General features: G+C 40.6%; 4 protein-coding genes across 4 annotated transcripts; 3 read left to right on the top strand and 1 right to left on the bottom strand.

Annotated features, from left to right (window-relative positions):
- The first annotated feature begins 5,061 nt into the window (after positions 1-5,061).
- Positions 5,062-9,203, top strand: LOC131888754 (F-box-like/WD repeat-containing protein TBL1XR1). The gene is made up of 7 exons (XM_059237683.1): positions 5,062-5,457; positions 5,719-6,028; positions 7,204-7,425; positions 7,491-7,680; positions 8,067-8,266; positions 8,345-8,498; positions 8,569-9,203. Exons 1-7 carry the CDS (start codon positions 5,318-5,320, stop codon positions 8,904-8,906), a joined length of 1,554 nt encoding a protein of 517 aa, XP_059093666.1. The 5' UTR covers positions 5,062-5,317; the 3' UTR covers positions 8,907-9,203.
- A 2,465-nt stretch (positions 9,204-11,668) lies between these two features.
- LOC131889121 (galactoside alpha-(1,2)-fucosyltransferase 2-like) lies at positions 11,669-16,619 on the bottom strand. The gene is made up of 4 exons (XM_059238128.1): positions 16,020-16,619; positions 15,578-15,822; positions 15,180-15,405; positions 11,669-12,711 (listed from the first exon to the last, which is right to left on the bottom strand). The coding sequence occupies exons 1-4, from the start codon at positions 16,425-16,427 to the stop codon at positions 12,388-12,390; spliced, it is 1,203 nt and encodes a 400-aa protein (XP_059094111.1). The 5' UTR covers positions 16,428-16,619; the 3' UTR covers positions 11,669-12,387.
- Positions 16,620-20,895: 4,276 nt separating this feature from the next.
- LOC131887742 (galactoside alpha-(1,2)-fucosyltransferase 2-like) lies at positions 20,896-28,675 on the top strand. Its single transcript, XM_059236409.1, has 4 exons — positions 20,896-21,365; positions 25,717-25,961; positions 26,033-26,258; positions 28,201-28,675. The coding sequence occupies exons 1-4, from the start codon at positions 20,943-20,945 to the stop codon at positions 28,522-28,524; spliced, it is 1,218 nt and encodes a 405-aa protein (XP_059092392.1). The 5' UTR covers positions 20,896-20,942; the 3' UTR covers positions 28,525-28,675.
- Positions 28,676-36,900: 8,225 nt separating this feature from the next.
- LOC131887743 (galactoside alpha-(1,2)-fucosyltransferase 2-like) lies at positions 36,901-45,656 on the top strand. Its single transcript, XM_059236410.1, has 4 exons — positions 36,901-37,381; positions 43,859-44,103; positions 44,175-44,400; positions 44,800-45,656. Exons 1-4 carry the CDS (start codon positions 36,959-36,961, stop codon positions 45,121-45,123), a joined length of 1,218 nt encoding a protein of 405 aa, XP_059092393.1. The 5' UTR covers positions 36,901-36,958; the 3' UTR covers positions 45,124-45,656.
- The last annotated feature ends 5,273 nt before the right edge of the window (positions 45,657-50,929 follow it).

Raw genomic sequence — 50,929 nt, 5'->3', positions numbered from 1 at the left:
TTCCTTCTTGTCAATCAATACGTCTTTTAGAAGTGAACTGTAGTCGCCCAAACAGGGGTCGTTTAGCACATGTTGAGTTGGAGTTGAAAAGACCGAAGAAAATTGATCGCCAAGGATATTAGCTACTTCGGTCGCATTGGAGACTTCTTCTCTATTTGGCAATCTAATTGGTCCTATAAGGTTATTGGCCTTTCGCTTAGAGTTGGCTTATGTAAAAAATGCCTTCGGATTAGATTTGACATCGTGAACTACTTTCTTCTCCTTCTGTGCCTGATCTTTTTCTAACGAGTTTTTCAAAAGAACGTCTATGGCTTCACTTTTTCTGCAGATGTTTCGCGATATGAACGAATGATCATCTAATGATTTCAATCTTTTTGTCAGACACACTCGTTTCTTGAAAAGTTTTTGTCTGTATTTTGGTATAGTGGTTTGATTTTCTTTGTTTGACAAGATAGGTGATTTTAGTTGGTCACAAACGTCTTCAAATGAAGATATCATCAAATTCATGGCGTCGTCAATGTTAGATTCATGTTCCATTTTGGGAGCTAGGTCAAGATTGGCTAGGCGTAAATTTATCAAAGGCCAGTGTTCTTCATGAAACCGATACTTGGCTAGTCCTGTTTTCAAGACTCTTTTTTTCTCCCCAATTGTAGTGCATATTTCAAGCAAGTTGTGATCCGATAATTTGGTTGGAGTGACCTGAATGGCTGACACCAGATCCGGGCTGCTGGAGAGCACTAAGTCTAGTATACTGTCGGCTCGTGTGGCTGAACCGACATGCTGAGAGAGGTTGCCTTCGAACATGAAATCCTCGAGTCTCTGGTAACATTTTGACAAGGACTTGGGCATTGGTATGTAATCAATTTGTTCTAATTGTTCTAATGAGTCTGTTGAGATTGATGTTGTTAGTCAAATTGAGCAATTTGATGATCTCATAGTTACAGATCAAGATGTTTTAGCGGCCAACACGGACTTGAGGCTTTCGAGCTCTTCTGGTCCTGATGGTGTGACATCTCAGTTTCTGATGAGATGCTCAGTGGTTCTTGCTCGTATTATCTCGTACTTGATGCGTTGCATCTTGGATCAGGGCAAGTTTGCCGCTTCACTAAAATTAGCTCGCGTTGTTCCGATTTTTAAAGGGGGGAGATAAGTCGCTCCCCAGTAATTATAGGTCGGTTTCTCTCACTTCGAATATTGCGAAGGTGTTTGAGAAGAACATGAAGTCCAAACTTGTTGAATTTCTTGAGGTCAATGAAGTCCTTCCTCCTGGCCAGCACGGGTTCGGAGCACATTTTAGTACAGACATCCAACTGATTGAGCATTTGGAGCAGGTCATTGAGGTACTGGAAAGACACGTCTCAGTTGATGTTGTCTAACTTGATTTTGCCAAGGCCTTTGATAAAGAAGCTTGGACAAGAAGCTTCATTCATGATAGGAAGCAAATTGTTAAGATCGAGGGATCCCTTAGTGACATACATGTACATGATGCCAAGTCAGGTGTTCCCTAGGACTCCATCTTAGGGCCCCTCCTTTTTATAATATTCGTTGCCCCGCTTCAAAAGCTCAGTATTACCGCCAGTCTCTGTTCTTATGCTGACAATACAAAGTTAGTTTCCGGTAGGAATGGCCAAGACTCCTCTAGCCTTGCAAAGGACCTTGAAATGATCTACTCTTGGTAACTGAGAGTAATATGGCCCTGAACGGAATGAAATTCCGCTCAATGAATACTCAATTGAATACTCCACTCGTAGATAATAGAGGTAAAGATATTGAGCAGGTTTCATCTACAAGTGAAAGATTTAGGTGTAGTCTTCCAAGATAATGGAAAGTTTGATGAGCATATCCATTTGAAGATGGGTAAAGCTTTTCAAATGTGTGGTTGCATATATCGCACGTTTGTTTGCAAAAGGTGGAACAAGTCCAAAGATGTTTCACTAGGAACATCACAGTAATGAGAGAGTTCTCCTAATGGGAGAGACCTAAAAAGTTGGGACTTTACAATGTTCAGAGAAGGTACGAAAGGTATCTGATACTGTAAGTCTTCAAAAGTAGCCTTGAGCTTTGTCCCAACCATAGAAAACCATAACTAGAATGCTTAAGTTCAACAGGAGTTGTACCGCATGAGCATGTTTTCAGGTCAGCTGACGCTGGTAGAAATACACGTAACATGTCAAAAAAAGATTTGGATATAAGTAGAGCAAATCATGTACTCTATTGATTGCCCTTGTTTAGCAACGCATCTCGAAAATCTCGAAAGTGTAACAAAATGTATCCGAAATTGCAACGCAATGATGAGGCATTCGGAATTTCGTTTCAATCTCCCAACAATGTGCTTGAATGTGGGCGACATGATTGCGCCTATACGTAAACAAGGTAATTCCGACACCTCTGGAGGTCATCCTGAACCCAGGCTTGTTCCTTGCGTTTCAGTTAAGTGTTTCCACCACATGGATGAAAACTTTCACTTGAGCCCCATTTTAACCTCTTCAAAATTTCGTTCTTATAAATGTGGTCGGACAACTTACTCAAACCCGTTTTATGAAGCGTGCTGGACGAGAGCAATTGCTTGACAAGGAGTCTTATTAGGGGTTTCTACTCTGAATTTGGACGAGCCGTCAACGATTCAAATTTGCACCATAGTTGTCCTAAGTAGCTTGACTACGAATGAAACATTTTTTCCACCAGCGACAGCTGAGACGAAAACATGCGATCGCAGCGCCCTTGATCGATCTATATATGAAGTTATCTATGGTCCCAACCCAGGATTTAGGGTCAATTCTAGTGACCATGGAGCCTTAATGTGCGTTTTGAGAGCACCCTCAGGTCCTCGAGAATCAAGGCTAGTTCAAACAATGAAGTCCACTTCTCTTCTCTCTCTTTCATTGTTTAATTTGCTTCCCTCTAATATTTGTAGGGAAAACGTAGGCCTTGTTGATCCGGTTGCATCTTTCAAGTCAGATGATAGAGGAAGTAACATAGAAGAGTAAAAATCGAGTTTGTTGTATTTTTTACTGCAGCTGAATCGGTAACCAATGGACAGTCCAACTCTAGCTGATGGAAAGCAGCGCCTCTGCAATCAGAAACTACTCCCTAGCAGCCGGTCAGCTGACATTCATTCGCCCTGAAAACTAGTCCTCTAGTCCTAGTCCTAGCTCTCATCGCACTCTCTAGGAGTTGCTTCCTCTACTCGTATGGTTAGACTTTAAAAAAAAATTAAGAAGAGTTTCAGATCAACCCTACATTCAAGGACTAGATTGGTCTGCCAGCTCAAACTCGTTGGTAGACCGAATATGAGATAAAGGTTGAAAGGTAATAAATAGACGAATCATAACCTTTCATTTTAACCGCTAAAGGGAATTACATTCCTTAAAAAAGCCCATGAAAAATCAAAACCGAAAAAAACTCATCAGCAACCCTCTGAGGACTTACGTTTTACGTTCTGCACTTCAGAGGGCGCTTTGACACTTAGCCTCTGCCACAGAAAGGGCCGATTGGGCCAACTCCTTTTTATTTAATCATTCTGCGTTTGTGTTGTTTTTGGCTGATTCTATTAAAATCTGAATTATAATTAGTGCCCCGGGTCACATAATGTCTGGAAAATATATTGCGTTCAAGGCAAGGCAAGAGCAATTTATTTAGCAATCTTCCCGCGTTCTTTGGTCTGTGTGACGTTACAAATAAGGGCTCTTATAATAGCTAGTAGGTTTCCTTGGGTATAAAAACTGGTGACCTCCGTCCGGGAGAGACTTGAATTTTCCTTCCCTGCATGCAGTGATCTCAGTACCTATCCCAGATACCCTGACACCAGCCATCCAAACTTGAAGTGTCCCTAATGGCTTTTGATTACTGATCCATTGGAGTCAGAGCATACTGTTATTAGAAAATATGTGTCCACTTAATAAATTGCTTAAAACACCTTAGTTTGCCATAACAATATAAGGCATCTTTGAAGTTTATTTGCATCCTTATTTGCACCTTGCTCACACCGGGCTGGTGATGGGTTTCTTCTTGCGGGGTCCTTCACCGTGATGACAGCCCAGGTACGGGGCAAAGCGCTAGATTACAAATTCAAACTTTGGTGAGGGGGCAGCACTGTCTGTGAATCCGATTGTTAATTAATTAAGGTCGGCCAGAGGCAGCTGGCTTACACCACGGACTTCTACAGATGTGGACTGCGAACGGAAGCCAAAATGTTGTATCTCCTAAATCTTTCATCTTATTCCAAACAAGCATTTCATACGACCAGAAGATCTGGTTGAAAAGATGAACTTGGCCAAATTTGAGCCCAGAGTTATGCGTGTGGAACTCAGGAGGTATGGTCAAAGTTATGTAGTAAACAATATATAAAGTGGGAATTTTTGGCCTGCTCATGGTCAGCTACATGAGCTTTTGACACCATGACTTTGAAACGATTCAGTTTGCAAGTAAACGGTATAAAATGACCTGCATTTATTGAAGGCGATCGGCGTTGCTCATTTTATTACTTTAATTCGAAAATTGGCTCGGAGTGGCTATGACCAAGAGTAGGCCGATTTATCAGGAAGCTCGTTTGCAGTCCATATTTCTAGAAGTCCGTGGTTACACAGATCTGGGCTAGGGCAGCACCAACCACGCATCGACCAAATCTGGTTTAGCGCCAGAAAAGAGGCGAACACTTGCCTCCATCAGTTGCCAGCTTCATGTTTGTGGCTGGTAGTGTCTAGGAACTGACTAACGCGCATATATTCACCAGCGTGACGGGATTTAAGCGAAATGGCCTGTGACTGCACTCTGAAAAAGAATCCCCTCTGGCCCACTGGAATGATGGCTTTGGCGCCGATGGTCGCCCTGAATTTCCCCGGGTGTCGCACAGTTGGGGCCAAGTCTATTTTTCTCACTGCTGAGGTCGGGCCAAATCAGATCGCCAAGTTAATCTTTACTCCAAGTGCGTACACGATCTGACTGAGCAGTCACACGCAGTCACAGCACCCAGGGGCCGCCAGCCTGAGCCCTCTTCTGCCCAGAAAACATTCATAACAGAAATGGGCATCTGGGCAGGCCCGGCAGGAAGAGAAGCGTCTGTTTGTTGGTGTGTCTGTGTCCGAATCTCTGGACGGAATCACGGAAGTGTGTCCGGATCGACCGACAAGCGGTTGTGAATTTCAGCTACACCCCCGCTCGCCTGTCCCCCGGCCCCTACCCCACTGGCTGATCTCCCATCGTCCCATAGTGGGAGAGTGGACCATCCAGCGGTTGAAGCTTCGAGCCTGGAAAAGGCCTCCCTTCGGCCTTTGTCGGTCTGTCCGTTGGTCTGGGTTCTCGATCGAGTTGCTCCATCATGTCGTTCTCGACGGATGAGGTCAACTTCTTGGTGTATCGGTATCTGCACGAGACGGGCTTCTACCATTCGGCCTACGTCTTTGGACAGGAATCTCACATCTCACAGTCCAATATCAATGGAGCCCTCGTCCCGCCCAAGTAAGAGCTAGTTCCAGTCGAGCGTGTGGTGAGAGACCGCACCCAAGGGATGGATGGCCCTGGGCCTGAGCATGAGCATAGCGTGAGCATAGCGTGAGCCAGGGTTAGAAGGGATTGCGGCTTCCCTATCAATCAAAGGCACCCGGGGCTTTTCTTTCTGCGGCTCGGTGGGGGGCCATGGGGCCGCACTACGGGATAGGGTCAGGGTCATTTCGCGAATCCCGTCCGGTATGGCTTATCATGTGTCTCGTTTTCTTACAGGGCCTTGATCAGCATCGTGCAGAAAGGCTTATTGTACGTGGAGGCCGAGATTGCCACGGGCGAGGATGGCAACGAACGCTCCATCGAGTGTCTCTCTCTCATTGATGCGGTCATGCCGGATGTGGTGGCCTCACGCAAAGGATCGGGCAGTGGGACCGGCGTGCCCGTGAGTGGCGCCGATAAACCAGCCGGCGGTAATGCCGCCGGTGGCGGCGGCGTGGGCGGCAGTGGCGCCGGTCCGGTGGGACCGGACAACGCCAACGGGCCCGGTCGAGGTCTGGAGGGTGAAGGGCGGGGCACCAATCCCGAGGTAAGTTCGTTGGGGCGGCTCTTTGGCCAGGATGTTGTCTATACACTGTGGGCCTCCTGTACCCCAGGTTCAAACTACCAAGGATCACTACTCGCATATCCTTGAGCCAGCAATGGGTTTCCTGCCCAATTCGGCCCAGGCTTAATTGTACACATTCCTGAATCCTGTTTCAGAAAATTTGGGTAGAAATCCAAAATTTCCCTTGTTCCGATTTAAGCTCAAACATGCGACTGGCCCGAAAATATGGTCCTTACAACATGACTTTGATCGCCTGGCCTAAGTTCTCCTAACCCGATTGCAATCGTTTGTTCATTATGCCAAATATTTTGGACCTTACTATTGATTCATTTGGGATGACGTGACGGTAAAAAAACATCGGCACGTCCGTTTTAAGTCCATTTCAGCAATTGTCCGTATACATACGGACTTCTAGAGATGTGAACTGCGAACAGAAGCAAAAATTTCTGATCCAGTAAATTGTTCACTTGATTTCAAATAAGCACTTCATGTGACCACAATATATTCTCAAATAGACGAAAATTTGAGCCCAAAACTATGCTTAGGGATGTCAGGAGATGTGTCCAAAGGTGTGTTCAAAAATCCACATAAAATTCGAATTGTCGGCCTGCTCTTGGTCAGCCACATCAGCTTTTGAAAACATAACTTTAAAACGAACCACTTGACAAGTAAATAGTGTAAAAATGGCCTGCCATTGTTTGAAGAGATCTAGATTCCCTATTTTATTGCTTTAATTCGAAAAGTGCCTCAATCTGACTATGACCAAGAGCAAGCCAATTTGGCGGGAAGCTCGTTAGCATATGGATGTTTTTACCTCCAAAAATGGACCAAACTATTTTTAACCAAAATTGAATGCTGTGGGTCTGGAATGTAATTATAGCACTACCAAAACAAATCATCCGTATTATGATTTCAAATACGATTTTCTTTCCTGCTTCTTCCTTGCTTTATTTTCCAAGACTGGCAATGAAAGTTCTCTACGTCATATCTCGTCTCTATCAAACTTGATCAGCACAATCCTTGTACGTATGGTTTCCTACCCATGTAATATCGGATATCTGCATTCAATATCATCCAATATCTCCTTTGAAAAACGCGTACCTTTGCCCTTTGGATTCTAGAAATTGACTGATTTTGTTCGTGTATTCTCGTTTTAGGCCGGTGCTCATCCAATGGACATCGACGAGGGGATTGAGATCCCGCCTGAGAAAGCCTGCGTCTTGAAAGGCCACGATTCTGAGGTATTCATCTGTGCGTGGAATCCCATGCAGGACTTGCTCGCCTCCGGTTCTGGTGATAGCACAGCTCGGATTTGGAACATGGAAAATTCACAGAATGAGATCGTTTTGAAGCATTGTATATCCCGCGGCGGCCAAGAGGTAAACCGTAATGTGAAGTTGGACCTTAGTAGTTGCACTTCTAAGCCATGAATGTACCATTTTAGGTTCCCAGCAATAAAGATGTGACCTCTTTGGACTGGAACAGCAAGGGCACACTTCTGGCCACTGGATCATACGATGGTTATGCCCGAATTTGGTCGACCTCCGGAAAGTTAGAGCGCACTTTAGGACAGCACAAGGGCCCTATCTTTGCCCTCAAATGGAATAAATCTGGGAATTACATTTTGAGTGCGGGTAAGTTGGACAACTAATTGTTCAAAAGTAATGATGGTCAAAGCTGGAAACCAAATTCGGATTATGAAGAAGTTGATTTGGACCACCGTCCTGAATGTAGCCCATGTCCCTTTAAGCTGGTACTTTAGTATTAAACCGACCTTTCTCAAGGAAACTTTTTCACGCTACCCACACCCACAGACGGAGAACCAATCTGATACGGACTATGACATTGCCTATCGGAAATATAGACGGATTCTGTGAGGGCTAGCTTCGCTGGTCGGGCGAGGTTCACCCCGTGAAAAAAAAACATTACACAAGGACATAACACCCTTACAATGAAAGAAATCCGAGTACGCTGAATCGCTTGTAATCCGACAATCTATAACAATCATATCATCCTTCAGGTGTGGATCGAACCACGATCATTTGGGATTCGCAAACTGGGAACGCCAAACAGCAATTTTCGTTCCATTCGGCCCCGGCCTTAGACGTGGATTGGCAGACGGACGACAGTTTTGCATCTTGCTCCACTGACAAGTGCATTCACGTGTGCAAATTGGACGTGAAATCTCCCATCAAATCGTTCCATGGACACACCAACGAGGTAAACAGAGTTTTACAAGTTTTATTTTTTTAAATAGGCATATCAGTCAAGTAATTTGTGGGCGCCTGCCATTCATAGGTCAACGCTATCAAGTGGGATCCACAAGGGAAGTTTTTAGCTTCGTGTTCAGACGACATGACGTTGAAAGTTTGGTGCATGGACAAGGACACGTGTGTTCACGATCTTCAAGCGCACTCAAAGGAAATCTATACCATTAAGTGGTCGTGTACAGGTAAGAAACACAAAATGTTTCATTCTGAGATTTTCGCCCCTTTTTCATGGGTTTCTTATTGATCGTCCAGGCCCCGGAACAGCTAATCCCAATGCCAACCTCGTGTTGGCCTCGGCCTCGTTTGACTCGACCGTGCGTTTGTGGGACGTGGAACGGGGAGATTGCCTGCACACGCTCACTCGGCATAAAGAACCTGTATACTCGGTGGCTTTCTCACCCGACGGCAAGTTCTTGGCGTCCGGTTCATTTGACAAATGCGTTCACATTTGGTCCACGCAAACGGGGAGATTGGTCCACAGCTACAAAGGCACGGGTGGGATATTCGAGGTCTGCTGGAACAGCCGTGGCGACAAAGTGGGTGCTTCTGCATCTGATGGAACCGTGTTTGTGCTGGATCTCAGGAAATAGAATCGAGCCAAATCTTGCTCCCCAGGGTATTAAATTGTACAACGCTATCGACGGCAGAACATCGCGCATCTTTTGCTGACCGTCTGTTTCAATGTGAAGGAATGTATTCCTTTCGAGTCGATGTATCATCTTGAAATCAATTGTAAAAGGGATGCTTATTCCTAACCTGTAATCTTATGGCTTTTCCAAAACATGATAAGAACACGTGTACATGAAATAACCGTATATTCATTTTGTGTTTATGAAAACTTAACATCAAACAGAAAAGCAATCCTTGGAATAAACTACTCAAAGCAATGTTCCAGGTGATATTTTTCTGCCTGTAAACTTTGAAGACTCCGAAGTCCCTATCACCACCTGCCTATTGCCTACAACGCCCATACTGCTTCTCAATCGGGTCAGAGTTGATCAGACCTAAAAGCACATATTGGACACCGGGGAGATTACGGAGAAGTAGAGCTAGGCTGATGATAAGGGGGGGGGTCATTGCATTTTGTCGTTGAGCGGAAAAGCAAGGGGATTGACGAAAACCGGTTTTGGACGCCTCCTTGACGTTTCTCATTTCAAAAGCTTCGTTTGAGCTCAGGATGGGCAATTTTGAGAACCAGCTTGACTTTTGGACACCAAGTGTACAAAAGTAGACAAAAGTGGGCAGAACGTGTCCAAAAGTATGTACAATTGTCCAAAAGTGGGTTGACAAGCAAAAATTTCAAAACCCTATATCATGTTATTTCTTCAACTAATCTAAATGTTAACCAGCAAATGGAATCAGTAATCAATAAAATCTAAGCTTTCTTTAAATACCTAAATATGAAGTAACAGTAGCAACTGGCCATTGTAGAAAATAGGCACATCAATTTACTAACGTTTTTTATTTCCAAAATATATACCAAATTGGGTTTCTGAGAATCTCAATTAATTATTTTGATAGGATGCAGGTTTGAAATGTTAAAACAAATATCATTAATTTTTTGAATATTAAAAAGCCAATGCCACATTACAATCAAGGCATTTGGTGGTTGGGTAATTTTAACTAGAATTAAATCTTAAATTACAAAAACTTAGCACCTCTATATCAAATATTCCATGCTACTTTTTTAGATTTGTAAGCAGTATGTGCACTTTTATTATTTATATAAAAACTGCACTAAATATTTCCTTGAAAAAACAAATTGATTCTTCTCATTTCCTGACATCAAACGCATCTTTAAAAGCTAAAGAAGACTTGCCTAACAATTTTTAAAGTGACTTGCTTGTGGAAGAAAACCATACACGTACAAAGTGTATCATTCTTAAATTTCAGCAATTGGGTACGATGTTCAATTTTCAGCATTTGCTCTTTTTAAGAGGAAATCCATAATGACTCATGATTGTAAACAACACTTTTGTTACAAAAAGGTTAACAATGTTGAATAGATGAAGCTATTCAACGAGCATATAATATTTAGCTTTTTCAGTTTTTGAATACCTGCTGTATCATGACAGAGGAAGGCTTTGCTCCTTCCTTGTTGTCTTAGGTGAGATAGAGCTGCGAACCTGTCTTTCAAATATCTTTTTGGTTCATGTTAGAGGCATATGGTAAAGATTTTAAAGACTTATTTTGCTCTTGGAACCATCAATGAGCAATTTTTGAAGCAAAAAATTGAATTTCTTTTAGATTTGAAGTTTTAAAGTTTCGTTTTTTTTGTCCACTTTTGTCCACCCTCATTTTCGGACACTTTTGGACAGGGGTGGACAAAAGTGTCCAAAAATGACATGCCCACCCTGCTTGAGCTAGTTTGAGGCCTTTGAAGAGCAAAATTTCAGCTCTTTCACATGTCTTCTCGACGTCAAAATGCAATATTTTTTCCTGGCCTACTGATAAAGCTTTTGGTCGAAAATGTTAATGCCTTCATGGTATCAGCGGTCACTAGGCGGGTTTCATCACTGGTACCTTCATTCCAGTCAATCAAGAATTGGTGAAATTCTCAAGAGGTATTGAACAACAAAGCACGCATCACTGATCACAGCTCGTCAGGCATTATCTCTGGTAATTATATTTGCATGACGAGATTTGCACTTTACAACGTGCCACCAGTTTATGATGAGGCGAATAAAGTTGCCGGTGTATGGAAATTGCNCATGGTATCAGCGGTCACTAGGCGGGTTTCATCACTGCTCTTCCGATCTGCATGACGAGATTTGCACTTTACAACGTGCCACCAGTTTATGATGAGGCGAATAAAGTTGCCGGTGTATGGAAATTGCGGATACCCATGGTTGGCGTATTATTCCAGGCCTGCCACGGTTGTTGGGCTGAAAATTTGAGCCGTGTGGATGACGTTGGTACGCCTGAGTCGAGATGGTGCCAATGCCTTGTGCGTCAGATCATATGCAACCTTGTTGACTCCTTGACATAAACATGTTTGTAAGGGTTCAGATCTTTTAACATGCAAGAAAAAGTACTATTCTTGCTTACCTAGTTCAAGCTCGTACAACTTCCATTGGTGGTCATGGTAGGGAGCCAGCCTCGTGCCACGGAAATCAGGACAGGGGAACTTCCGGCAAGTAAGGAATGAATTGAAGACGTTCTTCAGCAAATGCACATTGTCGTGCAGGCAATGAATGGGCAGGTGAGGGTAGACAGGATTCGAGAACGATAGGTTGGTTCGATTTCCCTGGAGCTCTTGGTAAAGCAGTAAATTCATTCGATGGGCATTCATGCAAGAGCTTCTAGTCAGTTGCTTGTACATCACGTCGGTGTTGCCCAGAAAGCCACAAAGTAAAGTCAACACAATGAAACCTTTATTTAGTCAATCGATCTTTTACATAACTTGCACACGGCCCCACGATAATGTTATTGAGCGAGGTCATGGATTGCTCACGAGCCGTTACCAAACCTGTACGTTTGCTAAGGTTACTACAATTGCCCCTAAAACCTGGGTGAGGACAAAGCTCATGAGTCAATTTGAAAACGTACTGTCCGATCCTCCCTTGTACCATCATTGAATACTGTACAACTGTACAATCCCAGTTGTCTTAGTATGTCCTCAGAGCTCTAGTAGTCCTAATAGCAGAGCTCGCTCTCTCATTAACCCATTGTTCCTGTTTGACTTATTTGTGCGTAGAAGTCCTAGAAATTGAGGCTCTTTCTGAAATGTACAACAGGAATCTCACGATTCATTGGCAAAAGAACTTACTTAGCAGCATTTGCTTTTACCCCCGGTTTGGTCTCCGTGAAAAATGGTGAAAGAGCACCTAGGTAATCAAATCAAAAAAGTAAAAATTCCAGATTGAGATTGTTTTGCCAACAACTTTGCAATTGGATGTTTACTGCATGATCTAAGGAATTCATTTGAGTATCCTTACTATTGATGAAACTAGACTATTGCAAGGGCTTTTGATTTGAAAGATGTGAAAAAATGGAATTCCTTGAAATATTTGCAATTAGTTATTAATTGCAAATTAAATTAAGCAAAATGATATCATGTTGTGTGGTTGTTCATGCTCCGTGAGCATCAATGAAGTGCCAGTTTGATAATTTTGCAGGTTTGATGTTCTCCACTTCGCTGTTTTCCATTGAGCCGATATTATGAGACAATATTGTGTGCCCATCGGCCAAGTAAGCACCCCAGAATCCAAATGTACCATAGTCGAAGATGGAGTGATTGCATTTGGACATGATGCACATATCGAGAAATTTTGGTTGAAATTTAAATGAGCCCTTCCAGGCATCGGCAGCGTAAATTATGATCTCAGCCTTGGCCAAAGTTCGAAAATTAGTCTTGATCCAAGGCACATCATCAGATGACACCACGTACACCAGCTGGAACCAAAAAGTCAGTGCTTGATTAGTTTTAAATATTCGAAGAAAAGTGAAAACCTGAAAGCCTAAATTGCCCCTCTCTTAATGAAATCTGAATTTTATCATTTTCATTCAACGCAAGACTTGTATCATGTGGTTTCATTTGAATCCCATCGAAATCATTTGAGTTCCCATATGACTGAAGAAATCGGGTGGAAAAACAAGCTACTGAAAATCAAGAACAGTTTTGAACGAAACATTTCCCCTTGAATCATTGGGGATTACATCGTTGATCAGTAATTGGCAGAGATGGGGGGGGAAATTTGCAATCATGTATCTTGCAAATTTAAAGCAATTTTTGGCTAAGTTGCAGATTTTCCGTATTTTTTTGTCCTTTTGACGGAGAGTGTACATTACATCAACCACAAGAAACGCTAGAACAGACTTATTAAATAAACTCATTTTCAGGCTGTTGATGCATGCCTTCAATGGGTTGCGTCCTTGAAGATTTTCTCTCTTGAAAATTTTGAGGGCGGTCAAGAAATCGTCAACAAAGCATAAATTTCCATTGGTTTTAGCAGTAGACCCGTAACATTGAAGCATTTGAAAAGGCGATTGAGTTTTTCTTGGGTTGTTTACTACTGAGATAGATACATATGCGCGCAGTGGGTTCTTTTTTGTTGCTCAATGGTTTGTGATTGGTTTATGAAATGGTTATCAAATGACCAACGGTATCAAAAATCAAAAGTATGGGGTCAAGATTTTTACTTTCAGTTTGCCTTTTCTGCCTCCACATTGAGACACTATTTACCATTTACCTCGCATAAACAATCCATTTAATGCCAACATAGTTATTGCGAGTGTCCTAATTCAAATATGAATAGCAATTGTCTCGGATAACCCATTAACCTATTACTGGTGTCATAGGTCTTCGGATGTCAAAATGATAGCAACCGCTCAAAATATCGCAATGCACAAGAGTCAAATTTCGCCTATTCCTTTCCCAAACAAATCCACCTTCTGTGGAGATATTAACAGGTGAAAAGTACCTTGAAGCTAAAAAGCTGACAAACCAGTTCAATACACATCACTACAGAAATTTCTGGGATTTATTCGGGGATCAATTTGTCGCGTCATTGAAAGACGATGATTATCCCGAAGGACTCAACGATCTAACGAGTAACTCGACGTTTTTGTCATGGATTTGAGGGAGATTGTTCAGAATTGGACACAGAAAAGTTGCGATTTTTGCGACATGCCGACACAGTTCTCTGCGCCCAAGTTGCTGAAGGCATTGCCAATCAAGAGACACGATAAGCTCACGGTCACAAAGGCTATTTCCATCGTTCGAAGTCATAAAGAATACGCTAACTGCAAGGAGCTAATTCAGGAGTCTTCCTATGTAAACCACACTGGCCAAAAATGCGGCAAAGTAACCCGCATTTCGAAAGAAGTCAACCTCAAGCTCCGATTGCCAAAAATATGGATACCAGACCCTGAGGGATCGAGCATGTGGCTCATCCCAAGGGATGTGCAGATGGACACCCATCTGCCCTGCTCCATCCCTGGGTCCTCTTTGATAGTTTGACACCAAGACCGAGTGCCTCTTGCCCGGTGTATTCTGGTGTCAATCTTGATCCTGTGCTCAAAGGAACGCATTTTCCCTCAGTCGATTGAAGAGGGCGCAACCGGTGTGTTCTCTTTTTTGTTATTTCAGGTGCGAGGGTCGAAGGGGTGAACCTCGCCCGGCCAACAAAGCTTATATCACATTGTCCTTCTATTGTTGTGCCATGGTCCGTATCCGTGGGTATGGTTAGCGTCCAAAAGTTTCCTCATTTTTTTCTTATTGTTGGAAACTGCACTAACCACTATGCCATGTCTCCTCTCGTTATCTATGATTGTCTATGATTTTCTATGATTGGATGGTTTCCAGAGTATGGGGACGTTTAGGCAAGCTTTGGCAGGTTCGTTTGTTTGCTGGTACCAGTGTCAGTGATGCAAGATTGGGGCTTTCAAATACGTTTTCGAGAAGCTGACCCTTCTTTCACATTGCTATATGAGGAAAGGCCAGCTTTGTAAAAACTAGTTTGTAACGCCAATTTTGCATCACTGGCATTGTCAGGCACGTTTGTTTGTTGGTACCAGAACTTACCTAAACGTCCGAATTGGGTGTCGACCGACCGATCTGTTGATTGTAGACGGGTTAATTGGATTGTACTTCTTCGCAGAGCAAGAATTTGCGTTATCCAAACAAAATACTGGGGAAAGATTATTTCTTTTTCAACCAATCAATCAGGCTCAGCAAGTTTAAGCGTCTACGCCTATTATATATAGAATGGCACCAAAATAGCATACAACAAAGCTGAGAAGCGGACAGGGGCTCGAAAATAGGTGCTTTTACCACTAGAATTTAGACGGGGACGCTGATGACGATTCCAATCGAGGCTTTTTCGTTCATAATACAGTGGTTCATGGCGCAAAATACTTACATTTGATGGATCAAAACTTGGATTGGAAACTTTTAGTGTCTCTTTGAGCTTAACCATGGCTCTTTGGAAGTATTCAAGTGTCACCAAGGTACCATTTTGGGTCACATTTAAATGGTGTTTGTAGTTCGTCCTACGGACATGAACACCAACCCAAACTGGTTCAGAAACCGTAGACTTGATTTGGTCTCGAACGGCACGCAAAAATTCTTCCGCCGGCTCAGCCACTCTTGAAAAGAAGTATTCATATTAGTCAAGTCAACGTACAATGCATGAAGACAATTCAGAGTCGGAACTCAATCCTTGAGGATGGAAGCCTCACATATTTCGGATCAATTCAAGTTCAAGACTCGTCGGAATATAGTACATAAGTAACAGACCAAATTCGATGAAAATCTTACTTTGGCATAAAAGTAAAGTGATCTTTTAGGATTCCTTTGACCTTGTCATAGTAGAACACTGCGTTGGGATATGTATTCAAACGAATATTACGCATTCGATCTTGAGGACGTGTGGCCAAGAAAGCCATTGTCTCCGGCAAATTTCCTGGATTTAAGGGTTTTGCTGCTTCCATGCAAGATTTGCTGATTTGTGATCCATTGAACGGGATGGACGGGAATACCTCAATCAAAACGTTGTAATGGTCCTGTAATGGTACATAATACTAATCTTAAAGGGCAATTTACATCTTTGTTTATATTCTTATCATATTATACTTTATAGATTATATATTTTCTTTCTTTATGTTTCCATCCTATTATTATCGGTTAAACCTTGGCACAAATGCCAAAGGAACCTTTCGGTTTGTTGACTGAAATGAACGTGAAAAAATGTCGTGCTTACCTCGCTCAAGACTGGGGTGAATCCTGTTAAGGTTGATATCGCCAGTAAGGTGGCATATTCACTCATTTTATTGCCTAATCCACCTGCATCAAATGTGGTCATCACAAACTCATGGGTTGGACAACCATTTTGTTCGTTGTCGGTTTTTCCGTCCAAAACTAAGTCCAAACATTTCTGCACATGCGACAATGAAGTAACTTGTTCTCGAAGCAAGCTGAAGAGTTGGTCCAGCCTCTCTTGACTAGCATCACTCAGACTTGACACTGTCGGTGTCATCGTTTCACTTGAATTGAAGAAAATCTGAGGGGATTCCAACTTTGGCTCGGTCTGGATAAAAGAAACTGACAAAAATCCCACTGCCACGACCATTAAAACAACAAACCCTAAGTAGCTCTCAAATCTTGCCATCACAGCTTTTCGCTACTAGTTTGTTTGATTACGCCGGATGACTCCACTTCACTTTTTCGTTGGTATTTGCTAATGTGGATATTCTCTGATTAGAGATTTACATTTGTAGATGAAGCTCAAAAAATTTGAGAGCACATTTTTTGATCGAGATGATCATTTGTGAAATCAGCAATTGCTAATCCTTAACTGAGCAAACTCATGTGAGACTCACTCTCTTCACACAACATCCCCAATCGACAAGATAAGGTTTATGAGTAGTTTGATTCATTAACAGTGCCATAAAAATACATCAGTTCAGCGTATCTCAGCGTATCTAGATTGGCCTTTGAGACCACCAATACCGCAAAATGGCCGTAATATTCTCGAAAAAAAGCTCGCCGTCGGCGGCAAAAATCTGAAACATTTTGGAATCCTCCTGACTCAACTGAACTTCGATGAGAGATAAGAAGTAGAGAAATCGATTTTTTATTTTTTATATTGATATTGATATCGATATTGATCTATTGATGATGATGATTTATTGTGAGCGGCCTTGCGGAAGTTGTTGGCCATGTGCCACATACTGGTGGTCGGGGGAGGTCTTGATCTTGGAGTTCAAGCCGGTCAAATATCATGCTCTGCTTTTTCCAATGCTAAATGAAGAAAAAAAAATACCTTGAACTGCTGAGGATTCCTTTACCGGTATCCATAAGAAAGTCAACAAAAAAATATTTCCTGTCCGCTCTTTGAAGAATATGGAATACCTTGAGGATTTCACTGTAATTACTCATAGCAATAAAGAAGGATGATCAATATGAACCAGACTAGCTTTGTGATGGACAGGGCTATTGACATGGCCTCGAATGGAATGATATTCCATATATCCAATTGAAGGAGGGTAAAACTTTTTAAATGAGTGGTTGGATTTATCGTACGTTTAAGTCCAAAGATAGCATCACGATGCTTACTCAGTTCAAGTCGGTCGTTCAGCCACATCTTGAATATACATTGCCCTTTTGGACTTTATTAGGATTAGCAATTTGCAAAAGGTCGAGCAGGTTCAAATATGTTTATTGGGTACATTGAAGGCATGGGAGAGCGCTTGCATTGGGAGAGATTAAAGAAGTTGCGATTGTTTAGTTTTCAGAGAAGGTACGAATTGTGTTTGATAAAGTACGCTTTCAAAAACATTCATGAGCTTTGTCCCAACCCAAGTTTTAGGGTCATTTGTAACGACAGCACATGCTTAGCGTACGTTTTGTGAGCATCTTGAAGCCGCCCAAGAGACCAGACTAGTCTAACTCTCATCATTCTCGGGCTACTTCCTTGTTTACTTTACTTTCCTCTAATATTTGCAGAGTATGTAGGACATTGTAAATAGGTAGTCCAGTAGATAGGATCCAGTAGTCTCCTTAAGTTAGTTTTGGACAATTTTTTTGACCAAATACCTGATCCAACCTATATTCAAAGGCTAGCCCGATCTGCCAACTCCAATTCGTCAGTGGATCAGGTACTACGCGTATATACATATAAAATCAAGCAAGATAAATTCGTATTTCGTCTTTTGAATCCCATTTCCAGTAACTGTACGGAAGTCTGCAACAAGAGACGTTACTTCAACTAAAAGCGTCAAATCCAGTACATGATACTACCACATTTGTAATTTTTGGTTTAGTCAGAGCGTCCCAAAGAACGAGGTCTGAATAGTAAAGTATTAATGCCTTGTGTGTGTTTCAAGCCTACTATTAACGGCTGCGTTCGTAATTTTGCCATTTATTGCGCATATATTTGCTTGCAGATCTCTATTGCTCTCAAGTAGCCTGGATTTTCGAGAGCTTAAATGCGCCCGCATACTCCTCACATTAAGTCTCTCAGGTCACTAGAATTGAGCCTAAAGCCTGGTTTGAGACAAATGTCAAGGCCACTCGTTAAGACTGCAGTCTTTGGCAATTCATACCTTTTGTATCGTCTTTGAATCACAAACATTAAGCCGTTTCGCAGAAATAAATCTAATTTCTCTTACCTTTATTTGAAACCCACTTGGAGTGTGGTTTAAAATCCAGTTTTTATTGTCATATGGACTGTGACTGCTATACTTTTAAATTCAAGATAAGGTGCATAGCTTGAATTAAAAGACAATCAGAATCACAGATACAAATCGTAACAAGAACAAATGGGCAACAAAGAATCTAGTTTGCAGTTCTCACGCTAGGAACATAACTGCTGTGAATGTATGCTACATTGTATATATTTCGCAATATTCTGAGTCATACTAATTCTATGTCATATTTATGACCTTTTTTTTACTTTTAACTTCATTCCTTAACATTTGCCTTTCAGTTTTAGTTGCGGTACTGATGCAAAAAAGAATTTGCTTCCGTTTGATATTTAGCTCTTTTTATGATAAGATGATATCTGCAGTCTCCGACGATGTTTTCCCTCTGTCTACCCATGCGACAATTCAAATGAGAGTTGATCAAACTTCTTTCGGCTTGAAGTTGAAAGGATGATTCAAAAATTTAAAAAAATGCTCTAAAATGGAAGCCTCGCATGCAAATCGGATTTTTAAAGAAGTTGCTAAAATTGCTTAGCACATAGTTGTTACTCTTACATGACTTGTGCACATGACTTACTTGGCATGGCTTTTGGCGTGACCATGAAACCAACCGTAATTTTGCATCACCAAGTTGATGTGATGGTTGAAGTAGCTGGCTGGTAGATACTCGCGATGTCCAATCCTCCCAATCTAACACCTCAAAACCAAAACAAAAAATGAACGGCATTAAAGAAATCAAAACTTATAGTGCTTAACAAAGACCCAATCGGAATAGCATCAGTATCAAAAATAGTTCGCATGCAGTTTGGTCGGTTTTGCTTTTTCGTGGTATTTCTCCATAGTACCTTTTGGCACTTTCTCTACCAAAACTCTGGCAGCTATGCATATAATGCAGATAATGACTTCCCATGTGGCAAAATGACCTCTCTGTAACGAAAATCAACCCTTGTGCACTTCGACCGATTTAGGCGCTTGCTAGATGACGTCATTATAAGGAGTATGTCACCTGCGAAAGGATGTGGCTAATAGGTCCAGTATCGTGTATCTCATTCAATCATACAGTCAAATACAATAAATTCCCAAGAATAGAGTGGAGGAAGATTACAACATGGAATGTGATTGTGTGCTTCAGATGAAAATTGAGCATTTGAATCAGTTTAAAAATAAAAATGTTGTGTTCCAATAGGTGTGGCATCAGACTTGCTAGAATTATTGGATATGTAGGGTGCAATTTGGGTCAAATTGTTCCTTAATTCGAGATAGACTTTTTTTTATTAAAAAGTAGCAAAATTAGAACCAGGTCGGTAATAACCTATATGCTTTGTTAATGAATTGCTTTATTAGCAGTCAAGCAATATTAGAACCATCGTATTTACCAAGATGGCGATTGGTTGAAAAAAGATGATATTCTACAACATAGTATAATATAACAATATGCATTAAATCATGACATTAGTAGTAAAGGCGATTTGGCAAAGCTTTCATGCAAACCTTAAATGCAATTTTTTTTTGCATGTCAAACTTGCAACGATTACTGAAAGAGTGGAAATATTTTGACTAGGGATTGGAAAGATATTTTTTTAGGTTAAATTAAGTTTTCAACTATTTCGGGAATTTTTGGTTAAAAACCTTTTCACAAATTTTAACCATGAAATAACCTAAAACCGAGGATCTTCGGGACAATTCAAGGATTTTGGCCATTTGGAGGGAAAAATTAGACGAAATGAAGGAAGAAAGCTTAGGTCTACCTTGGGTGACAATGTGTGTCCCCCCCTCAATGATTTGTTTGACATTAATCCCTCAACTCTTGTTAAGAGTAACTGTTGAGCACAACAGTTGAGGGGGATATTACGTATTAGTGATCTAAGTAGAGGGCTTGTACCCTACGTAGATCGTACACGCAAGGAAAGTAAAAAAGTCCTCAACAAGGACAAACCCAGCTAAAATGTTTAAGTGGAAAATTTGCAAAACAAATCCGCAAAAAAGGTCATAAAAAGTTTGAAAGTTTGTTCTCTTTTTTTTGAGATCTAGTTATACAATCAAAGTGTCATCAATGTTATACTTCAAATGTAACTAAATATACCTGCAACATAGTATTATTATTAGAACCAATACGTGAATCATAGTGTTGGGCATTACAGTGACATGGTAGATAATGTTTCTTTAGCCTTTCACAGTAGTAGCTTTCTAATAAGAAAGGAAGCAAGGTTGGTGGTTTCAAGGTGAAAGGTAAAGTAAACCCCAACTCGCCATTGTGTCTGCTACACGGTATACGAGCGTCCAGACTTGAATCATTCAAAAGGGCTGTTTGCCGAAATTATGATTATAATGCTCCTTCTCATTGTTCCCGGCTCTTCGCTCGCCAAAGTTAAGACGTCATCACTGCGAACCCTGCGTTAAGTAACTTTCTGAAGCGCTCTTACCTGTGATCTTGACACTTGGAAATAATTTCCTTAGACGTCAGCAGTGTTTCGAGCATAATGGAAGGCGCTAGTCGCTCTCTCGTTATTGTCATATTTGTATCGTTCTTGGCTTTCACAATTTTGTATTTTAACCACAAGAAGTCCTTTAGTCGCTCACCTCAGCTTGTGAGCGATAACTTTGGCATTTTGACGATTCGATCAAATCAAAGTCAAAGTCCCAACGAAACTTCAATGGTCTTTGTTCATTTACTGAATTCTATCCAGAGTTTGAACAATTCTTTATCGGAAATCCAGACGCAGTTGGTGTCACAACGACGTTTCTTCAATATTAATGTAACGGAAAACGAAAAAAATGGTTGTCCCTCACATAAGTTTGTAATGACAACGGGTGATTCAGGAGGATTAGGCAATCGAATGAGTGAATATGCTACACTTTTGGCTTTGTCTGCAATCACCGGATTCACACCAGTTATCGGAAAGGTAAGCCATATTAACTCAGTCCGCAATTAGGTTGCAAAAATCAAGTGGGGGGTATTTGTATATGTAGTATTTTTCATTTTCATTTTGATCGATGAGTGAAGGTTGCATTATTTAAAGTGTCTAAAGCAACATATTTAGAATTTCAGATTCATTATTTGCTGATTTCCTGCCATATTTTAGTCCACTAGGCCCTGTGAAAAAAAAGAATGATACTAATAGCATTCAAGAGATCAATAGTGTTTAAAATTTAGGAAAACAGGTCTAAGCTACGCAATATTGAAAAAAGAGCATACTATCAATATTTTTTGTCAACACATTGAATACTGTTTTCATCCGGAACCTAACCTGTAATCCAAATCTACTTTCTGCTATTTGTATCGAGATCAATAGTGCATAGTGCTATGGTTTATTATGACTCAAGTGAATGTATGATGCATTACTGAGTACAACAAAACCTCGTTATTGTTAAATTTTTGGGAAGCAGCAAAATTTTCACTATAACGGGGTTACACTTTTTGAGGCCGAAAAACGTGCACAGGTGTGGAAATAACATTGAATATTATCAAGCCTCTTTGTTTTAATCATCAACATCAAACATTTTCGTTCTTTATTTTTTTCACATTCGATTGTTTAAATATCGGAGAATCAAAGAAGTCAAAGTAATTCTCGCACTGGAGTATATTATCGAAGTTCCCAAATTTACCCAACATTTACTTTTCAAGTTTTTTGAAGTCGTTCAAGCATTGCGAAACATTGTAAGTAAATACTTTTATATTCTTCCTTTCAAGAACGCTTGACATACAAATGTTTTGATTTTTTTCAACTATGATGTGCTTTGTTTTGGAGAACTACACATATCGGCAGCCCTAAAAAACTTTGCACCAATAAGAATAAGAGACCCGAGAAAAAAAAATCGTTTATTTAGAGAAAAGAAGAAATACTTCACCTTTGCCGATTTTCTTTTTTTAAGAATCTTCAGGTAATGTGAAAGCATTACGAAACCTCAGTTTTGGCGTCCTCAGTGTGGCCACATTTCAGTGTCACGCGGTCCAGAGATTTAAGAATTTTCCTTAAAACAAGGTTCTGAAATTTGAAAATTTTCCTTTTAACGGGGTTGCTTTAAGCAAGATTTACATGGTGACAAGTCGGTCTCACATTTTTTTTTCAATATAACGGGGTTCTATGGTACTATTTGTCTTCTCTTTCGGTTGAATCTTCTCTTATGACACTATTCTAGTTCAATAACTATGCTTCAAGCAAATACCTCACTCTTTTCCATCTGTTTGACAAATTTTTTTTATGTTTAGTTATCTTTTGAGGAATATTTTTCTACCTTTTCCGAGGTGTAATAATAAAATACCGATATTAAAGTTTAATTTATGATCTAATCCAAGGATATCTGTAAAAGGTATACTGTAACCAGTTCAAGGTCTCTCTGTCTAATCTGAAGTTTCTCTAGGAGCCCTAGCGCACTTTACCAACTCGTGGTTTGGTTACCTTGCACTCCAAAGAACACTGCACTTTATACTCTTAACTAAGAAGTAAGCCCACCGGTAATCATTCCGAGCAATAAAGATCCACTTAATAGAACGTTCACCCAGCCTCGAAGTTCATTTGCACTTTTTGTCATTTTGTTGATTATTCTGCATATCTTTGTTTTTCCCCTGTTTGTGAAACTTCATTACTGCTACTGGGAATGAAATCCCTCAGCACACTGAGGTGAAAATCTTTTAGATCTTACTTAGGTTAAAATTCATGTAATGCCTTATCCACCAACAAATTGGACTTGACGGATCTGGCTAGCTCTTGATTAAAAACCTGATCAGGAATTTTGTTCAAAAAATTGTCCACGTCTGAGCCAAAAGATGCTACTGGATCAACAAAGCCTTCAGATTCTTTACAAACATTTAAGGGAAAAACTGAATTCTCCAGGACTTCATGTGCTCTTAAAACGCCCGAAAAAGCTTTACGTCTACTACAATTGACTCTAGAACAAGGGTTAGGAAAAATGCCTTTGAAAATGAACAGTACCACTTAACTTTCATTCATATGAATGTAAACAGGGCTAAGAAAATGAATTTCTGTATCTGCCTGGCCTATTTTTGTTGGCATATGTTGCATTTTCTGCAAATTTCGATTGCCCCATTTTGAGCAGGCATATTTATAAGGCGCCCATCATCATGCACTTTTCAAGCTACTCATAAAATGGTCTGGTTCTGGGCGTTTTTACCTTCTGAATGTTAGACAAAGCAAATATAAGAATGAATTTTCGACATTGACCCCAACAACACCCTTTGAAATCTATGTCAATATTCAATGGATAAATGCATTTTATAGATTTGCGAAATACCCTTCCCCTTTATCGACTACCTTACTCAATGGGATACTCTGCTGGGATTCCAATCCCGGTAGCGGTAAGGAAGTCCGCACAAAAAAAATGCGAGGAATCACTTCAACACAAGCAGGAAAAACGATCTGGCCAGAAACGTTGACCCAAGCCTCTTGAAAAGCGGTCTTGATCGCGTTGATATTTTTGTGCGACTGTGCCCAAGCATTGGTCGAAAGAATGGAATAAGTAATGAAGCATATTTGCTTAAGCTCAGTTCTTAACTATGAAACATATTAAATGAATTAGAAACATAATTTTGATCATAATATGATGATCTGATACGTGGCTTTTTGATAACCATTACGATTTGAGACACTAATTAACACAAGGCATTATTGCCTCACTCTGTTTAATAAAGTTATATCTCATCTTGGCACACACCCCACAAAAGCTCGGCAAGTGTCATTTTTTGCTTGATTCTTTCGTCTTCTTTCCATAAGCCAATATTCCGAGTATGACCTCCAGTGATTGGAGCAGTCAGGCGTCACTGATCGCCCAATCTTAAAAGTATTCTTGAGCTTACCATTTTCGCAAGTGTGCAGGGTTGAAAAAAGAGAAAACAAGAGAATGGATTAATCAGCATGACTAGTATTTACTGTTGGCAATAATGCTGTCAGCGAATGGACTTCAAAATGTGAATTGTTTTTCTTTTCTTTTATGTTTTGACCAGATCTTGAAGAATCTGGCGTCTCTCACTTCGAATATTGCGAAGGTGTTTGAGAAGATCATGAAGTCCAAATTTTTTAATTTCTTGAAGTCCTTCCTCCTAGCCTACGCGGGTTCCGAACGCATTTTAGCACGTATACCCAACTGTTTGATCATTTAGAGCAGGTCATTGAGGGGCTGGAAAAACACGAGTCAGTTGATGTTGTCTATCTTGATTTTCCCAAGACCTTTGATAAAGTAGGTCGTGGCCTTTTGTTGAATATATTTCAAGTCAGGTGTTCCCAGGGCTCCATCTTAGGCCCCCTCGAGTTTATAATATTCGTTGTGCCGCTTCAAAAGCTTTGTATTTGTGCCAGGGAAGAGAAATCATTAAAAGCCATTTTTGACCAAGTGGCAGAAAATGGTGGCAGAATGTGGCAGAAATTCCTTCAAAGTGGATTTTTACCAACGAGGATATAACTTGAATGGGAAACTCTTGAAAGCCATTTTTGACCACCTGGCAGAAAATGGGCAGAAAGTGGCAGAAATTTCTTCAAAGTCGAATTTTGCCATTACTGATTTCTGCCAGTGTCGCCTCTTATGCAAAGTTAGTTTCTGGTAGGAATTGCCAAGATTCCACTAATCACTGAATTATAATTTTTGTTCGTTTGAAGCGTCAACCATAACAGAAGACTAAGAAACAATGTCATATTTTTCTGTTTCGAAGTCACGTAACTCAAAGGATAACCTAGTAAACAAAGTTACTGGAATAATCCCATAAAGTAGGTTCCGAGCCTCTCATCATATTCTTCCTACTTCTCTTCCAATACCGGTTCCACTTCATTTTATGCCACCTCACCATTCCTCTCTGATCATTTGCCCCGTTCACATCTAATCATCCCAATTAAAGTTACATATTAAAAACTCCTGCATTCAACCTTTCCGGGTAGGTGCCTAAATTTTGTCACATAAAAATGCAGCAAAGAGGCTAAAACAACTGTTTTTGTGCATATTTACACCTTTTTGTGAATTTGCGCAGCTTTTTTTCCAAGCATTCCCACATATTTTTTTTAATTTTTCTTAACTTAAAAAATATATCGGCTGAAAGGGTAACTTTTTTTCGTGGTTTAGTTGCTAGTCTCATTTCTTTCCATTTACTCTCATGGATTATATCGCAGGCCGGATTACGTAGCACTTTGCTCAATAATCAATTATTTGTATTCATCGGTCTCACACGTACTCGTCACACAATCGATAGATCTATTTCTAGGAATACTACTTGTTCAAATTTGTCATTTCAAGTAATTTTTTTTTCAGGATCATAAAAAAACTTTGACAGATGTGTTTCCGTTGATTCCTTTTGAGGGAACTAAAATCAGCCAAAGTTGTATGGATACGGCCAAAGCATTAAACCCGAGGCTGCTGACGGAGACCAACGCTTTCATAGCTACCAAGCCAGTAGATCATGTTCACAATATACGGTTACATGAGTATCCGAATGGGGTATTTTACTACAATAAAATAAGGGGCCTTCTTAAAGAGCACTTAAGATTCAAACCAGAGTAAGATGTCCCAATATCATCTATTTACTGAATTTATCACTTCATCCGAACAATTCAATCTTTCTCCACAGAGTTGACACAGTGGCTGAAGGGTTCTTGGTAAATGCCAGCCTTCTATTGAAACCTGACATGATGGACCCAGTTTGGGTTGGAATTCACGTTAGAAGAACGAGCTACAAATACCATTTAAATGTGACTCAAAACGGCACCTTGGTTACTTTCGAGTATTTTGAACGTGCTATAAAAAGACTTGAAGAAAGCCTAAGCGATTCATACCGGAACTTTGAGCCCACAAAAGTAAGTTTTATTTGTATTCCTCTGATTTTCTGTCCAATTATTCTTAATTGTAAATTTTCTGCATATCTATCGCCTCCTGCGTGTTGTAAAAACTAACGGTGCTTACACTTTCTGCCGAGAGTCCGCGAATATCAATTTTCCAATTGCTATGTCTTAATCATCTTAACAAGGTGAAAACATCAATCTGTTACTCCAAAATTCAATACTGTTATTTTTCTTTGAAACGGCTAAATTACGTGCATGAGCTAGAAAAGTGTAGCCGAAAATTGGGTCGCAAATTTGCGGCCACCTGTTTGATAGTCTGGGTCCAAATATGTCGAATGGGTGTACAGTGTTGTTCTCTTCAAGTGTAATAGACTAATTACGCAATAACTCGACTTCCATTTAATTGATTGACCTAAAATTTTGACACATTGATCATACATCTGCTAGAAAACTTTGTTTTTTAAAACTTCTCGATGTGGCCCCCGCCGTTTAGGCGCACTTGCTCAAGACGTCGAGGAACGTGGGCGACCGCGGCAGGCACGGTGTCCTCGGACAAGTCGGCCCACGCCTGGTGCAGGGCGGACTTCAGGGCGTCGACGGACTTGTAATGGGTCTTGTTAACCCTTGCTCCCAGTATACCCCAAATGCTGAAGTCCATGGGGTTGAGGTCCGGGCTCGAGGGGGGCCATTCAAGCTTGTGCATGAAGTCATGGAGATTGGTTCGGCACCACTCTTGCGAGACGTTGCTTGTGTGCGCAGGAGCTTCGTCCTGTTGAAACAGATACGGAGCTCCGAGGGACTCAAGCCACGGCAAAACATCGTCCTCAAGCATCTTCAGGTACTGCACGGTGTTGATCTTGACCCCCTTCTCCACCATGACGAGGGAGGACTTCTTGCCGGACGTGGTCACGGCCGCCCAGACCATCACGTTGGCCGGGCCCTGTCGGCGCCCCACGTACTTGAACTTCTGGGGGACTTTTTTGTGGTTCTTGGCCCACGTCCCGTCGGTTTTCCTGTTCAGCTTGGGCTCCACGGTGAACAATTTTTCATCCGACCAGATCACTTCCTTGGGGCCCTTCTTCAGCCGCGCCAAGAGTTTTCTTGAGCGCAGGTGTCTCTTCTCCTTTGTACATAGCCTCTGAGAGCAGATGGCGATACGATTTTGGTTTCCAAGTCATCTTGAGGTCTTGGCGGAAGATTCTGTGCGCGGTGGAAACCGAAAAATTCATCGCGGTGGCCAACTTCCTCTCCGACAGGTTCGGGTTCCTCCTGACACGCTCGCGCACCTTCTTGATCACGGCCGGCGATCGGACAGTCTTGGTCCTCTGGGGCGTCCGATTTCCGGAATGACCCAGCTCCTTGAACCTCTTGATGGCCCTGAACACGTCGACACTGCTCAACCTCAGTTCTCTGGCGATCTTGGCCCCTTTCCAGCCCGCTTTCTTCAAGGCCATGATGGCCTCGCGCGTCTCCGATGTCAATTTTTGGCAAGTTCTCGCCATGATTGCAGGTCTTTTGGCGGGCACCGTGTTGTCAAAACAAACCCGATCTGAGCACAACGTACCGCGTTAGAAAGGTCTAAATGTCAGCTTTCAAACGCAGTGTGTAGTTGGGCGGTAAATTTAAAATTAAGAAAGTTATGCGTCATAGAACAAAAATTACACTTGAAGAGAACAACACTGTACTGTAAAGTCTGAACTATGCACAACAATAGCTAGTGAAAGGTGACTTGGGCCGGACAGAACTTGCAGATAAATATGGTCTACTGACAACAAATTTGCATGTAAAAATCAACCGAATTAGTACAAAAAAATGTCAAATATTGCAAGTTTAATTGCCGATGCAATAAATTTACAGAAAAACTGGGATGTGCAATTTCGTTTCAAAGTTTGCACAAATTGCAGGATGCAAGTTTTTGGCCCGGCGTCCTAATATCTTAAATGTTGTTCTCCCTTAGATGGTCTTTGTGGTAGCTTCAGATGACAATGAATGGTGCAAGACACAGTTCGGAACAATACCCAATAAGACCGTCATATTTGCCGAGCAAGCCTTCACCCACAATTTGGGATTTGACAGGAAGTATTTAGATATGGCCATCATGTCCAAATGCAACCACTCCATCTTCGACTATGGGACATTTGGATTTTGGGGGGCCTATTTGGCCGGAGGTCATACGATACTGGCCCACAACATTGGCACTGGCATGAATCCTGAAGTGGAGAACGTCAGGCAAGCTGAACTGCCAAATTGGCACTTCATTGAAGCTCATGGAAAGTCGTAACGCCCTCACAAACCCTTGCCGTCATGAACCATTCCAAGATGATCTGACAACGCGAGTGGTAAACTCAACAAATCGTACGCCACGGTATCTCAATTAAATTGTTATAGAATATTTGCGTTTCTGCTTAAATACACGTTTATCCGAAATCGGACCAAGGGAATCGAATCAATAGCAGACATTTTCTTGGCTTATCCCCTTAACCGCTTGACGTCTTTGCCTTATGCCTCAACCAATCTGAGTTGAGAAATTCCGGTCAGAATTTAATTGGTTCTTGGAAGGGGTTAAGCGGATAAGCGGTGAAGCGGATAAGCCACAAAAAAGCAGTTATTATCATCGTCGAAAGAGTGAGGTGGGCTTTAAAAGAGGTGAGATGATCTATCATATCATGTTCATTGGTAGCAAACCATTTACGACGCTGAAAAATGCCTAAAAGGTTTAGGTTTGAAATGGATGAGATGAGATGCATGAAGTAAAAAGCATAATTAGCAATTTACTTCCATTGTACAAATGATTGAGCATATTGCTTCTTGTTTACTGTATGGCCACTCATGACTCATCAAGAGTATACAGAGTACTGATGAGACGAGGCGAACCTTTTCAAGCCTGATACATTCTCATACAAGGCTTGGTTCAAGCCACAGACCATATATATGATCTGTGGTTCAAGCCTCCTTGAGGTTGTCCATGACGCCGATGGTGGCCAGAAGGCGATAAATCCACCGTACAAAGGTGCCCACCAGAAAAATCACCAATGTTATATTTCTTTATTTTATGCCATGAATCCCACGCCCGTTTCTTTTGATGTGGTCTAAAAGTTCCAATTCGTATTCACTTTCGTGGGAACAAGCCTTCTATTGATAAATATTCAGGCTCTGATTGGCTCTTTTCTAATGTGCAGTCTTATGTTGGGTCGATGGTCATGCTGTGAAAACTTTTGAAGTTCCTCTTATGCAGTGTGACCCACCGCAAGCATCACTGCCACGTATTTCACAAACGTTTTTTCCTGCCACTTCCATTTCGGCACATGCGGCTAGATTAATTTTCATTTTTTCATCCGGTATGGGCCAAACTGAACACATTTTGCACTTATGTTTGAACACATTAAAGGGGTTGTGATATGTAAAAGTGGAAAAAACAGAGCTTGATCAATTTGCAAATTAGTCATCCATCACCTTGGTCAAGTGGGTTGATATCATTTTGATTGTCCACATGGTCGTACTTGGTCCTTGGACCAGGGATCACAGCTATGAAACAGAGATCAACGCGGTAACGCACAAGTCAGTTGCCTGCATTCATGACTGTGAAACTGACAAGAAAGCGTTCAAGAATCCAGCGTGGTTGGTCTGGCATATCTTTTGATATCTAGTGTTTATGTAAAAACTATGTCAAGATGCCGGGACAAGTTTAGAGTCATCATATTGTGGCATCAGCCTTATTTCACGTCATTTTCCCTTTAGTTGAAGTTTGATGGGTACAATTTCGGATGCCGCACATATAACATTGATGAATAGATAGGTTATTTTGTCACACTGATTTCTTTTTTCTTCAAGATGCCTCAATGTAGACACTTCAAGCCAATATTCTAGGCCATGATGTGATGGCATGGGTAGAAGAGACTTGAAACTATCTATTACTCTGTATTAAAGTAAGAGAATGGCAACGTCAACAAAAAAGAGCTTGTCTGTGATAAGACCGTTTTCTCGGTGCCAAGAATCTGATTGGTTGCCGTCAAAATTAACGAGATGACCGTGGCACGTTCTTCCAATTTTGAAGTCTTGATAACCAATGTGTTTTGCACGTCATGCACATTCCTTTGACATTAATGCGATCCAAGATCAGTTTATATAAGATATTCATTGCATAAATGTCGAACACAATCATTCACACTGTCATTTTTTATTGAGTGCATGTTCGTATTTAGTTGAAAATCGGCTCCCTTTTGCCGAGACCAGGGTGTCTTGATTTTGCTCATTTCCTGGCACTCTTATTTAGGAGAAGAAACGGGTACTATGTGCTTGGTTAGCACATATTTTGGTCATCCCAAAATTTGGAGATGAAGTATGAAATAAAGCAAAAAGGGAGCCTGAACTATGCAACCTTAAAATTACCAGACAATCTCTAGACAGTGCGGCTTTTCAAAATTGGAGGGAACCAAAGCAAATTAAAATGTAAAATGAGATCTTTGAACTCTTTTTTCAAAATAATAAGACTTGGAAGGGAATAGTTGAAATCCCATAGAAAGTTTTTCTTAAACATGACATGGAAAGGTCTGCAAATATTGGAACCTTGAAGAGAACCAATGAAATGCGAGGCACCGAGAAAACGGTCTTATCACAGACAAGCTCATTTTTGTTGACGTTGCCATTCTCTTACTTTAGTCTCTACTCTGTATTACAGAGGCTATGGGGACGTTTAGGCAAGCTCTGGCAGGTTCGTTTGTTTGCTGGTACCAGTCAGTGTCAGTGATGTAAATTTGGGGCTTCAAGCACGTTTTTGAGAAGCTGACTCTTCTTTCGCATTGTTATATGAGGAGAGGTCAGCTTCGTTAATGCCAGTTTGAAACGCCAATTTGCAATACTAGCTGGATTCTTGGATACGGTCGTCTCCTCTCCTCTCGTCTCGCCCGTCTCACCACGGTGGTCAAAAAACCTTATCAAGTATTGAGAAAATGCGCATATCCATCTTAACAGTGTTTTTTCTTGCAAAAAGCATAAAAAGTAATTTTGACGTGATTTATTTATTGAATTCTAGCTCAAATTTGGCGCTCATATGGCTAATAGTTAACAAGATTTGCTTCGTTATTTCTATTGGAATTCAAAATGGCTTTTGAACCACCGTGACAGTCGTCTCACTGGTGAGAGGAGAGGGGTACCGGCGCTTGCCTAAATGGCCGAATAGGCTAAGGAAAGAACTTGCTCTGTTAAGATATGGACCGATCTCCGAGGACAGTGTCATACCGTCTACGAATTTTAAAAAAATATGATTCCCATGCCAAGATTTAACTTTCAATATCATCACCCTTGCCATGTCAAGATGTGTTGTCTTTTTCACGTTTTCCTCTTTTCATATTTCCATAATGCAAGCAACCCTAATATCTTCTTAATGACCATTAATGGTCCCTGAAGATTGATAAAACCTTGTAACCTTGTAAAATCGGGGTTAAATTAATGTGAAACATCGGACGACTATATTGAGACAGGTATGACCCTTATAGTGTACAACATCAAAATAAGACTCAGAAGGAATAGAAATCCAGCATCTTCAATGTTGTCTTGTGGGAGGCGCAAGGGGATGTCTGTTTAAGTTCCAGTGGCAATGCATCCCAACATCTTTTTAAACGATTGGCAAAGAAATGGTCTCGGCATATCAAACTGTAACTATTCAGTCTGAGCAAGTTTTAGAATATGCTTCTGATGTCGAAAGGATGGACGACTAAACATATGTCTCCAAGAGAAAGGAGGAGCCCATTGGAATTCCACTAAAACAAGATCACCCTCAATTCTTCATTTCTCGAAGGAGACCAGAGACAATAACTGGCATGAAAATACACCCACCTGTGAGCCAATACTCATTCTGGCTAACGTCCAGGCCTTAACTCAGAGATACGAGCGTTGAAAAAACTAGCCTCAGACCAAATGTTTCCAATCTGTCGTAATATGGTGGTTCTCCGCACTCATTTGGCACAAACTCAATCGCACGAAAATCTTTTTTGAGTACTGGACACGAAATTTGAGACCAAATTTCAACAGGGGTCGGACGTAAATGTTGAAAAGCTTGGATCAGGCCTCAAGATCCCTTGTTAGAAAGTGACGTATTAGCAGACCGAGGACACGATTTGGTCTTACGGTACTTTCACGTCTGAGCAATGCCTGCTGAACGTGTCCGTTGGGTAGACAAAGGATTTAGGTGCAGCCCTTCAAAATAATGGAGATCGATGAGCATGTCCAGTTCAACGTTGGTAAAGCTTTTCAAAAGTGTGGTTGGATATATCGCACGTTTAAGTCCAGAGAAAGCATCACGATGATAACTCTGTACAAGTCGATTGCTCAGCCACATCTTGAATATGCTTCACCCATTTGGGCTCCAATGAGTTCAGCAGGTTTGAAAAAATCGAACAAGTCCACAGATGTTTCACTAAGAACGTCACAGGAATGAGAGAGCTCTCGTATTGGGAGAGACGAAACAAGTTGGAACTGTACAGTGTTCAGAGAAGGTACCAAAGGTATCTGATACTGTACGTCTTCAAAAGCATCCATGAGCTTTGTCCCAACGCAGGTTTTAGGGTTAATTGTAGTGACTATAAAGACTTAATGTGCATTTTGACAACACCTTCAAGCCCTCGAGAATCTAGGCTAGTTCAAAATATGAAGTCCATATCTCTTCTTTCTCGGGCTCCTTCTTTGTTTAATGTATTTCCTATTAATATTCGTAGGTCGTGTGTAGGCGTTGATCCAGTAACAACTTTTGAGTCAGACTTGGACAACTTTTTGAACACAATTCCTTGTAAAACCTAAATTCAAGGGCTAATGGCCCTGTCTGACAACTCAAATTTGTTGATAGAACAAATGTTGTTCACAATGTCAGGGATAACAATTAAGCAAATCATAATCTTTCATTTCAATAGTACCGAGTATTGCAAAATTTGCAACGGTTAAAAGGGCCCGTGAAAACCCAAACAAAAACCGCAAAAAGCTAGTTTGGGTTTCAAGCATTTCAAATGGACATAAAATGCAAGCTTATACGATATGGAAATCTAAAGGTTTCAGCAATCCAACCTGAAGTCAAAAGAAGCATTGCTAATCCACAATCATCCTCTGCGCGGACTCTTCGTTACAAAGAACCATTCAAATACAACCTTTGATCGCGACTAAACTTGAAGTATAGGAAAACATACGATTTGTTGTTATACCTGACAAGATCATCTGAGGTGCTGCTCAAATTATACTAATGCATTTTTATTTACTTTTTCTGACTTATTTGCATAATTCTGTTCATTCATGTGCATTATTCTGTATACATTCTTCGCCGATGCATTAATTATTGAATGACTTCTTCCCTGTTTTCTTGACATCTATTTTCTCACCGAAGCACACTACACATGAAAGAAATTCATTTGGGCTCAAAATTCAGGTCAGATTAGGAGTAGTATGAAGAAAAGGGTCAAAACAACATCTGAACCCAGTCCTTTGATCCAAACTAACCCAAATGCTAGCCAATATTTTTACCATCAAGAGCCGTACTTTCAGCTAGTACCACTAGGAATGTAATTTGGATGTATGATTTTATTTAGACCATCAAGCTCAAGCAACGAGGAGTAGTGCTTGTTGGTTGCTATTATTAAATGGAATAGTGATTGAAAAATGGGAACGAAGATTCAGGGAAATTGTGTCAGCCAAGTTTGCCGCAGCATAGTGAAAGGGCGGCTTTACCCTACGTTGGAAAATCAGGATTGAATCCGGTTTGAGTGTTGAAATGGGGCTAGAGCTGGGACCAGTGTAGACTCGAGTTCGAGTTCGAGTTCTTTCTATAAGACTCAAGTCCGGAATTGTGAAAAAAAAACCAATCTCATTCTTTGGTTTAAATTTCGCAATATGAGTCTTTTTGTTCGACTTGAGTACAATGAATCATTCGAGTCCTCTGCTGGATGAACACGCCCCAGCACTAGTCCTACTTCCATCCTCAAACCGGATTCAATCCTGGTTTCCCAGTTGTGCAAAGGCGCCCTAACGAAGGTGCAGTGGGAAGTATTGGAACTATGACGGCCACGATGCCAATCACGCCCAAGGAGAGCGAACAATCGTTGGATTGGAAAGTGGAGAGCAAGCCAGCAAGTCAGCCACCAAAGACAGGTTCTTTTAGCGAGACAAACGCTAGATAACCATCGTGGAGAAAAGAACGAGTTGATAGGGCAAAAGTAAAGTACGCCTTTGCACGTTTTCCTCCAAAAAAGCAGGAATATATATAATGCCATTACATGTGATATAGGTTACATGAAAAATCTCTTTTTTCAGACTGCCTTACCGCTTCTGGGAATGGGACGGTAAAAAGGAATTCATTTTTCTCACCTTTATATTCATACAATATCTGATCCACCAACAAATTAGAGTTGGCAGATCTGACTAGCCCTTGAATATAGGGTTGATCAGGAATTTTGATCAAAAAATTGTCCCAATGCAAGAGCTCTCACATTCCTTTATTGTTCCTAGTGAAACACCTTTGGACTTGTTCGACCTTTTGCAAACTAGCTGAACTCATAACCCAAATGGTCTTAGCATAGGGGCCAATTCCCGGCATAGGAGTTGATCTCACTATACTCAGGGAGAAAATTCTTGCCGTGTTTGTGCAAACTCATAGACCGCTTTGTTAAACCAAAGTACTTTGGGCTAAGCCAGCCCCTTTAACGAGAATCAATATTTGTGCACTTCGACCGATTTTGGTGATAGCTAGATGACGTCACTAGTAGGAGCATCTCAGAAGTCCACCTGCCAAAGGATGTGGCTAACAAGTCTAGTTGTATATGGTTCACCTTCCTTTGTTTTGAAAATCTGCCCTGAATCTCGGTCAAAAGGTGACTGATTCGCCCATGCATTTGAGTTATTATTTGCTTGAAAACTTATTTGAATCAGATTAAAATCAATTCAAATATTTATCATCATATTATGAGAATCAAGAGAACGAATATTCTTGAAGAACAGTTTGAAAATTGACATTTTTTCATCTTTAGGGTCACAGTGTCTTGGAAAGTAGGACATTGTCAAATTGCCCGCCTTCTTACTTATAGTTTAAACAGCAAATCGTTTCTTCCACCTTTAAAATGCAACAATGTAACACCTTTCAAGAAATATAAAACATACTTAAAATTACAAGTCATGGGATCCAACATTACAAAGCAACCAAAATTTAAATGAATTTGACAGTTTATACAGTTTATACTTGCAATTAGATTATTTTTTGTTTTTTTTCACCTTAAAATACCATACCTAAAAAAAGAGTGGAATAAAACTGAAATTTGCAGTAGTCTTTTTTTCCATCCATAAGATAACTGCCTAAATTCTAAAATTTTTAACTCAATATTTTTAATGCGGACACAACTTCACAACTGACAGGTTCTTTTTGCAAAAAAATAGCAAAATAGTCATAACTTGGAAAAGTAAAATGAAACTAATATTACAATGTTGAAAGTAAGCAACTTGGCAATTCTTGTTTAAAAATTTGTTTGGCCTGCATACTCCCATCAAAAATTCTAGTTTTCAGGGGTACAATGGTCCCTATCATGCACAATAAGGAAATCAAACACCACAGTAAAAAAGTTAGTTTGGCCTGCATATTCCCATCAAAAATTTTAGTTTTCAGGGGTACAATGGTCCCTATCATGCACAAAAAGGAAAACAAACACCACAGTCAAAAAATTTACTTTATGGCTCTGTGTTCCTGAGTGGCTGAAAAGTAAGTTTCTACCCACTCATGAAGGAATAGAACATTTCCATATGTCAGATTTAAAGCCGAGGAATTTTGAGTGAAAGTCATGCCTTGGAAACTGGTCATCAGAAAAGAAAACTGCGCATTCAAAAGCTGGGTCTCTCTTGACAGGCAGTTTTTTCAAGATCGAATTTCAATCAGTTATTTCCCCCCAAAACTCAATTTAAAAAAAACAACCCAGCTATTTGGCCTCTGAAAATAAGTTATTTTTCTGCTTTACCCATGAGTGATAGAGTTCCATTAAAGTTCAACATCATTAGTGATTGGACAAGTTGTTAAGCATTGTAAAGATGAATAAGCAAACAAAAAAATCTATTGGCAATGAAAAGTGTTGCACGTAAGGATAATTCATTTCTGTAAATCATAGAAAAAGTTTGAAAAAAGAAAAGAACTACCATGTTCCTTGTAAATTCCTTCAAGATACATCCAAAACATATTTGGGCCAAATTGGGAGCAAAATGAAACTTTTGAAAGTTGATAAATAAGGCCTGATGTAACATGATATTAATAATACTTTGACTTTATAAACAGCACAATATACCTGCAAAATCTACTTTGAATTTGCTTTTGAGCTCTTAAGTCATTTGATAAATTGATATTAGATAAAGCAATTCATTCATTTTCCAAACTATGTTTGGTTTGTTAAAGTTATGAATACTGCAAATGTAATTATTAGCATTCAAGCAAACACAAATTCATAGTTTTGGGTATCAAAACCCTGAAATCTTTAAGTCTCAAAATGCCATGGTAAATAGTGTTTCTATAGCCTTTCGCATTCAGTTTTCTAATAAGAGAGGGAAGCAAGATTGTTGCCATTGCTCTCGCCCTGTTGGCTCGCCAAAGTTAAGACGTCATCACTGCGAACCCTGCGTTAAGTAACTTTCTGAAGCGCTCTTACCTGTGATCTTGACAATTAGAAATAATTTCCTTAGACGGCAGCAGTGCTTCAAGCGTAATGGCAGGCGCTAGTCGTTCTCTCGTTATTGTCATATTTGTATCGTTCTTGGCTTTCACAATTCTGCATTTTAACCACAATGAGTCCTTTAGTCGCTTACCTCAGCTTGTGAGCGATAACTTTGACACTTTGACGATTCAGTCAAATCAAAGTCTAAGTCCTAACGCAACTTCAATGGTCTTTGTGTATTTACTGAATTCTATCCAGAGTTTGAACAATTCTTTATCGGAAATCCAGACGCATTTGGTGTCACAACGACGTTTCTTCAATATTAATGTAACGGAAAACGAAAAAAATGGTTGTCCCTCACATAAGTTTATAATGACAACGGGTGATGCTGGAGGATTGGGCAATCGAATGAGTGAATATGCTACACTTTTGGCTTTGTCTGCAATCACTGGATTCACACCGGTTATCGGAAAGGTAAGCCATATTAACTCAGTCCTCGGTCAGACCGCACAAATCAAGTGGGGGGCGTGGGTATATTTAGTAGTTTTCATGTTGATCGATAAGTACGAAAATAAAAACTAAGTGCTAGATGGAAGTCCCTGCTGTCCAATTTCAATTGACCGTAAGATCAAAGAAATTGTTGGGTAATGAAATATTCATTTCCGAAACACATTGCCGTTACTCGTTCAAATGTACAAACTGTTTGATTATATCTTAACTTTGAACGATTGTCCCCGCCAAAATGTTTAATTGAGTCATTCAATGTACACCGAGTTATTTATCAATTACATTAACAAAATAAACATAGATCGTTGCCGTTAAGGGCAAATCACCTTTTTCATTTACATTCAAAGTTGTTTCTTCTGAAATGATAATGTCGCAAGCTTACGTAGTTGACCGAGTATTCATGATTTATGTTTTCATCCCTTTTTTAATTTTGGCCGCCCCCTACGTGCGCTCTAAGGCAAATTTCAGGCCCAAATTTAGTTATTAGCTTAGTTTAGTATGTTGGCAAAATTTTTGAAGGACATTTCGTGCCCATTTTGAAAGATCGATTGGCTCAGAGGATATGAATTTTTCACTCGCTTGTAAATTTAGTTATCAAGTTATCCGTAAATTCGTTAACAAAACATGGACTATGAACTACGTCAACTTATCCTGCAGTAAGTGTCCATCGATTCTGGCAAAAAAAAGCTTCATAGAAGAACGACCCACCATTATCTTTGACTTGACATTGTTCTTGTTCGGGAGTAGCGCTACCTCCACGAGGGGTAATTTTAGGTCCTATTTTCGTGCAGAATTGAGGTTACCGCAAAAAGGCAATTCTTCCATTGGGACTCAAATAATGAAGAACAGGTAGATCAAGTTCAGATTGAAATCCTACACGAAAGACCCGCATCATGATGGAGAAACTTCAGCATGGCTGTACTATCAATACAAGCAATACAAGGGAATTGGTTGTCGGGCGACCGACCGCTATGTTGGCTCAACTCCTTGGTTGGCTAAACAGTACTTTGGATGGTCAACAGAGAATCAATATCAAACGGGTTTATTCAAGGATGCCTTAAAGGTCTCTCTGGTTTACTGCATTGCTTTGGTCATATTTGTAGATATGTGCGAGTTTCGTAGTTACGATTTTACGGATTTTGTAACCGACACAAAGAATGTCACTTCATGTAAACACAAGGTCATGTCTATTGCAGTAAAAAAAGCCGAATAGCATTTGTAACACGTTTTCCGACTATTTGGGTCTATTCAACTATTCTGCATAGGTTGGCTGCACAGGTTGGCTGCACATTTTGCACAGGTGCACTATTCGCACAGGTACCTAGCCATGTCTCGCTCTAGCTCTCCTTTTCTGATCCATTGACGCCTTCTCTCGAAGACCACTTGAACCTGATATTGATGGAAAGCTTTACATAAACGTTAAAACCTTAAAGTAATTGGCTGGCAATATCTCCAGGTTGACCAGATTCAGGGAAAGACAGTTCGATTTTGGAAGTTTTAGGAGAGCAATTTTAATATTAGCCACCTTTTTGGGCCCGTTGTGGTTTGCTCCCCCCAGAGCTCCATTTCGGTTTCCGGAGAAGACGCTCAACCACAACGGCAGGTACTCTCTTCTATGAAATTGTGCATTCCAACATCAGCAAAAAGAGGAGAGTGTATGGATGCTTTGTGGATTTCTCCAAAGAATTCGACAAGGTGGAAAGAACGCTTTTATTCCTCCAACTCCAACTGTGGGGAGTTCCGCGTACAATCTGTGTCCTGCTGTCCAACATATATGTGGGACTCAGATGCTCCATTTGTTCTGGTGCGGACCTATCCCCCTGTTATTTCACTTCCATTGGCCTTCCTCAGGGGGGTTCCACTATCGCCAATTCTTTTCAATCTTTATGTATCCGACCTGCCCGAAGCCCTCACACACCAAAGCCCCACCATCAACCATTTTCCTGTACAATATCTTCAATACATATGCCGACGACCTGGTTCTCTTGTCTAATTCAACCGTGGAATTGCAAAATGCCATCAATGCCCTCCAGGGTTATTGCCAAGAGAACAGCCTTCAAGTCAACACCATCAAGACAAAGGCCATGGTTTTCCATAAAGGTCGTCTGCCTCCCAACTCCTTCCATACACACAATAGTCTGATTGAAATCATCAATAACTATTATTATGTCGATTTCACATTCTCAACTCAACACTCCTTCACCAACCATCGCAAATCATCAATAGTCAAAGCCAGGGCCAGGATCGGATACATTTACAAAAGACTTCCCATCAAGAATCTTCCCTTCCAACAGTTCTTCAAGTCTTCCGGACCTACATCACTCCAATTTTCCTCTACGGTCTTCACCTTTGGCTCCCCAACTCCGCCCAATCCGCTCTCATATCCGCCGATGCCACCTTCACCAAGTTCCTCAAACGATACCTGTGCGTGCCCTAATATGCCAACAATGTACGGACTCATTTTCTATGCAAAACCGAGCCCCTCACCATCGGGCTGGCAAGGTTAGTGTCCAACAGTGTTGGGAACTTGACCTTTCGGGGGGTGATGTCCGGACACAAGCTGTCCTTCCCGGTCAAGGATTTGCTTACACCGTATTGCCCTTGGCCCAACATCTCTTCGGAGTATTGGCGGCCACGTACCTTTGCCCGGCCCCCGGCCAAATGCCACCAACGACGGGAGCTGACGAAAGATCTGTTCAATCTGGCCCATCCTCTACTCTGCAATAGCCAAGAATTTCATCATTTACCTTTACCTTACTGTGTTTGTACTGTCTGTGACTCCCCTCTTCCCTTTTTTCATGTGCATTCAACCAATTCTATTCATACTCATTGTGATATCACTTTCTAGTCAACTATTTCATTGCTTTTACCTTCTTGACATTTTTCTTGTTTTATCAACAAACCTCCGTATAATGTCTATACGTCATATTTTATTTTATAGTTAGGTTAACGCCATGACATGACCAAGAGTCGCAATAAAGATTATTATTATTATAATGGCAATCTAGCTTTTTGTAACTAAAATTCTAGAATTGATCCACTCAGTCCTTATTTTCCGCATATTTTATCGACTTTTTTGCCCACTATTTCGCCATTTTTCGCAGCTTTTTTCAGCCGCTGTTTTGTAAAATTTAATCGACAATTTTTTAAAGCTCTAGTTATGTCTAATTGATTAAAAACAGACTAATACGAAAACTGGGCATAAAAAAATAATAAAACACTTGGTCTACCAACGACTTGGTATTAGTCCATCTCCTGGCCATTCACTGGTACCCAATTAAACATTTAAAGATGTGTCTGATTTTTAAAGGAGAACTAAGTTGCCGAAACAAAACTGCGTCCCAGCCTTTAATGTAGTGAATGTATTTGAAACTAGAAAATACAATGATGAAAGAGACAGAGGTTTCAAAATGAACCGATAGAATATTCATGCAGGTGACTGCTAATATTTCTGCAACTTATTTAGTGCTTTCATGTCAAACAGATTTCTAGACAAAAATGAGGAAACCTTTAACCTCACAATTTTTTCTCCACAATTGATACGAATTAATTCAAAAATTGCAGAAAAATTGATAATGTGGGACTGAAGAATTTGAAACGTCTCCACGAAGAGTTGATGGCTTATTCATAGCGTCACAGTACTTGTGCAATAAATTGTGCACCTAGAAACTTGGTTGGCATATTTTTAAGCTACTTGAAGGGCATATATCTCAACATCCATTGCTTCGTCTCAAAAAAATGCGCTTCCAATTTTTTTTTGGAAGAGCTGGTTGTTAACAGTGAGTTGTCCTTTATATCCTAAGCCGAGACTTAGTTAAGAGAGGGGTTTGTAGACTCGTAGATTGGTATTAAGGGGTTCTCAGTAAATCGTTGCGACAGTGAAAGATCGGAAATTCCACTACTCCTCATTAAGGGATCGCCTTGTACATTAGTGAACATCTAAATACGCAAAGGTCCAGCCTCTCAGATGGAAAGATCGTAGTACTTGTGTGCCACATTAGTAGCTTTAAATTCCATGATGAGGAACCCAATTGCCTAGGTAAAGAAGGGGACAAGTTTTGCCACTCACAGATCATTCTCTTGGGTGGTTTCAATTTTCCTAAAATAGTTCTTGGATGGAGACCAAGCTAAATCGGCTGGATTCCTCTATCCCTTCTGAGCCTTTCTCGGTGTTTGAAGACTTTATGCTCTAGCATAACTAAACGCAATATGTAGGCCAACTAACACGGGAGACAGTTTATTCGACCTGGTTCTTGTCTATGATCCAGAGCTTATTACTAATGTCTCTATAACCAACATCGATTTATCTGATCACAAGCTCCTTGATAGTTGGGCCCCTATGCACTCCAAAACATCTTCAAAAGGTTGAAAAAGTATTACGATCCCTTACGAGATCTGTCTCTGGCATGGCTAGTCTGGCATCGCTCGCAATCTACAGTATTCAGCGAAAGTATGATCGCTACCTTATCATTTACGCGTTTAAATGCATTCACGGTGATCTGTGCCCAAACCCAGGTATTGGCACAACCTACAGTCAGAGAAGAGGCGTATCAATAGGTTGAATAAATATTTAAACAGTGAGACCCAACGCTAGTAGATAAAAGAAACGTTTGTAGTAAATCGTGCTCAAGGACTCTACAACTTTCTGCCTTCGGACTTAAGGCAACCGTTCACATGAACTTTTCCTTGTTCTCTCCTTCAAAATGAGTTTGGATCAGTATTTGCCCAAAATCCCGGGCTTACTCTATGTTCAGGGGCTTCTTCGACCGGCCAATACCAATTAATTGATACTTTTAGTATTTACGCAATTATTGTTCTCGACCATTTCTTGCTTTGCTTTGTTTTTATATATTCAGACATGACAGCTTCGACATTGAATGACATTCTTTGTGTCAGTTACTCAATCTGTGAACTCTTAAGCCAAGCCACAAAAAAAGAAAATCAAACCTTGTATAAAGGGTTTCTATAGGAACCCTAGCGCACTTCATCCCCTTGTGGTGTGGTTACCTTGCACAACTAAGAACGCTACATTCTGTACTTTAACTAAAATATAAGCCCACCTGTAATCGTTCCAACGACTAAATGCCTTATTAAAGAATGTGTTCCCTGTTTCATAGTCCATGAGCACGTTTTGTCTTTTCTTTATCATCTTTTTTTAAATGTATTTATTGTGAGAAGCATGTCTCATTGGATATATGAATTTATAGGTGGTACATGAATTCCAATTCAATTAGAGTCGCACATGGCGATTTGGGGCCCATTATGGGTTCAAGGGTTGCCATTCGAGGCAAATATCCACAAGAGAAACAGGGCTTTTGTTGCAATTCGAGGCAAATATCCACAAGAGAAACAGGGCTTGGGCGTGGGAGGAGACTTGGGATCGAGCCCATGAACCCGAGATCAACTCGGTCACGCATTAGTCAAATGCGCTACAACCATCTCCGCATTATCATGCATATTTTCATTCATGTAATATCTGATCCACCAACAACTTGGATTTGTCGGATCTGACTAAGTCTTGAATATAGGGCTGTTCAGGAATTTGGATAAAGAAAGTAGTCCGCGTCTGACTTAAAAGATGCTACCAGATCAAAGCCTACATTTTCCCTACGAATACTTGAGGAAAGCAAAACCTGGAAGCGCTTGCTTAGGCTTAAGAGTGCTATCAAAACGAACGTTAAACCTATAAGTTTCCTGCAATTGACTCTACAACATGAGTTTTAGGAGAAAACTCATGAATGCGTTTGAAAATGTACTGTACCACTTCACTTGCGATCATATGAAAGTAATTACGGCGATTGTGCCCAAGCATTAGTCCAAGGAATGGATTAAGTACTGAAGTTTATTTGTTTTAGATCAGTTTTTAACTTTGACACATATGCCTTGTCCCAAAATTGTGGAAATGCATCTTCACTCCGCTATCGTGTTAATCAAGCAATATGGAAACAAAATGGATCATGTGCATATCGCTCATTGTGCCAGGGAACCACTTCTTTCCTGAGGATTTTCTATTAAGCCTCGGGGTTGACTTTGGTTTCATCTGGACAGAAAATGAAGGATGTTTTGTTCCTTTCGCTCAAGATGCTTGGCCAGATTACTAAAACTCTGGCTGGTTTCTGGCGCTTAAACATACCTCTCGGGATTGCTAATATCGGGCCACCTTTTGGTTATGAAGTTGGGCCATGAATGAGTTCTCATTGGTCCCTTTCGCTCATATTGTTATCAACTTGTAGGTGCACATTCACCTACAAGGACTTTGAGATTGACGAGAATGTATTGGATATTAGTCCCACGCTTTCTTTGACAAATCTGGAACCTATTACCTAGCACTTTGCTCAATAATCAATTATATTCATTGGTGTCACACTTGTCAGACAATCGGTAGATCACTTTCTAGGAATATAACTTGTTCAAATTTGTCATTCCAACGTATTTTCTTTTCAGGGTCATAGAAAAACTTTGACAGATGTGTTTCCGTTGATTCCTTTTGAGGGAACTAATATCAGCCGAAGTTGTATGAATGCGGCCAAGTCCTTAAATCCGAGGCTGCTGACGGAGACCAACGCTTTCATAGCTACCAAGCCAGTAGATCATGTTCACAATATACGGTTACATCAGTATTCGAATGGGGTATTTTACTACAATAAAATAAGAGGCCTTCTTAAAGAGCACTTCAGATTCAAACCAGAGTAAGATGTCCCAATATCATCTATTTACTGAATTTATCACTTCATCCGAACAATTCAATCTTTCTCCACAGAGTTGACACAGTGGCTGAAGGGTTCTTGGTAAATGCCAGCCTTCTATTGAAACCTGACATGATGGACCCAGTTTGGGTTGGAATTCACGTTAGAAGAACCAACTATAAGCACCATTTGAATGTGACTCAAAACGGCACCTTGGTCACTTTTGAGTATTTTGAACGTGCTATAAAAAGACTTGAAGAAAGTCTAAGCGATTCATACCGGAACTTTGAGCCCACAAACGTAAGTTGTATCGCTAAGGTAGCAGTTTTATTTGTATGCCTCTGATTTTGTGTCCAATTATCCTCGATCGTAAACTTTCTACATATCTATTGCCTCCTGCGTGTTGTAAAAACTAACGGTGCTTACACTTTCTGCCAAGAGACCGCAAATACAAATTCTCCAATTGCTATGTCTTAATCATCTTAAGAAGATGAAAAAATCAATCTGTTACTCCAAAGTTCAATACTGTTATTTTTCTTTGAAACGGCTAAATTACAGAAAAGTGTGACTGAAAATTGGGTCGCAAATTTGCGGCCACCCCTTTGATCACATATGTCGAATGGGCGAATGGGTGTAAAGTCTGAACTGTGCACAACAATAGCAAGTGAATTATGACTCTCCAATGTTATTCTCCCATAGATGGTGTTTGTGGTAGCTTCAGATGACAATGAATGGTGCAAGACACAATTCGGGACAATCGCCAATAAGACCGTCATATTTACCAAGCAAGCCTTTACCCACAATTTGGGATTTGACAGGAAGTATTTAGATATGGCCATTATGTCCAAATGCAACCACTCCATCTTCGACTATGGGACATTTGGATTTTGGGGGGCCTATTTGGCCGGAGGTCATACGATACTGGCCCACAACATTGGCACTGGCATGAATCCTGAAGTGGAGAACGTCAGGCAAGCTGAACTGCCAAATTGGCACTTCATTGAAGCTCATGGAAAGTCGTAACGCCCTCACAAACCCTTGCCGTCATGAATGATTTCAAGATGATCTGGCAACGTGAGTAGCGAACTCTACAAATCGTACGCCACGCTATCTCAATTAAATCGTTTTTGGATATTTGCACTTCTACCTTTTGTCTAAATACATGCTGACCAGAAGAAAAAAAACAACCATCATTATCATCATTGCCGAAAGAGTGAGGTCGGAATGTAAACAGGTCAAGTAATCAATCACATCATGTTTCTTTTTATTGTTTTGTGTGAAAAGTATTGAGATTTTAATTGCATTTTCGGGAAAAGCTTGAGTTTTTACCGACAAGGCAAGCAGGAATAATGTGAGAATTAGAGAGCAACTACTTTCTTGCGACAAACCTGGAGGATTGGGACAATGCAGTATTTAAGGGAGGTGCAGACGGTATCTTTTACAATACATCTTCAAAAATATCTATGAGCTTTTTCCTCAGCAAGGTTTTAATAGTCAATTGCAATGAATGTAAAGGTTTACAATTTTGAGCCCTCCAAAATATCCAGGCTAGTCAAAACAATGAGGCACTTGCTTGTTTCTCTTTGGGTTTCTTAAATTTTAAATTGTTAAAGTGCTAAAATGTGTGTCCTTGATCCTCCCCCTAATATGAGGTTGCTTTGATACCCAGTTTATTTGTTTGGTCAGTTCCCGCCTCTTGTGTGCGTGTGTGAAAACCACGTTGATTTTAACTTGATTCATGAAGATACCAGACATGAGCACGAGATGACTAAGTCCAACGTTTTGATGATCCTTAAATAAATTCTTGTGTGAAAACCCCATCGCATGGAATTAAGATAAAAAGAGGTATTTAAAATGAACGGAATACATAGGCATTAAAGTGCAAAAGTGTTTTGTTACAGAGATTCTTGAAAAAGAACAGAGAAAAAAGTGTTACAAAGGAATGAATTTCCTCGTAAGCCATGTTGCGTCATCATTTATAAAATATTTGGTCGTGTAAACTGTTTGAATTAGCTGCTCTAGGGCATCCTTGAATGTAAGGCTGGTCTGGGATCGTTAACAAAAAACGATCTAAATCACGTTTAAAACTTAACAATGGGTCATCTAATGCATAGAATCGTCTAGGAGAGCACGGAAGCAAGTTGTATAAAGCTGGTGCCCGGTTTAAGACAGAAGAAGACTTTGAACCCCTCATTAGCTTTTTTTTAAAGGGGATTGAATTATGGCGCATTTCACATGAAATCTCTTGTCTCTTGGTAACGCTATGTCATATTCCCGGGTTAGGACAAAGGAAATGGAGACATTAAACACATAAAGGATAAGGTAATGTTCGTACCTAAGCTGAATACTATATAAGCCCAATTATTTGAGGAGTTACCAACAACTTAATTTCGATATCCCGTCGATATATCTCGTGAAACTCCTTTGTACTATTCAATCTTATTTAACCTCCCCAGCGGTCATGGGTTCCCAGATTGGGGAAGCTTAAGCAAGATGTGGCTGGAATATTGATTTGAACAGGGTTTTTAAAGTCAACACATCTCTGGACTTGAATGTTCGATATATCCAGCCGCAAGTCTGAAAAACCTTGGTCACTTTTGTATGTATATGCTCTTTAAATTTATCATCGTCTTGAAGGATCATCCCGAGATCCTTGATTGAGTTTACCGATTCGATTGGTTTCCAGTAATTATCGATATGAATAGAGGAGGTCTATACCAACCTATTCGCTGAATTTCTTACAGACACTAGCTTGGTATCGTCAACATAAGAGGAGATTACAGACTCAAGGGGTAATTCGTGTAGTGGTGCAATAAAGAGTGTGAAGAGGATTGGACCTAGGATAGTGCCTTGTGGAACTCCGGACATCACTTGGCAAGTGCGACTCAAGCACGCTTCAACTCGAACACCTTGGGTACGGTTGGTCAGGAACTCTTTGATCCAAGAATACCTATTTCCATTGATATCTATTTTACTTAAACAATTTAAAGGTAGAATGTGGTCTACTTTATCAAAAGCTTGAGCAAAGTCTACGGAAATATTATTTGCACACTCGTTATGTCGTAGTCCCTCAATAAAGTCGTCAAAATCTTGAATAAGTTGAGTCACTGTGCCAAAAGGAGTACGAAACCCATGTTGTTGGTCAGGAATGCTACCTTTTTTGTTAAGGTATGTAAGAAGTTTTTCCTTAATCACCTTTTCCATGACCTTGGCAGTATTTGACGTTAGCGATATTGGGCTATAATTGCCAGGTATGCCCGTATCTTCTTCTCCTTTATAAATTGGCACAATATGGGCAGTTTTTAGTTGGACCCTCGGATAAAGATCTATTCATAAAGCATGTTAGTATTGGAGCAATGACTTGTGCGGTGCGTTTAAGGAATTGTGTTGTCACGCCATCAGGTCCTGGAGCACTCGAAAACTTAAAGTCTTCAATGGCTTTCAGAACATCATGCCCATCAATGGTAATGTCTGCTAGTGAGGAGTTGCAATTGCCCATATGGGGGTTGATAGCCATATGATCAACTGGGATTGAAAATTCAGAGGCAAATTGATCACTTAGGATATTGGCTAAATTGATTGGATTAGATACCTCTTCATCGTTCGGTAGTTTAAGGGACCCTGCAGGGGGTTGGCTTTCCGTTTGGAGTTGGCGTATGAGTAAAATGCTTATGGGTTGAGTTTTACATTTTGGACAACTCTCCTCTCTTTCCACAACTGATCCTTGTCCAGCGAGTTTTTCAAATAATGTCGATGTCTTTAATCTTACATTAAACATTTTGGGATGTGACTGATTCATCATCCAGGGACTGTAGCCTCTTTGCCAGTGACACCCGTTTCTTGAAGAGCTTTTGTCTTCGTTTGGGAATAATGGTTTCATTGCCTTTAATCACCAAAAGAGGTACTCCTACTTGGGCACATGTACCCCAAGTGAGCTTATGAGCAGTGTCATAGCATTGTTGAGATTATCAAGGGACAGCAATCATCATGAAAGCTGGACTTGGCAAGGCCAGTTTTTGAGATTTTTTTTAGGAATTTGGGATTTTTTCTCCTGAATTATCGTATATATTTCCAGAATGCTATGATCGGAAAGGTCACTTGGCGTTACTTGAATAGCAGAGATCATCTCCGGATCACTGGCAAGTACTAGATCTAGTACATTGTCGACTCGTGCCCGTGGGGGTGCCCATATGCTGGGACAGGTTACCCTCGAACATGAAATCCTCAAGGTTCCGTTAGTAAGTGGAATAGCACTTGGGGAACGGTGTATAACCAAGGGGGCCAAGATGCCACTCAACTACCGTTTTCGGAAAAGTAAAGGCCCCTAGTATAATATGCTGAGAGTAGGTTGTCTTGGCTAGTTCATTGCGGATGAACGTTAAACCTTCGGAGAATAAGACAGGAGAGCAAGAAGGTGGCCTGTAGATAGTAATTAGGGTTAAATCAATGGATGTTACATGAACAAAAAGGATCTTGACTTCTCCATAGGACATTTTTGTAGGGGTGTATCTGTGGCGAGCATTTGCTTGCCGATAATATGTCTATCTGTGATATGTGTAAATAGCTAGGAGCTCTTGTTAATAAACCACTTAACTACCATCTCTCGACTCATTCACATGGCGGACCTTGTACCATATAACATATTCATTTCTTACGTAAAGACACACTCGACCGTGCAGAATGACGGTGTTTTTGGACCTATCCCTGCCACAACAATACAGTGTGAAACCATTGATCATCATTTCCTCGTCAAGGACCCCAGGTCTGAGCCAGGTCTCGGTAATTGATATAAATGACATTTGTTTCGCCAAAGACAATTCTTCGAGAAATTTTGCTTCCCATGATTTTTTTTTGGAGATGAGACAATGAACGTTTAAGTAGATTCTTCTTAAGGGACTTGATTTTTTCATTGTATTAGAGATTTTAGGTTTTCCATCATTCCTTCCAGCCTTAAAAATCCTGCTTCAAGACAAATTGGTTTTAAAACCCTGAGGTGGCACAAGAGCAGAAACATTGGAAGGATGAAATGTAGCGGTAGGGTGTGAAGAGGGTGGAGAAAGGGAGGCTCTCGTCACCCTGGCGTAGTCAGCCCGTGATGGTCCGCTCAGTTGGGCCCCAATTGGGTTGTATGCGGGATAGCTAATCGTCGGTGAAGAAATGGGGAGGACGATATTATTTGAAGCTTGTGCCAGGGTGCTATGGTTCACTGGGGTTGGGCGTCTTCTTTGCGTCCCTTTTATATGGACAGTCTTACACTTGGGGTTATATCAACTCCCGAATTTCATGGATTTACTGCACATATAGGGATGGAAAAAGTCAGTTTTCCTTACAACATCCTCTTTTGTTACGTTTCTTCAGCACGGTTGGATCAATCTTTCGACAAGTATTTGTTGTACGTAGAGCGCTCACTCCTACAGGGCCTTGGGCTTTGAATGGAATGAAATTCCGCTTACTGATCTTTGGGTCGACGCCATTAGCCTCTTCACTAGTAGATGATGAATGTAAATGCATTCGACAGGTCTCGTCGATGAATGATTTAGGTTTAGTCCTCCAAGATAATGGAAAGTTCAATGAGCACATCCAGTGAAAAGTTGGCAAAGCTTCTCAAATGCGTGGTTGGATACATCGCACTTTTAGTCCAGAAACAGTATCACGATGCTGACTCTGTACAAATCGATTGTCCAGCCGCTTCTTGAATATGCTTCACTCATTTGGGCTCCAATGTGTTCAGCAGGTTTGCAAAAGCTCGAACAAGTCCAAAGATGTTTCACTAGGAACATCACAGGAATGAGAGAGTTCTCGTATTGGGAGAGACTAAAAAAGTTGGGACTGTACAGTGTTCAGAGAAGGTAGGAAAGGTATCTGATACTGTAAGTCTTCAAGAGCATCCATAATATGAGCTTTGTCCCAACCCAAGATTTAGGGTCAATTGTAGTGATTGAATTGAAGGTGCTCTCAAAACGCACATTAAGCCCTCGAGAATCCAGACTAGTTCCAACAATGAAGTCCACATCTCTTCTTTCTCGGGCGCCTTCATTGTTTGATTTGCTTCCCTCTACTATTCGTAGGGAATACGTAGGCCTTGTTGATCCCGTTGCATCTTTCAAGTCAGATTTACTTCGACTTTTTTAACAAAAATACCTGCTCAATCTTAAATTCAAGGGCTAACCAGATCCGTCACTCTAATTTATTGGTGGATCAAATCTTATATGAATATAAAATCAATTAACACAAATACTCATTTCTGTCTTGAAATTCTGGGGATCCATTCCCAGTTGCGGTAAGGGGAGCCGAAAAAATAAATATTGAGCAGTTCCCGTCCATGCATGATTTAGGTGCAGTCCTCGAAAATAATGGAAAATTCGGTATATGCTAAAGCATCTGTGAATATATTCCTTACAACAGTTAGAAAATCCCCCCCTCCAAAAACAAGTGCTTGGAGTTGGAAGAAATGCAAGTGCATGTGAAATGTGCATGTGCGATATAACAGTATCAACCTTTTCATAGCCAAACCTGAAAACAAAGTAATCATTACAAATTTGCAATCATCCTCAGCATAGCTCCGCTTTAAGAAGAGTTTTATCTATACAAATAAACCTTTGATGGCGACCAGAGCAGTCTGATTATTAATGTCATTCAAAACTTTGGCAAACATACGTGTTCAATTTTTTTGCTGATAAGATTATCGGAGGAGTTACACAAAACATACGAATGCACAAATCTATCCACTCACTTGAGTCCATAACTCACTTGACCAACCCCCCCCCCAATACAAAAGCTAAAGTTTTTCAGATCAAACCAAAACATTTACAATTACAATTCTAATGGG

This window comes from Tigriopus californicus, chromosome 10 (genome assembly GCF_007210705.1).
Source record: "Tigriopus californicus strain San Diego chromosome 10, Tcal_SD_v2.1, whole genome shotgun sequence".
Lineage (NCBI taxonomy): Eukaryota > Metazoa > Arthropoda > Copepoda > Harpacticoida > Harpacticidae > Tigriopus > Tigriopus californicus.
Note: the sequence above shows the minus strand (reverse complement) of the source record. Positions and strands in the feature narration are given on the sequence as shown.

Coding starts and splice junctions, on each gene's coding strand:
- LOC131887742 (XM_059236409.1), top strand. CDS start 20,943: ATGGAAGGCGCTAGTCGCTCTCTCGTTATTGTCATATTTGTATCGTTC. Junction 21,366..25,716: donor TCACACCAGTTATCGGAAAG/GTAAGCCATATT, acceptor TTTTTTTTTCAG/GATCATAAAAAAACTTTGAC. Junction 25,962..26,032: donor CACTTAAGATTCAAACCAGA/GTAAGATGTCCC, acceptor CTTTCTCCACAG/AGTTGACACAGTGGCTGAAG.
- LOC131889121 (XM_059238128.1), bottom strand. CDS start 16,427: ATGGCAAGATTTGAGAGCTACTTAGGGTTTGTTGTTTTAATGGTCGTG. Junction 15,823..16,019: donor TCACCCCAGTCTTGAGCGAG/GTAAGCACGACA, acceptor GTACCATTACAG/GACCATTACAACGTTTTGAT. Junction 12,712..15,179: donor CAAGTTTTGATCCATCAAAT/GTAAGTATTTTG, acceptor TTTTGGTTCCAG/CTGGTGTACGTGGTGTCATC.
- LOC131888754 (XM_059237683.1), top strand. CDS start 5,318: ATGTCGTTCTCGACGGATGAGGTCAACTTCTTGGTGTATCGGTATCTG. Junction 7,681..8,066: donor GAATTACATTTTGAGTGCGG/GTAAGTTGGACA, acceptor ATCATCCTTCAG/GTGTGGATCGAACCACGATC. Junction 8,499..8,568: donor CATTAAGTGGTCGTGTACAG/GTAAGAAACACA, acceptor TTGATCGTCCAG/GCCCCGGAACAGCTAATCCC.
- LOC131887743 (XM_059236410.1), top strand. CDS start 36,959: ATGGCAGGCGCTAGTCGTTCTCTCGTTATTGTCATATTTGTATCGTTC. Junction 44,104..44,174: donor CACTTCAGATTCAAACCAGA/GTAAGATGTCCC, acceptor CTTTCTCCACAG/AGTTGACACAGTGGCTGAAG. Junction 44,401..44,799: donor GGAACTTTGAGCCCACAAAC/GTAAGTTGTATC, acceptor ATTCTCCCATAG/ATGGTGTTTGTGGTAGCTTC.